The sequence below is a fragment of the Aethalodelphis obliquidens genome, unplaced genomic scaffold (assembly GCF_003676395.1).
Source record: "Aethalodelphis obliquidens isolate GAN/ISIS:26980383/991018 unplaced genomic scaffold, ASM367639v1 scaffold32, whole genome shotgun sequence".
NCBI lineage: Eukaryota > Metazoa > Chordata > Mammalia > Artiodactyla > Delphinidae > Aethalodelphis > Aethalodelphis obliquidens.
The window spans coordinates 11210197-11282285 of record NW_020837976.1 but is presented as its reverse complement, the minus strand read 5'-3'; the positions used below and the strand labels follow the sequence as shown (position 1 = coordinate 11282285).

Below are 72089 nucleotides of genomic sequence, written 5' to 3'. Positions count from 1 at the left end.
ATAGAAATGCAATGGATTTCTGCATGTTAATTTGTATCCTGTAAATTAATAAATTCACTGATGAGTTTTAGAAGTTTTTTGGTGGCATCTTTAGGATTATCTATGTATAGTATCATACATCCATATAGTATCATCTGCAAACAGTGACAGTTTTAATACTTCCTTTCCAATTTGGATTACTTTTCTTTTCTTATTTGATTGCTGTGGTTAGGACTTCCAATACTAGGGTGAATAAAAGTGGTGAGAGTGGGCTTCCTTGTTTTGTTCCTGATTTTATAGGAAAGGTTTTCAGGTTTTCACCATCAAGTATGATGTTAGCTTTGTGCTTGTCATATATGGCCTTTATTTTGTTGTGGTATGTTCCCTCTATTCCCATTTTCTGGAGAGTTTTTTTTTTTTTATCATAAATGGATGTTGAATTTTGTCAAAAGATTTTTCTGTACCTATTGAGATGATTATATTATTTTTATTCTTCAATTTGTTAATGTGGTGCATCACATTGATTGATTTGCAGAAATTGAACCATTCTTGCATCACTGGGATAAATCCCACTTGATTTATATGGTATATGATCCTTTTAATGTATTATTGAATTTGCTTTGCTAATATTTTTGGAGAATTTTTGCATCTGTGTTCATTAGTGATATTGGCCTGTAATTTTCTTTTTTTGTGATATCTTGGTGGTTTTGGTATCAGAGTGATGCTGGAATTGTAGAATGAGTTTGGAAGCTTTCCGTCCTCTGAAAATGTTTGGAATAGTTTGAGGATAGGTGTTAATTCTTCTCTAAATGTTTGGTAGAATTCAACTGTGAAGCCATGTGCTCCTGGTCTTTTCTTTAGTGGGAGGTTTTTTGTTTTTTTTAATTACTGATTCTGTTTCATTACTCATAATTGGTTTGTTCATATTTTCTATTCTTTCCTGATTCAGTCTTGGGAGACTGTACATTTCTATCAATAGGAATTTGTCCATTTCTTCTAGGTTGTCCATTTTACTGGCATATAATAGCTCATGGTAATCTTTCATGATCCTTTGTATGTAAGATCTTATGGAAAAACCCTACAAACTTTTTGGCCAACCCAATACATCTGTGGCTTTGGTTGTAACTTCTTTTTCATTTCTGATTTTATTGATTTGGACTCTTGCTTTTCTTGATGAGTCTGACTAAAGGTTTATCAATTACATTTATCTTTTCAAGGAACAATCTCTTAGTTTCATTGATCTTTTTTATTGTTTTTCTGTTCCTATAATTTTTTTATTAAAGTATGGTTGATTTACAATGATTTATATTAGTTTCAAGTGTACAACAAAGTGATTCAATATTTTTATAGATTACACTCCATTTAAGGTTATAACAAAATAATGGCTATATTTCCCTGTGCTGTAAAATATATCTTTGTTCTTTATCTACTTAATACGCAGTAGTTTGTATCTCTCAATCCCATATCCCTATCTTGCTCCTTCCCCCTCTCTCTCCCCATTGGTAATCACTAGTTTATTATCTATATCTCTGAGTATGTTTCTGTTTTGTTATACACATTCATTTGTTTTATTTTTTAGATTCCATATATAATTGGTAATGTAGAGTATTTGTCTTTATCTATCACTAAGGATGATACTTTCTAGGTCCATCCATACTGTTGCAAATAGAAGAATTTCATTCTTTTTAATGGCTGTTTTTTTAACATCTTTATTGGAATATAATTACTTTACAATGAGGTGTTAGTTTCTGCTTTATAACAAAGTGAATCAGCTATACATGTACATATATCCCCATATCTCCTCCCTCTTGCATCTCCCTCCCACCCTCCCTATCCCACCCCTCTAGGTGGTCACAAAGCACCGAGCTCATATACCAATGTGTGTGTGTGTGTGTGTGTGTGTGTGTGTACATCTTCTTTAACCATTCATATGTTTTTGGTCACTTAGGTTGCTTCCATATCTTGCTTATTGTAAATAGTGCTGCTATGAACATTTGGGTACATGTTTCTTTTTGAATTAGTGTTTTCATTTTCTTCAGATATATACCCAGGAGTGAAATTTTGGGATCATATGGTAGTTCTAGTTTCAGTTTTTTGAGGAATCTCCATACTGTTTTCCATAGTGGCTGCACCAATTTACATCCCTACCAACAGTGTACAAGGGTTCCTTTTTCTCCACATCCTCCCAACATTTGTTATTTGTGAACATTTTGATGATAGCCAATAGCAATGGCCAGGATCAGGTAACACGATTGGTTGCCACACAAGGATCACATGCAGCAGAAGAAAATTAATAGCCGTTTTGACAGGTGTGAGGTGATATCTCAGTGTTTTGATTTGCATTTCTCTGATGACTAGTGATGTTTAGTATATTTTCATGTGCCTGTTGGCCATCTGTATGTCTTTTGAAGAATGTCTATTCAGGTATTCTGCCCATTTTTAATCAGTGTGTTTGCTTTTTTTCTTTGCGGTACGCGGGCCTCTCACTGTTGTGGCCCCTCCTGTTGCAGAGCACAGGCTCCGGACGTGCAGGCCCAGCGGCCATGGCTCATGGGCCCAGCCTCTCCACGGCATGTGGGATCCTCCCGGACCGGGGCACAAACCCGTGTCCCCTACATCGGCAGGTGGACTCTAAACCACTGCGCCACCAGGGAAGCCCCTGTTTGCTTTTTTTGATGTTAAGTTATATGAGCTGTCTATATATTTTGCATATTAACCTGTTATGTGTCATATCATTTGCAAATATTTTCTCCCATTCATTTTGTCGATGGTTTTCTTTGCTGTGCAAAAGCTTTTAAGTTTAATTAGATCCAATTTGTTTCTTTTTGCTTTTATTTCTTTTCCCTCATAGAAAACTTTGCTTTTCCCTTGATGCTTTTAATATTCTTTCTTTATTATCTTTTTTTTTTTTTGACATTTTAATTACAATATGGTTTGTTGTATTCCTCTTTGGGTTGATCCTGTTTGGGACTCTGTTTTCTGGACCTGGATTTCCTTTCCCAGGTTAAGTAAGTTTTCCATTATTATGTCTTGAAATATGTTCTCTGCTCCTTCCTTTCTCTCTCCTCCTTCTTGGACTCCTACAATGTGAATGTTAGTACACTTGATGTTGTCTCAGAGGTCTCTTAAACTGTTCTCATTTTTAAATTTTTTTTCTTTTTTCTGTAGTTAGAATGATTTCCACTACTCTGTCTTCCAGTTCCTTGATCTATTCCTCTGTATCATCTAATCTACTGTTGATTCTACATCTAATCTAGTGTATTTTTAATTATTGTATTTTTCACCTCTGTTTGGTTCTTTATATTTTCTAACTCTTTGTTGAAAACTTCTAACATCTCACTCTGTTCATCCATTCTTCTCCAGAACATCTTCATGATCATTACCTTAAACTCTTTATTGTGTAGATTGCTTATCTCCACTTCGCTTGGTTCTTCTAGGGTTTTATCTTGTTCCTTTGCAACATACTCCTCTGTCACCTCATCTTGCCTCATTTGCTTTTTTAAAATTTCTATGTATTTGGTAGGTTGTTATGTTTCCCAGTCTTGGAGATGTGGCCTTATGTAGCAAATGTCCGGTGGGGTCCAGCAGCACACTCCCCTGTGGTCACTTTAGGGCTGCCATCTATGTGGGCTGCATGGGTCCTTCTGTTGTGCCAGGTTAATTACTTTGGGCATAGTGGTAGACATGGTTGGCCTTGGTCTGGTTGGTTCCCAGGTTCTGCCTTTTGCAGTGGCTGCCAGTTGCTGGTAGATGGGGCCATGTCCTGGTCCTGGTGCTGGACCAGAGGTGGGTGGGGCTGGGTCATGAAGCAATTGGTTAGAGAGTCCTTGGGTGTTCTGTGGCTAGTGTTGGCCCCCTGGTGTGTGAAGCTGGGTCCCAGGGTGGCTGACTGTGCTCCAGGCATCCCAGAGATAGTGTTGGCCTGCTAATGGGTGTGGCTGTGGCTCAGGGAGGTCCAAGGCTTCTGTTGTGTGTCCTGAATCCTGACACATCTGGCTGAGGGGTCCAAGGTGTCCTAGAGCTGGGGTTGGCCTGCTGTTGGGTGAAGCCAGGGCTCAGGGCATCCCAGGGTGGTGGTGGCCTGCTGGCGGGTGGGGCTCTGTCCCTGCCCTGCTAGCTGCCTGGCCTCAGTCAACCCAGGACTGGTGCTGAATGGCTAGTGTGTGGGTGCAGGTCCTGGAACTAGAAGGAGTATTCCAAAATGGCTCTTACCAGCACTAGTGTCCTCATAGTGGGATGAGCTCCCCAACATGGCTGCTGCCAGTGTCTATGTCCCCAGAGTGAGCTCTGGTTGCCTCTGGCCCCTCTGGGAGGCTCTCCAAGATCAGCTAGTGGGTCTGACCCAGGCTCCTTTCAAATTACTGCTTCTGCCCTGGGTCTTGGAAGGTGTGAGATTTTTAGAATGTACTTTGTGAATGGAGTCTGTTTTCCACAGCCTCCCAAGCTCTCCCAATGCAAACCCTGCTGCTTTCAAAGTCAGGTGTTTTAGGGGCTTATCTTCCCAGTGCAAAACCCCCATGCTGGGGAGTCTGATGTGGGGCTCAGACCACTCACCCTTTGGGGGAAACTTCCGTAATTGTAATTATCTTCCCATTTGTGGGTCACCTACCTGAGGTTATGAGTCTTGACGATACTGCCCCTCCGCCCCTCCTACCCATCTTGTTGTGGTTCCTTCTTTATATCTTTAGCTGTAGAAGATCTTTTCTGCTAGTCTTCAGGTCACTCTCATGGACAGTTTCTCTGTAAATAGTTGCAATTCTTGTGTGCCTAAGGGAGGAGATGAGCTCAGGTTCTTCCTACCCTACTGTCTTGGCCACTCCCACTACTCCTTTGGCCAATCTTTAATGACAGGTCTGCTAGGGACAAATTCTTTAGTCTTTCTTTGTCTGAGAATGTCCTTATTTTCCCTTTATTCCTGAAGAGTAATTTTGTTGAATATGGAATTCACAGTTAACAGTTGTATCATTTCTTCTGACCTTTGTAGTTTCAGGTGAGGAATCCACTATCATACAAGTAGATGTTCTCCTACAGGTAATGTGTCATTTTTGTCTGAATACTTTCGATATTTTTTCTTTGATTTAGTTTTCAAAAGTTTAATTATGCTGTGTCTTCGTGTGCATTTCTTTTAGTTCTCTTATGTGGGTTTTATTCAGCGTTTTGAATCTGTAGGTTTATGTCTATTGGCAAATTTGGTAAATTTCCAGCTATTATTATTTTTTAAATCTTCTTTTATCCTCACTCACTTCTTCTCCTTCTGGGACTCCAATGTTCCAAATCATTGTCTCTTTTGTTATTGTTCCTCAGGTCCCTGAGGCTCTGTTGATTTTTCTCTCTGTTATCCAGATAGGGGAAATTCTATGATCTGTCCTCAAGTTCATGGATTCTATCCTGTCATTTTCACTCTACTATTGGCCCATACATCTAGGTTTTAATTCTGTTGTATTTTTCAGTTCTATAATTTTCATGTGTTTTTAAAATATGATTTCTATTTACTTATTGAGGTTTTCTATTTTTCTCATTTGTTTCATAATAATTTGTAATTGCTTATTGAAACATTTTTATGATGGCCATTCTAAAATTCTTATCAGATAATCCCAACATCTGATTCATCTGAGTGTTGGCATCAGTTAATCTTGTTTTCTCATTCAAGTTGTGATTTTCCTGGTTCTTGGTATGATGGGTGATTTTTTTTCGTTTTTTTGTATTCTGGACATTTTGGCTATTATGTTAGGAGATTATGAGGCACTTTTAAATCTTTTATTTTGGTAGGTAGTCACCCTGTTTATGTTTAGCATGCAAATCTTAGCCTAATTTCTTGGGCTGTGGTCCCAAAGGAAGTTTAATTTCAGAGCCTTTGCAGTGCTATTTTGGTCTGCTTGATTTATTGCATGGGCTTTCCTAGTGTCTGCTGGTGCTGTTTGAGGGTGTGGAAGGAATTTCAACAGACTAGATTGGCTGGTCTTCCCAGGTTTGGTGTAATTCCTACCCCAGCCCACTGCCCCAGTGTCTCTTGTTGGGGAGAAGATTCTCAGCCCAGTCAGGAAGGAGAGCCCTTTTGGGGCCTGGCACTTGCAGTGGCGGGACTTGCCTGCCTGTGAGGGATGGAGAGCACTCCTGGGCCAGGAGCTTGTTGTGGAAGGATCCCCTTGCCAGTGCCTCACAGCCACCTCAGATCTCTTGGTGGGGGAGGTAACTTCAGGAGAATGAGTGCACTTCCTCTGCCTGCTATTGTCAGCGTGGCTCTCTATCCATCACACTTGCCAAGGCTCTCAGTTTTGCCTGGTGTTGGTGGTGTTTTGATTTAGGGAGGAATCAGTGTCTCTGGGCCAGCTTCTGTTGCAAGGTTGTGTGAGGGTCATGAATGATGGAACTGGATTGCCCTCATCTGCTGGGTGGGGAGTCAATATAATGCCCTGTTGCTGTGTTGTTTCTCAGGTCCAGAGGTCCCTAATTAGTTTGCCTTCGTCTTTACATCTTTCAGATTTCTCCATTTGTTGTCTGTTGTATGATTTTCAGAGTTTATAATTGTACTTGGCTGAAAGGAGTAGAGAGAAAAAGTCTATGCCACATCCAATTATCTTTTTCTTAATCATTCTCTGGAGAACTATCACAACCAGCTCAGGAACTGGCTTAGTCTTTTAGGTTGCATGATGTGGCTGGATCTGGATAAGAAGGCAGGTGTAGGACTCTGTTTTTCCTACACCTGGCCTGGGCTCAGGGGCCAGTGGCAGAGGCAAAGCCAACAGGAAAAAGTGCTTTCCTTTTCTCACAAACTGAAGTTTCTTATCTCTGCCTGAGGGCTTCCTCCAGCTGCAGACTATGCTCAGTCCATTAACAGGCAAAGAGGAAGTGCATTTTAATGTATCTAAAATTATACTTTCATACAGCTGATTTAAAAAAACAGACCCAAGGTGAAATCTGATTTGATTAATTACTGTTATTACATCAGAAAGACAATTTAAAACCTACATTTTAAAGATATGTTTTTAAGCTTGGCTTGAGAAGACTATGGATATAGTTTTTGTCTAGTTGAGAGGAATTTAACCTGAAAATAATCTAATACATAGAAAGCCTATGAAGCTTTTTAGGAGGTTGTACTTACAGGTAGGCTACCAACTTGGACTAAAATGAACTTAAAGCTTTTCATATGCAAACAGGGTATAATTCTTATGCAATTGTCCACAGGAAGGAAGAACATCTCAGAGGGCTGAGTCAAGAGCCAAAAGGGCCAAACTATGACACAAACAGAACAATAGACTAGGGAGCCATTTCTAGGCAGTAGGATCTGGCCCTAATCAAAGTGCATTCCATGTCCCCAGAGTAAGGGAACCTTGCAATATTTTTCCAGGTGGATTTCAGAATTGTGATGGACCAGGGACTGCTTAGCACCCCACATTCCTCTCATTTGAAAGGAGTCTCTATAGTGGTTATTCTATCCCTATCTTACTATTGCATTTTCGGTGTGTGGGGACAGATAACTTGTCTTTTTACTTCATAGGTCTTTAGATCAAGAGCCACATCCAGATCAGATGAAGACCATGAGATCCTGAGCTGCAAGGTTGATGCCATACTGGATGAGACACTGGGGATACTAGATTGAGGTGAACATGTTTTGCAAGTGGGAGGGATATGAAATTTATAGTTAGAGGGATGACTCTGATTGAATAAAAAATGGCCACTCATTCTTTTCTCCCATGATAAGTGAAATTTATTTCTTCACTCAGTGAATCTGTACAGGCCATGTGACATGCCTTGGCCAATGGGATATTAGCAAACAAGGCAAACAGACACTTGAAAGGCATTTGTCTTTCATGGCTGGGATCCTCCATCCTCCAATTTCCAAAAGCACTTTCTTCACTTCCTTCTGAGCACTCATGGGTAGTGTGATTTTTTTCTAATTGTCAGTTCAAGGTAATTTAGACTTCCTCTATGATGATCACTGAAATTCAACGAGTCTTTACCACTTCTAGATTCCTAAGCCACTCCCACATCTCTATGTATTTGTTATGGAAGCACTCCATTTCCAGCTACCAAAATCTTTGTAAGTTATCTATAATCATTTGCAATCATTTGTAAGTTATCTATAATCATTTGCAATCTCAAAATTTGGCAGTTGAAAAAAATACACAGAATTCTGAACTGGGCATGACTTAACTGTGTCCTGTTTCATGGTCTCTAGCAACAGTGGAATCAAAGTGTTGGCCCAGGGCCTGCAGCTCTACTGGGAAGGATACAATTCCAAGTCCATGTGGTCACTTGCAGGATTCATTTCCTTGGGGGTTGTTGGATTGAGGGCTTCAATTTCTCACTGGCAGTTGTATGGAAGGCTCCCTCAGTTCCTTTTTACATGGGCCTTCCCAACTTGGCAGCTTGCTTCGTCAAGGTATGCAAGCACAGAAGTCAATAGAGTCAATTAGCAATAAAGAAGTTGAAATCTTTTGTAACCTAATCCTGAACTTTTTGTGGTATTCTATTGGTTAGAAGCAAGTTATTAGGTTTAGCTCACATTGAAAGGAAAGGGATTACACAAGGGTGTAAAATCCAGGATGTGTGATCACTGAAGGCTCTTTTAGAAGTCTGCCTATCACAAGGAGTCAGGAAGACAGAAAGGTTTGAGTATTTTTTGGCTGTCCCTTCTCTGCTTTGAGACACATTCCTGGTAGTGGCTGCATCTCTACTGATGGACTGCCAATACACTGTGGCTCCAGGAACATTATTTTATTCCCTTGCCCTTCAAACCAAGGGGTGGAATGTTTTCTTATCATTGGTAGTTTCTGGTTGCTTCAGCTGCTCCTTGTTATTGTCCTCAAGCCTACTCTTCTTCTATATGTGGTTTATTAAAGACTCTTGTTCCAAACTCACCTGAGTTGAATTCTGTTTTCTGTTGGAACTCTGACTCGTGAAGACAATTTCTGCCACAAAGAAGTCTTTATTTTTATGGAGTCAAATTTTCCAATTTTAATTTTTTTGCTTTTCTTTTTATTGTCATACTTTGAAAGGCTTTCCCTTCTTTCAGATAAGTAAGATGTAACAAAAATTGTTACCCTACCTTCATGTCTATCTCTAGTATGTTTATGGTTTTATTTATTGTACATTTAAATATTCAATCCACTGAAAATACATAAGCAGTGAATTATTTCTCTTATGACTACCCATATATTGCAACATTATTTATTAATATTTATTTTCCCTATGAGAAATATCATCCATATCATATAATAAATTCCCATATATATTTATTTCTATTTAAAACAGCTATAACTTCTATGTTATTTAACTTAGATAAGACCATACGTAAAGATGAAAATATTTTTCAGTTCTTTCAATAAAGCTGACATAATGCTAATTCCCTAAATCCAAACAAAGCACGACACTGATGTCAACTTTGAATACAGATGCAAATGTTCTATATAAAATGTTTGCTATTTGAAATGAGAGCAATGCATTAAAAAAAATTTGAGAATAAAATGGAATTTATTCTGGGAATGCAAAGATGATTTAATACGAAAAAATCTTTCATCAAATCTCATGATTTTAATGTCTCCTGATTATGTCATCAGCTACTGAAAAGACATTTGGTATAATGTTAAAAGTGTAGCAATCACTTTTGACAAAATCTTAAAATAGGAATAAAATACTCTATTAAATTTATAAAGAGCATATTCAGAAAGTCAATAATAAACTTTAACTAAAATTTGAAGATCAGAACGTCTAGGAAGACTCACGGTTACATCTATGACTCCATATTGTTTGGTAGTCCTAGCTAATGCAATTAGAGAAGGAAATCCACATGAGAAGAGACCAAACTATATTCAGTTGCTAATTTTGTGATTCCATACTTAAAATAAACAAAAGGTTAAGAAAACTTCCCAGAATTAATTTAAAAAATTACTACACTGGCTAGATATAAAATAAGTATATAGAGATCAATATGCTTCTTCTATACAACCAATACACACCCAGGAAAGCAAATGACAAAAATAATTCAAGCAACTTTTTTAAAACATTTATTTATTTATTTGGCTGTGCTGGGTCTTTAGTTGTGGTACATGGGATCTTCATTGCCGGGTGTGGGATATTTTACTTGCGGCATGCAGGACCTTAGCTGCAGTATGAGGGATCTAGTTCCCTGACCACGGATCAAACCCGGTCACCCTACACTGGAAGCTCGGAGTCTTAAACGCTGGACCACCAGGGAAGTCCCCTGAAATGTTAGAATAAAAGCTACAAAATACCTAGGATAAATTTGAGACATTGTGTATGACATTTACAAAATTCTCTATAAAATACAACTGAGGAACATAAAACAAAACCTGAAAAAATGAATATGTAAATTCAATTTTTTAAAAACAGAACACCTACAAATTTTATGGAGTTATGAATGGGTAAAGGATTTTAAATTTCACATAGACAACTAAATATCTGGGAATTGCCAAAAAATAATGAAAACAGCGAGGATAAACTGTTTTAATGGGACCAAACATTGGTTATAAAGCCATTGCAATACAAACAGCACAACTTTTACCTAAGAGCAGCCATCAATGAATCTAAGTATAACTAGAAATTTAATATATGACAAAGATCACTGGAAGAATAAAGTTTAATCAATAAACTGTAGGATTACAATTGGCCACCCATGTGAATATACATCAATCAAAACCCCTATCCCCCAAAGCAAGCTACAGATTCAGTGCAATCCCTATCAAATTACCAATGGTATTCTCACAGAATTAGAAAAAAAAAAACCTTACAATTTGTATAGAAACACAAAAGACACCGAATAGCCAAAGCAATCTTGAGAAAGAAAAATGGAACTGGAGGAATCAGGCTCCTGGACTTCAGACTATACTACAAAACTACAGTAATCAAGACAGTATGGTACTGGCACAAAAACAGAAATATAGATAAATGGTACAAGATAGAAAGCCCAGAGATAAACCCATGCACATATGGTCACCTAATCTACAACAAAGGAGGCAAAAGTACACAATGGAGAGAAGGCAGCCTCTTCAATAAGTGGTGCTGGGAAAACTGGACAGATTCATGTAAAAGAATGAAATTAGAACACTCCCTAACACCATACACAAAAATAAACTCAAAATGGATTAAAGACCTAAATGTAAGACCAGACACGATAAAACTGTTAGAGGAAAACATAGGAAGAACACTCTTTGAGATAAATCACAACAAGATCTTTTTTGATCCACTTCCTAGAGTAATGAAAATAAAAACAATAATAAACAAATGGGACCTAATTAAACTTCAAAGCTTTTGCACAGCAAAGGAAGCCATAAACAAGACAAAAAGACAACCCTCAGAATGGGAGAAAATATTGGCAAACAAGTCAATGGACAAAGGATTAATCTCCAAAATATACAAACAGCTCATGGAGCTCAATATCAAAAAACAAACAACCCAATCCAAAACTGGGCAAAAGATCTAACTAGACATTTCACCAAAGAAGGCATACAGATGGCCAAGTGGCAAATGAAAAGCTGCTCAACATCACTAATTATTAGAGAAATACAAATCAAAACTACAGTGAGGTCTCACCTCACACTGGTCAGAATGGCCATCATCAAAAAATCTACAAACAATAAATGTTGGAGAGGGTGTGGAGAAAAGGGAGCCCTCTTACACTGTTGGTGGGAATGTAAATTGATACAGCCATAAGTTCTGTATGGAGATTCTTTAAAAAACTAAACATAGAACTACCATATGACCCAGCAATTCCACTACTGGGCATATACCCTAAGAAAACCATAATTCAAAAAGAGTCATGTAACCCAATGTTCATTGCAGCACTATTTACAATAGTCACGTCTGGAAACAACCTAAATGTCCATCGACAGATGAATGGATAAAGAAGATGTTGTACATATATACAATGGAATATTACTCAGCCATAAAAAGGAATGAAATTGGGTCACTTGTAGAGATGTGGATGGACCTAGAGTCTGTCATACAGAGTGAAGTAAGTCAGAAAGAGAAAAACAAATATTGTATATTAACACATATATGTGGAATCTAGAAAAATAGTACAGATGAACCTATTTCCAGGGCAGGAATGGAGATGCAGATATAGAGAATGGACGTGTGGACTCAGACAGGGAAGGGGAGGGTGGGATGAATTGGGAGATTAGGTTTGACATAACACACTACCAAGTGTAAAACAGATAGCTAATGGGAACCTGTGGTATAGCACACGGAGCTCAACTTGGTGCTCTGGGATGACCTAGATGGATGGGATTGGGCGGGGGGGAATGGGAGGAAGGTCCAAGAGGGATATATGTATACATATAGCTGATTCACTTCATTTTATAGGAGAAATTAACACAACATTGTAAAGCAATTACACTTCAATTACAAAAAAAAAAAAACCCTCTCTCCCACATTATGTTCAAACAAATATTCTAGATGGGTGAAAGATTCAGATATACATCAATATAATAACATTATAATTCAATATAAGGAAACAGAAATTTGGTTGGGGATAACATTCCTTAGGAAGATTAGAACTCCAGAAGCTATATAAAAGAGAAGACAGACTTATTGGAGGAGATAAGAATTATAAATTTAGGTATGAAAAGCTGTTGTTTAGAAGTCCAAAGACCTAATGTACTAGGGAAAAACATCACATCTCATATTATACGTCAACAGAAAATATACCTAAGATTTAAAAAAAGGCCAAACACTTGTTAGAAAAATAGAGGCTATAAATTATCAATGGACAAGAAAATACAAATGGCACAAATAAATAAGAGTTGTTCAACTTCAAATGTACTTAGAAATATTTTAATTAAAGCAAAATTTAGATAACAATATCACGTTTCATACTGGCCATGATTTAAGAGAAAAATACGAAGTGCTAAACAAAAAGGAAAATATGAAACTCTGCTATGTTGTAGATGGTAAAATGAATATTTTCAGAAATTAATTTCACAAAAATTGGTTAAATATTTTAACCAAGCTACTTTGGAAATCTTTCCTATATAAATAAAATGCAAATGCACACACACACACACACACACACACACACACACACACACCAGATGTATAGATATACAAGGTTGTCTATTATGGCATTGTTTTTAGTAGCAAATGCTGCAAATAAACTGAATTATCTAAACGTTTAATATAGCAAATTGGCTTGATACGTTGTGGTATATTTATAATATGGAATATTAAGCAGTTATTTAAAAGAGTGGGATACATCTATGTTCCTTGACCTGAACAGAGGTCCTGGCTATAGTGCTAAGCATAAGAAGCAAGCTGTAGAGTACTGTGTATGATACGATTCTATTTTGCTAAAATCCAATGAAAAGCAATAACACTGTGTATGTGTATGTATGTATGTGTGTGTGTGTGTGCATAAAAAGATGGTGAAATACAACCAGGCTAACATTTACTATCTGAGTGAGGATAGGGATGTGATTATAATTTTTGTTATTTTTTTGCTCTAATTCTTCAGTTACAGAGAACTGCTTACATTATTTAAAAAGTTAATATCAATATCTTGTAATAACCTATAATGGAAAAGAACATGAAAAAGAAAAATATATATACATGCATATATTTATAGATAACTGAATCATTTTGCTCTAGACCTGAAACTAACACAATATTGTAAATTATACTTCAATTTAAAAAGTTAATGAAGAAATATATATTAAAATAAGTTGAGGTAAATATTAATTAATATATCTTGCCTTCCATGAATCAAATGCTCAGCATTTGAATAACTCTAAAGGGGACTTTGTTACTTCCTTTTGGATTAAATAAACATCTAGTAGTTTTTAATGTCCAAAATCAATTAGCTTGTGTACTTCACAATAAATAGAGTGTAAAGAATAAAAAAAAATTAGCAGTGTGGTTGTAACAATGGGAAAACATCTGCAGTATTACAAAATAGGTGACGTTGCTGTTCACCTGGTGTTCCATTCACATACCTCTTTCCTGCTACTGGTGCCTCTGACTGTAATAAACACATATCTTAAAGTCCATTCTTTTTTTTTTTTTTTTTACATCTTTATTGGAGTATAACTGCTTTACAATGGTGTGTTAGTTTCTGCTTTATAACAAAGTGAATCAGTTATACATATACATATGTTCCCATATCTCCTCCCTCTTGCGTCTCCCTCCCTCCCACCCTCCCTATCCCACCCCTCTAGGTGGTCACAAACCACCGAGCTGATCTCCCTGTGCTATGCGGCTGCTTCCCACTAGCTATCTATTTTACATTTGGTAGTGTATATATGTCCATGTCACTCTCTCACTTTGTCCCACCTTACCCTTCCCCCTGCCCCTATCCTCAAGTCCATTCTCTAGTAGGTCTGTGTCTTTATTCCTGTCTTACCCCTAGGTTCTTCATGACATTTTTTTTTCTTAAATTCCATATATATGTGTTAGTGTACAGTATTTGTCTTTCTCTTTCTAACTGACTTCACTCTGTATGACAGATTCTAGGTCCATCCACCTCATTACAAATAGCTCAATTTCGTTTCTTTTTATGGCTGAGTAATATTCCATCGTATATATGTGCCACATCTTCTTTATCCATTCATCTGTCGATGGACACTTACGTTGTTTCCATGTCCTGGCTATTGTAAATAGAGCTGCAATGAACATTTTGGTACATGACTCTTTTTGAATTATGGTTTTCTCAGGGTATATGCCCAGTAGTGGGATTGCTGGGTCATATGGTAGTTCTATTTGTAGTTTTTTAAGGAACCTCCATACTGTTCTCCATAGTGGCTGTACCAATTCACATTCCCACCAGCAGTGCAAGAGTGTTCCCTTTTCTCCACATCTTCTCCAGCATTTACTGTTTCTAGATGTTTTGATGATGGCCATTCTGACTGGTGTGAGGTGATATCTCATTGTAGTTTGATTTGCATTTTTCTAATGATTAATGATGTTGAGCATTCTTTCATGTCTTGAAGAAACTTCTACGAGGACTCTGGAATTTGAATTGTCTGGCTGAGCTAAGAAGGCTGGGCAAGCCACCTGGCCACTAAAGCAACAGCAGACACCTAGTTAAGGAGTCAGAAAATGGGCATTCATAGGCAATTTTTTTCTTTATTTATTGTCTCTTATTTGGTCCTTTGCTGCCTTTAGAATTTTTCCCTTTGCTTGTGTTTCCAAAACCAGTGCAAAATCTGATGCAGAGCTTTCAAGTATAAAAATCCAGAACGATCTTGCCTTGCTGCACATGTTCCAGTATCTGCAACTGTTTTATGATAAATACTTCTTTTTCCACTGCTTAAATCATGTTAGTTTGGCTTTAAATTTTTCCCAGCCCTCGGATTTTGAATCTTCCTGACTCTATCTCATTGTTATTGGTGTCTCTCCTTCTCCCCTGTTCAAATATATATACTGCAAATATTTTCAAATATGGGGCTTACATTTTAATTTCTTAAACACCTTCTGATTAGCTGAATATTTTAATTTTGGTGATCTCCAATTTACCAAATTTCTGTATCCTTTCAAAGAAGTCTAGCATAATTTAAAGTAATGTGATGGAGATATTCTCTTTTTTGTGAAGCTTTATAGCATTAGCTTTATATTTGTCTCAAATTAAATTTTATCTGTGGGATGAGGTAGGCATCAATGTTAATTTTTCTATACATGAAATCTACTTGTTTTAGTACCATTTATTGAGAAATCTTTTCTTTTCACCCATTAAATTGCTCTAGTTCTCTTGTTGAAAATCAATTGAACATATATACATGTAAGTGTATTTCTAGACTATTCTGTTTCATTGACCTATTTGACTATCCTTTTGTCAATACCACAATGTCTTGATCAATGCCTTTTTAATAAATTTTGATATTTGCTGCTATATGCCTTCCAACACTATACTTGTTCTTTAAAGTTTTTGTTTTTTTTAACTACTCTAGGTTGCTTTCCATATAAATTTTGGAATTATCAATTTCTACAAAAAGGTAGATTTTGATAGGATTTAGATTGGTATTGTGTTGAATTTCTATGTTAACTTTGGGTGAACTGAAATGAAATATATTAAAAATTCCAATCCATAAACATGGTATATTTACTCATTTCTTTAGCAACAGTTTACAGTGTGGATTTCTGAGTTATAGATTCCTTAGGATTTTCTACATAAAAGATCATGTCATGAATAAAGATATTTTTATTCTCATCTTTGTTATGTATTATATTTTTTCTTGCCCTTTTGTTCTATTTTCTCTAGTACACTTTTTTTTTTGCAGTATGCGGGCCTCTCACTGTTGTGGTCTCTCCTGTTGCAGAGCACAGGCTCTGGATGCGCAGGCTCAGCAGCCATGGCTCATGGGCCCAGCCGCCCCGCAGCATGTGGGATCTTCCCGGACCGGGGCACGAACCCGTGTCCCCTGCATCGGCAGGCGGACTCTCAACCACTGCGCCACCAGGGAAGCCCTCTAGTACACTTTTGAAAAGAAGTGGTAAGAGCCTTGTTCTCAATTATGGGGAAAGTACTCAATATTCACTTTTGTGTATGATGCTATATGTAGATACTCTGTAAATGTCTTTATCAGATTAAGGAAGCTTCCTTCTCCAACTTTTTTGCTGAGATGTTTTCATTTAAAAAATGTTAATAGATATTGAATTTTATCAAATGCTTTTTCAACATCTATTGAGATGGTAAAAGATGGCTTTTTTGTTAAGTTGAGGAATCATAGTCTTGATTTTCTAATGTTGAACTGACCTTGCATTTCTGAGATAAAACCTACCTGGTTATGATTTATTAATATTATAGAATTTTTATTTATTGCTAGATTTACCCTGTTTATATTTTGTTCAATATTTTATATCTGATTATGAGATTTATTGGTATATCATACTATTTTGATATATTTGTTTTTGGTATCAGGTTAGTGCTGCCCTCACAAAATGAGTTGAGATGTATTTCTGTTTTTTCTATTTTCCAGAAGTATTTGTGCCAATTTTTTTTAAAGTTTCACAGAATTCATCAGTGAAACCATCTGGATCTCAAGTTTTCTTCTGGGGAAGGTTTTTTATTATGAAGTCAACTTTTAAAATAGATATAGGCTATTTGGATTATCTGTTACCTTTTCTGTCAGTTTTGCTAAGACTTAACCTTCTCCCCCAGAATTTTCCCATTTGAACCATGTCATCAGATTTATTAGCATAAAGTTGTTTATAAATGCCATGACTATACTTAATATCTATAGGATGTCTAACAATGTGAATTTTTCAATTCTGATACTGGTAATTTGTATTTTCTCTTTTTTTCTTGATCAGACTTGCTAGAGATTCATAAATTTCATTAAACTCTTAGGAGGACCAAATTTTGGCTTTGTTAATATTATTATTTGATGTAACTTTATAATGACTTTAATAGAGGCTAGCTTACAGTCATGTAAATATGAACTAGTAAAACTGGAGGTACAGAGATTCAAACACAGTTCTTTCTGATTCCAACGTCTGATCTCTTTCCATTTCTCTATTAGACCTCCTATTTCTCAGTTAGACTTTAGTTGTAGAAATTGCAGCTCTGTACTTTTTATTTACAGCATAAAGTTGTTATATAGAATTATTTTCTGAATAGGTGTAGCACAGCTTCATTTTAGTTAAAAGAATTCATACAATTATCATTGTAGCTCATCATTCAGCATGAATAAACAAAAGAATAATAAGAGAAAAATCACAAGACTCTTCCCTAATACCATCTACCATTTATTCTCCTAGAGCCATTGGTTGTCAACCTGCTTATGTAAAACAATTTAGAAGTTCTATTCTCACATGGAAACAGCTAGGGAAAAGAAGTGGTTCGCAACCAGATAAGGGTATCAAGCTCAATTTAGGAAGTTTTAATCTGATGCCTGCTATTCAATCCATATCTGCTAAATCAAAATAATAAGGGGTGAGCCCCTGACATGTATGTTTTGGAAAAGTTTCCCTGGTGAGTATAATGTACTCCTCTGGTGAAGAATCTGCCTAATTATTTAAAAAGTTATGTTATGCATGAGGTAAATTATATGTGCCATAGGCTATTATATGTTATTAATAGTATTTATTCCTTTGAGTTTTTGGTAATTTGCACTGGGTGGGATACCTAATTTAGGTTATTTGTAGGGCAATGAAGGACTAATTAGTTAAATTCTTTGGTTAATACATATATCTTCTATTATTTTACAAAGTATGTCAGAATTGTTGATATTTTATGTTTTTTAACTTGATTTTTGCTGTGAAAACATGCATATTTCTGTAGATGCAGAGAATAAAAGCTCCAGGAGTTAGGGGCCTGAGTGTGATGATATGAACAAGACTGGACGCAAGATTTAGAAGAGGCACAAAACTGGCTGGTCTAGTACAGGGGTTCTAACACTGGAACTATTCTAGAATATTGATTAATATTGATTCTGATTCACCAAGAGGTTACTAAACAAAATGGAACACCCAAACTAACCTTAAGAGTGGCCCAGATAGAACCATAGAGTGAACGTACACTTACCAACTTTTTCAAATGTAAGATAGTACAGGTATATAGTACTGTACATCTGAGATCACCCTTGAGCTGACTTTACTACAAGATGGGGATTTTTAGACCAGTATTGTAAAATTTCCTTCAGGCAACACTTTACCTGGCAAGCCTTTCAACATGTTATCCTCTAAAAGCCACCACTAAAAGTCTCCACATTAGAGTTATTGCTTATAACTTAGAAAACAAATACTATGTTTTTTTTTTTTAAATACTATGTTTTAATAAAGAGTACACAAGCTTGCATTATAATTACTGATACTTCTATTGACTTCATCATAGTTGTGAATGTGAACAACATACTCATATTGAATTACCTGTAGAGTATATCAAACTGTGTTAGAAGGGAATTAAAAAAAATATATTTATTTATTTATTTGGCTGTGCCAGGTCTTTAGCTGTGGCATGAGGGATCCTTTGGTTGTGGTATGTGAACTCTTAGTTGTGGCGTGTAGGATCTAGTTCCCTGACTAGGGATCGAACCTGGGCTCCCTGCATTGGGAGCACAGTCTTAACCACTGGATCACCAGGAGAGACCCTAGAAGGGAATTTTTAAACATTTAATTTCTTTTTAAACATTTAATTTCTTACTTTCCATAGTCATATAACTTTCAGTAAGTCTTGATAATAAAGACAAATGTAATTGAGGAATAAAAATATAAATGAGGGCAATGTATATAATATTATAATATTCATGGTTTTAAGTACATATACAACCAAAATAAAAGGGGTTATGATTTTTTTTGCTCCCTAAAAATAGAGTTGTCAGTAAAATAAAGGACACCGGTTAAATGTAAATTTCAGATAAACAACAAGTAAGATTTTAGTAAGTATCTCCCAAATATTGCCCTGGACACACTTATGTTAAAAACGTATCCCTTGTTTATCCAATATTTAAATCTTATTCAGCGTCCTGTTTTTCCCTTCTAAAAACAGGAACCCAGTTGAAAAAGAAAACACTTCATCTTCAAAAGTTACTAAGGATATTTAACAAAGTTTGTTTTAAACTAAAGATTTTAGGTAACTTATTTGAATTATAATCTTCTTTTCCTTACTAATTTGTTCCTCTTTAAATAGGTCACACTTGTGTTAACATGAAAATTGCTGTCTAAGAGAAAAAGAGTTCACAGACTTCTTATTTTCAAGATCTAATTCATCAAGGTCACTCACACCTACAAAAACGTTTCCAAGTGATTAAAACAGATGGGGAAAGGTGCCAACATTCAAAGATTTATCTTGACACAATTTATAACTTCTATAAGCTTTTTCTTTGGTTGCTTTCTCTATGTGAGTTTGTTCAGCCATAGTCTAGATGTTAAATGCCAGAGTTCTCTGACATTTTGAGCCAGCCAAGGGAATTTTCTTCCTTTCTCCTATAAAAAGGTTCTGTTGGTGCAAATTTAAGCCCAAGTGAGATGTTTGCAATTAACTGTAGAATGCAGGCAAAAAAGCAGCAAACTAGAATAAAAATGCCTCCTTGTATCCCAGTCATAAACTTTCCACAGTGAAATCATTCAACAATTAAATTATGCTCTATACATGCTCCATCTCAGATCATATTTTAGATTTTAGATTTATTATTTAATATATGGGTAGAAAGTTGAAAGTTAAACAAATTATCTACAAAACAATATTTTCTATGCTAAGCATAGGAGCTTTTCTTTATAACCCACATAGTGTCTTTGTGGTTTGGCTGTAAAAACAACTCATTTTTTTCCATAGATGCAGAGAATATAGCCTCCAGTTCTTTTTCATCCTTCTAATTAAATACTATCTGAATAAACTGGAATCTTACTTGAAACCAAATTATAGTATTAACATTCAAAGTAAAATTAAAGAGCATAATTTAATCACTGCTTGTTGCAAATTTGGTCATCATTCCAAAAACTAGGAATCTGTCTAAGGCTGAACTATTTTAATGTTTTGATGTAATCAAAACTGAAAACTCATGAAGTTCAAAAACTGCTTTATTCTTGGGCTTATTTTGGTCATAACCAGCTAAAGCAAAGCATCTAGACTTTAGTACCTTTGTTGACAGAAGTTAGAAGTGCTATGCAAGTGGCATTTCTCTCAACCTAAGGTGGAATTTAAGAATCTTTCAATATAGAATAATATTGACAGTTATCTTTATTATAATGGACGCAGCATAAATTTTGCTTAATAAAATTCTAAGCATCACATCAGAGATCACCCTTCTTACTATATCTCCCTCCTTCCAGAATCACTCTCTATCCAGTCCTAGTCAGATGCACATACCCCTCCCATTTATCACATGTATGCCTCTACATTCTAAGTTTTGGTATATTTCTCTATTTCCTACATCAACTCCTAGCTCATACAAGGAAGTGTCAGTGTCTTTCATCTACAGTGAAAGAAAAATACATGTTTATGAACCAATCACAAATGTCATTAGCTAATTAATAAGAACAGCTCAATGACAAGTTCAACGGAGTAGGAAAAATAGTATACTGTTAAATCAGAATGAAAAAAGATAACAGATACTTTATGTGAGTATAAAAACAATTATTAGGTCATAATTCTGGCAATTAAAGAAATAAAATCTGGGGAATGAGAATTAAGTTTGGTTTTAATAAAGGGCAGAAAGTCAGATTATTTATTTCGAGTTGTAATTATGTTGAAAATTGAGAGAAATATATGTACTTATACATACATATTTACAGATATTTTAAATATATATTTAATGAGAAACTATTTTTCTTTGTATGTATGTATACATGCATATTTACTCTGTATACATCAGAGGATACAGATATACAGGAGAAACATACAGCTTCTCATTAAACTTGTCTTTCTACATATCTCTCTATCTCTTATCTCTAAATCCAACGAATTTGTGGCATTTTCACAAATTTGTCTAAAAAATTCTATTAAAATATATTTTAATGGTAATTTTTTCATGGTAGAAAATGTGGAAAGTACTGAAAAATCAAACACAGAATAAATATGGTTTTGACTGACAGAAAGTGACAGCAAAGTGGGCAGACAGTTATTTGAAGCTCAAAAACGTGTGATCCTTTTACAGTATTTTGACCTAAGTATATTGGACGCTCGGCATGTGTGCTAATCTGGACTAGGGAGTTAAGAGAAACAGTGAAGAGGGAAGTTCACGGCTGGCTCTACAGCCTTTCCTCAAGTTTCATCTGATGACTCCAGGCAAATTCTCTTGCAACATCAGCTAAAGGTATTGTTAGTAGATTACCTATACTTGATCCAAGACAAAAGACTCTTAGGTTAAGTTCTGTATATTAGAACACGCTTTTTTACTTCTTCATTGAGGTTAATGATCAGTGGTACTGATGAGATAAAGCTGCCCAGATAATTGGGACTAGTGCAATACAGCTGAGGAGAAATGCCTGGGAAACTGGAAGCTATGTCTGGGTGTCATGAGACTTCTGCTCTGTTCTTGCTGTGCATGCGCCACCATTTCCTGTCCTTTATCTTTTTCCTAAGTCAAGTGAAGTTGGTGCTGGGTGAAGCTTATTATGCCTCATTAGTTTAATTATGGAAAAATTCAAAAGACTGGCAGGTAATGGTTATCTCTTAATGATTTTTAGCAATGCCCTATAAGTGGATAAACTCAGGACATAGGTAACCTGTCCAGCCTGTTGGAAAACAGAAAGGTCAGAAAATAAAGCCGTTTTTAGTTTCCTGAGTATGTACATTGAAACCGTAAATGTTGGGGAAAACAACAAACAACAACAACCACATTTTCTACTCCAGGCAGAAACTGATACTACCAGAGGTAGCAAAGTCTCAGCCTTAGAAGAATATTAGATTGGGGTCCCAAGTAGCAAAAAATGAGATTAAAGTATTGCCTTCCCACTAAATACTACGCTTTAAAAGTGCATCTAGTTAATGGCCATTAAGCAAACGAAGCAGATTACAGATAGGTATAATGGTCTGCTGATTAAAGATTAGATTCTTCAGGTTTATTGACTATGTTTAGAACATGTTTGTAGGTACTTAAAAATGACAAGGCACAAATAAAATAAAAACCTAATACTTTTTTTGAAGAGACCATATTGCCAAAAATCGTCAGGCCAGGCTAGCAACAGCTGTGACTTTTTTTTTTTTTTTTTTTTTGCGGTACGCGGGCCTCTCACTGTTGTGGCCTCTCCCGTTGCAGAGCACAGGCTCCGGACGCGCAGGCCCAGCGGCCATAGCTCACGGGCCCAGTCGCTCCGCGGCATGTGGGATCTTCGCGGACCGGGGCACGAACCCGTGTCCCCTGCATCGGCAGGCGGACTCTCAACCACTGCGCCACCAGGGAAGCCCAACAGCTGTGACTTTTAAAAGTTCAGGCATTTCTTAAAGGTGAGTTCAGTTTTGGAAGGGATGAGTTTGAATACTTAAGTATCATAAGTGTACATGTCCCATAATAGCTATATTTGCTACTTTTATACAAGTTCAAATTTGCTTAAAGACAGAAGTTTGTAAATGTCAAACAATAGATAATTGTTAAAGTATATATAATGTATATATTTCAGTGAGAGTCTGCACTTTGGAAGGAGTGGTAATGGCAGAACAGAAATGTAAAACAAAAACTTAAGGGTCAAGTAGAGGAGGCTATGAAGCAAAAAAAGCATGCAGAGGCTGAAGACATAAGAACAGCTGAGCATACTGCATCAAAAGCCACACAAAGGCATGCCCTCACTTGTGTAAAAAGTTACTAAATTTCTTGAAGTCGTCCAAGACCTTATTAGGGAAGGGGCACTAGGATCTGGTGTAAGAAGATTGTTTTACATTGATGTTATTTTTACAGTATAGTTTTAAAATTTTATTTTAAGACATGTATGTATTACTTTTTCCATAAGAATAAAATTATTTATAAAAATAAAAGAAAACCCAACTGGAGGAATTGCTCTAGAATAGGAAGAATACTCATGGTCATATATAGGAAGGAAGAGCAGAAGAAGTGTGTGTGTGGACAATTTTCTGGAAGAAATGGCAGAAATTTGAGAATGTGCTGGCAATCTCACTTTTTATTTCAATTAATTACTAAGGAAGTTAAGGAATAACAAGTTATGTAGGTGACTTTAGGTGAGTAGTGGTGATATGCATGAGAAAGGGAGCTAAAAATGGATAAATGAAATGGTTGTTGAGTGGTGTGGAGTGCTCAGCTAACATGAACACCATGACGAGTATGACTTGCTCTTAAAGAGATTTCTATTTCTTTACATTGTTCCAAAAAGTTAAATAGAAATGTAGCTATTTTTCTATCTCATTTTCCTCTCCCTCTCTTTTTATTTAACATGGAACACTAATGAAGGGTGACTTTACAACTGTAATATTAAAAATATATATTATATTTCTGGTGAATTAACGTTTTTATAATACACAGAAAAACCCTTTTATCCCAAATGGATTTGCCTGGTGATATATGCTTTGTCCTCTTAAATCAAAGTATTTTTGTTAGTGAGCATTGCTGTGAACAGAACAGATTACTAAAAATAAATGAAATTCTTTCTCTTTCTCTTTTTCTCCACACACACATGCACACACAGATGCATACACACACAATTTGCATATATCTTTGATGATTTTGAGAACAGACAACCAGAAACCAAAGTCTGCTGGGAGCAAAATTTACTATTACATTTTAAATAGCCTGCCATTATTTATACTACTGCCATTTTGTGCTGTAACTGAATTTGTCTACTGTACTTCATTAGTGGCTTAATAGTACTCAATGCTTTCCTGAACCTAAAGTGCTGTGATAATTCAAGGTTCTTGCAACATTACTACCTTTGCTATATTTAGGATTATAAAGTTAGTATATAAGGCTATTTATTTTTTCAAAGCTCCTCTTCAATTAAAGTAATGTGCACTAGGTGAGCAGTGGTTTGGGAGCAGGGAAATGATGTGGTTAGAGCTGTGCTTTGGGAACATTAATCTGTCAGTATTATGGAGCATGGAATGGCATCTACATGACTTGGCAACCAATTGGATGCTGAGCGGGGTAGGGTGGGAGGTGATGAAGCAAGAAGTCTTCAAAGGTGGCTCCAAGTCTTTTAGAGTTTGACTCTTTTTGGTGTCTTCAAACGTGACTCCACGGCCTTGAGTTGTATGTACTATGAATATTAATTTGTATTAATCACAAAAGGAAGCAGAGGAATATCAGGTTTAGGGAAGATGCTCAATGTGTTTTGAATATATTCAACTTATGAGTTTGTGGAGATAAGAGTATTAGACAGTTCGGATCTGAGTTCAAGAGGGAGACTTGGGGGATACACAGGAGTTGCTTCACTGAAGTTCATAACTTCATGGTATATTTTCAACAAATGTTAATATAATATGTTGCATGGATGGATAACATAGTAAATAGACAATAAAGGAAAAACCATAAAACACGAGATGTAAACATTAGTGTCAGACCATGAAGACTTATAGAAAATGAAATCAATGTATTAGCTTCCCCACTAATCAACTAAAGGTTATTCTCCCTTTGAATGACAGGTACTACTTGTCCTTCAAAATAAACATTTTTAGTATCTAGGAACTCTCTATAAGGGTCTGTCAAGGTTCATTCTTTACTCTCTTGCTTCCACCCTATAGTTTTCCTAATTCTTCCCTGGCTAAGCCCTTACTGCGTAGGGACCACTAGTATCTCTACTGTACGAACTCTGAATAATGACTTTTGTGTTTGGCAGTGAGTCTTCTTGGTCTGTTACATTACAATAATCTCTCTTGATGGATTTTCCCAGTACCTCCAACACCTATCAATACCCTGGTGGAAGTACAGACTTCTGCCCACTTCATGCAGCTTTTTGTTTTCTATTACCTTGATCAGCAGATTTAACTGCTCAGTAGCCTTGAACAAGTTCTTGCTTCTCAGCCCAACCACACTTGAGCTTCTGACCCCTGTACCACTAGAAGGAAAGATCTCTTAGGCAGAGAACTGGGCAAATGTGCAGTTCACCTCCTATTTCTTCCTTCTTTCGTGAATTATGATCCTGATTTGCCTGTTTTCTAATGCTCAAAAAGTGAGATACTTTATATATTTTGTTCAGTTTACAGTTGTATATGGTGGGAAGGAAATTCCTTTAGTGTAGATATGCCATCGTGGCTGGACATAACACTCCCCAAGGCTACACAATTTCAATAAATAAATGTTTCTTAAAATATCCAAATTCATTTGTGTGTGGTGGTCCTCGAGACTACCTGCAGATTCAGCAATCCACCAGGAGGACTCATAATACAGTCATCTCATGGTTGTGGTTTATTGACATTATAGCAAAAGGATACAAAGCAGAATTGGCACAGGGCAAAGGCTGTAGGGTGAAGCCTGCAGGAAACCAGGCACAAGCATCCAAGAGCCCTCTCCCAGTGGAGTCACGAAGGATCACTTAATTCCCCCAGCAATGAGTTCTAACAACAGGAGTGAAATGTCTACCAAGGAGGCTCATTAGAAATTCAATGCCCAGGTATTTTGGATTCAGTTCCCTATGCCTAGCATGTATCAAAGTTCCAGATTCCCATAAAGAAAGTAAGTGTTTAGTATAAACCGCCTTGTTTGCACAGAAACCTTGGGCCCAGTGAGCCACCATATCATTTAGGGAATGGTGGGAACCCTCCTAAAACAGTAGTTCCTTGACGTCAGCCAAGGGTAAACCTTGCAAGTATCTAAGAATAGCAGTCTCAGACTTACGATAACTCTTTTCTGCACAATTTGATATCTCTTTTTCACCGAGATACAGAACTTAACATGATCTACTTATTTTATGAATCATGTCCCTCTATCTTGTTTTTCTGCCTGAAATTTTAGGCTTATGTTTTTCAAGAACAAAATAAACCACATATTTGTTTTTCAAGTAATAGTAAAATATACTGATGTAATTGACTATATATATAGATAGATATACAGTCCATCTTCATTGTTCCCAAATTCCATATTCACCTACTCATTAAAATTTATTTGTAACCCCAAAATCCATACCCTTGACTTTCATGATTATTTGTGGATGTGCACTTAGTGGTGAGAAATTTGAGTCCACCAATACACGTATTTGTAGCTGAGGTCACACAAGGCTGGGCTCTGCATTCTTGCTTCAGCCATCCTGCAAAAATGACCAGAGGATTAAGGGAGTAGGGGGCAGTGCAGCATAGGGCAGGAAGCTCTGGCTCCAAGCAGGTTGGATGATGTTTAAGTCCCCAGTCTGGCACCTGACTGAGGCGGTGGCCTCAGGCAAGTCACTTAAAACTTTTGAACTTTGTTTTCTTTTTTGTAAAATAAAGAAAATAGAATGTACCGGAATGAGTGATTTTTAGGATTTAAGATTATAATCTATGTGAGAGATATGTGTATTTCCCCTAGGAGCAATGGTTCAGTATTCACGAATTGAGTGTTCCCAGTGACTTTCTAGAATATAACTATTGTGAATGAGAATCAATGATATCTTTTTATCCCATTCCTTCATCCTGTATTGGATTTTCTTCTTGCTGAAGTTCAGGCTTTATAGATTTTATTGTGTGCCCAATACTGGCAAGCTATCTTAACCTTTTTCAACATAAAGTGAGTTAATTTGCCCTCCTTCTAGAGTAATAATTAGTAGAGTATCAAATTTTTGATTTAGGTTGACAATTTGCATACATTATTCCATTTTTTCCTGGCATGATTGAGCTGATAAGAAAACTGCTGTAGGTATAATTATTGTTCCTTTGTAAGTCATCAGTATTTTTCCGCAGGTGGCTTTTAAGATTCTTTTCTTTATCTTTGAGATTTTGCTATCATGCTATAATGTATCTATATGTTGATTTATTTTTATTACTCCTGCTTAGCTGTCAGAGTCCTTCTGGAGTACTAATTAATTAATTTATTCCTACATAATTCTTTACCTTTACCTCTCAAAATATTGCTTTCTCACTAATTCCTCTATTTTTCTTCCAAATCTCGTTATGCTAAATCTCTTAACTGACTTCATATTTTTAAATGATGTTGCATTTCTGCATGCGTTCTTGGTTTTCCAATATATTGATTCTTTTAAAGTTTCCAATCTAGAGTTTATTTCTTTTTGCATTTAAAAAATGCTAATGACTATCTTCTTATTTCCAGTACTTCGATTAAATAATCTCATAGACTCATTCCTTTTTAATCTATTTCAGAGTTTCTTGACTACTTTTATGGGTATTATTTCTTCAATTATTCTTACCCACTGAAATGTATGCTCCATGAAGGTAATGATTTTTGTGTGTCTTGTTTTATCTGCTCTATTCCAAGCACCTAGGATTGTGTCTGCCACTGAATAGGAATTTCACAGATATTTGCTGAATATCATTTAGGATTCTAAAATATTTGAAGTATTTTGCCCAAACCATTCTAATTTTTTAATGTCACCTGAAATAAAGTCACTTCCAAACTGTTGATTTTTTTTTCTTATTGTTATTTTTCTTATGTGTTTTGTAGTTTTGATTTGCAGATTTTTTTTTTTTAATGAAATGTTCACATACTCCTCTCTCTCTCCTGGCAGTTGAGGATCAAACTATCTGACTTCTTCTATTGCCACTTCAGGCTTTATGTTGCATGACAATACTGCAGATACCTTCAAGAGCGTCTCCAAGCTAAAAGGTGTCTTGGTTCAATTTCTGGGCAAGTGGTCACACTTACATCCTCTCATTCTCTCTAAAAACAGTTTCATATAAGCCATAGACCCAACCAGTGGTCAACAGCTTTTTTTTTTTTCCAGCACCTGCTCAAAAGTTGGAAAGGTGGTAGGCAGCGTTTTAGAAGTAAGCTTGGCTCTGGACACTCTTTTTTTTTAAATTGAAGTACAGGTGATTTACAATGTTGTGTTAATTTCTGCTGTACAGCAAAGTGACTCAGTTATACATAAATACATACATACATATATATATATGTTTTTTATATCCTTTTCCATTATGGTTTATCCCAGGACACTGAATATAGTTCCCTGTGCTATACAGTAGGACCTTGTTGTCCATCCATTCAAAATGTAATAGTTTGCATCTAGTAACCCTAAACTCCCAGTCCATGTCTCCCCCATCCCCCATTCCCCCTCCCCCTTGGCAACCACAAGTCTGTTCTCTATGAGTTTGTTTCTGCTTCGTAGATACGTTCATTTGTGTCATATTTTAGATTCCACATATAAGTGATATCATATGGTATTTGTCTTTCTTTTTCTGACTTACTTCACGTAGTATGATAATCTCTAGTTGCAGGGTCACTGACTCTTCCTCACCTCTTGGCTTGTGGGATCTTAGGTCCCCAACCAGGACCAGGGATCGAACCCGCGCCCCTTGGAAGTGGAAGCACGGAGTCTTAACCACTGGACTACCAGGGACATCCTGGTCACTGACTCTTAAAGAGCACTTTTAGTCCCTATTATTAATATAATTTAATTTCCAGGTTCTTCTGTTGGTTTCTGGAGCCCAGGAAGCTTACACCTTCTGCTCCTAGAAACATTTTGTATTTCTGTTTTGTTCCAAGTCCTAAGGAATATCTAGCTTGTTTATGAGACCAGCGATATTTAAATATTTTTTCTCTTTTTATAGTCTTGGTTTTAGCCTAGTAGTTCTCTAAATGTAAATATATCATGCATTTTACCCTAGTTCTTTATTTTTTCTCCATCCACATTCATTTCCTTCCTCTCTTGCATGTTAAGTGCTCTCTGTGCTGGACTATTTCCATTACCACATATACATGCTGTAAAATTTTCCATCTTACTAAAACCCTCCTTTATCTCACATCTCCCTCCAGCTACAGTTCACACTTTAATTTGGCTTTACATCACACACCTCACAATGGTTGTCTATACTGGCCAACTCCATTTCTTCTCCTATTCTGTTCTCAACACACTCTACTGCCTCACTGAAACCATGCAGGTCAAGGACCTGCACATCCCCAAGTCACGGATTGTCAGTCTCACGTGGCATATTGAAAGCATTTGACACTATTGATCACTTCTCCCTTCTTAAAACTTTTTCTTTACTTCAGTTCTCCTGAGTGTCCTTTGCCTCACTTTTCACTCATTCTCAGGCTTTTTGCAGCACCCTTATCAAGTTTTTTGATTTTTTTATTAATGTCTGTTTGACCCAGGAATCACATTCAGACATCTTCTGTATTTATACTTACTCCCTAGGCGATCTCATGCAGCCCCATGCTTTCAAATGCTATACATATGATCATAATGCAATTATTTATAGTTTTAGGCCTACCTTTCTTCTTCATTTGGGACTTCACATCCCTTCTTGGATTTCTATTAGGTATTTTAACTTTAATATGTCTAAAATGAGACTGTTGATTCCTTTTTGAGGCCCTGTTAAAATTACTCCTTTCCCTGTGTCTACCATCTCAGTAAATGGGACCTATATTCAGTTGGATTAGGCAAAAATACCTTGTAATCTATTGACTTCTCTCTTCTTCTCAGAAACTACATCTAGTCCATCAGAAAATCCTGTTGGCTTTATCTTTAAAAACATAGTCACAATCTGACCATTTATTACAATCACCATGGCTCAATGATGTTTAATTCTCCATAATCTCTCACCTGGATAGCTACTTAACTCATTTTCAGTTTTCCCTTTTTGTTCCCTAGATCCTATTCTCCACACAACTGCCAGAATGTTCCTTCTAAAATGGAAGACAGATTACTTTACTCCCCTGCTCATAACTTTCCAATTGCTTCTTATCACACTTACATAAAAATCCAAAGTCCTAAGGTCTGTATGATTAGGATCTGTCTGCCCTTCTAAGCTCTATAGGATTGGGTCCTGTCTACTTAGCTACTTATTTGATGTTATTTCCTAGAACTCCTGCTCACTCACTGACTTCTGGACACACTGCCCTAATTTTTCTTCCAATAATACATCGAATTTTGTCTTTTCTCTACATGTGTTAGCAATGCATATTAGCTTCTATTTTATTGGTGAACAGGGTAATGAAGCCAGCACAATGCACTGGGTTTATATGTGATTTTTCCTAGCCAAAGGGAGCCAAAATATTGAGAGGTTATTTCAGCAGGAGAGAAAGCTTTGCTTTACTCAGCTGGTACATTAGGGGTAAGAATCTATGCTAAGAAAGAAAAAGGCTCCTTTCCCAGCATCCCTCACCTAGCCAGATGCACCCCCAGCCTTGGGTAGCTCTCAGCTATGTGGGTTGCACTGTCTCTCAAGCCCATCGAATGACTGGCCCATGCTCTTAGAAACTTATTGTCTTCTGCACTCTCTCAGCTCTTGACAGCCCTGTTCCGATATTAAGCATTGCCAACTGATTTTCAACCTATTGCTTTTGTGAACTTTAAATATTCACTATGGTTGCCTTCATTCAAACTTAGCTACCTGCTTGGGTGACCCAGTTTGTGGTACCAATGACTTCTACACTCTCTGATTTCACATTTGTACAGATTTTGCATGATCTGCTCTTAATCTTAATTCCCCTTTAAGGCCATATTTTTGCAGAAAGCAGTTCTACCCTCCACCATTAGTATAAATACAGTAAAAATAGCAGAAACACCTCATTTTCTTGCCTCTGAAAATTGGAAAATGTGGTTCCCTCAGTCAACAATACTCTTCCAAGTATATATTCATGATTTATTTCCTCACTTCATTCAGCCTCTTTTCAAATGACAGCTTCCCCAAAAGGCCTTCCTGTATACTACATCTCAATAACACCCACCCTCATTACCCTATCCCCTTAACCTTTCTTAACTTTCTTTCGGCTCCTGACTTTATACGTATTCATTTGTGTATGGAGTAATTGACTGTCTCCTGCAGTAAAATGTAAGCTCCATCAGGGCAGGCCCTTTGTGTGTTTTGTTCACTGTAATAAAAATATTTGGCAAATAGCTAAGTGCTCAATAAGCATTTGCTGAATTAATGAATAAACGACTCAATGCATGGATGGTTTCTTCTTATAATCAACACTTTTTTTCACAAAGAACTTTTGATGCAGACTACTTTGGGAAAACCATTTCTCATTTTCAACTACATATTAAATAAAAGAAATAATTTTAGACCTAAAAGTTAAAGTAATTTCATGAGCTAATACATTCAGCCATAAACCAATGCTAATAACTTAAATATAATTGCTAAATGTCTTTTAACTAAAAAGAATTGCCTGAGGATGCTTACTGTTGTCATTAATAATTTCAAGAGAGTAAGTTAAAGCTCTGTGTCATGGTAGGAATGCTGGATCTTTAAATCAGAAAAATTAAGTCTAACTGACTACAGTAATACCCATACATTTGTTTAGTTACATTCTTTATTTTCCAGTGAGATATCTGAAGGATCAATACTAGGTGATACAAACATTTAATCTCTTCAGTTATTTGTTCCTTTTAAGTTTGGATTTCACAGCCTATTTTTGACAACCCCCTATTAATCTTCCTTATTTCTCATGTATTAAGTGGAATAGTGAGCTCTCATTTCCCATTGTTGAAAACTCTGTGGGAAATAACAGGTTTGATCCTTACTAAGCAGAATTGAGCCATCCTGGAAAGGCTTCTATGGAAAGTGTGTGGGAGTGGAGACACATGCAAGCTTACAGTAGAAACTAAGTAGAGGTACGTGAGGGAGGTCATAGGACTTGATTACAAAAATTATACTTAAAATATAAAAGAGTGATTTTAGAGTGAACAGTCTGTATTTTCCTATGTTTTCTCATATGCGAGGTGGTGCAGCAAAGTGGCTAAGAGTATGTCTGTAACTTAGCTGCCTGCATTTGACTGCTTTCTCCATCACCTACTGATTTTGTGATATCTTGGGCAAGTCTGCCTTTGTTTACTCACCTATAATAGTAAGTACCCCAGAGAATCACTGTGATGATTAAATCAATTAATGAATGTAAAGCATTTAGACCAGTGTCTGGTATGTAATAAATATTCAGTAAGTATAATAAGTGTTTGCCATATTTCATTCTTCTTCCTAAATGAGGTTGGAAATCAATGGGATGAGCAGCAAAGCATTTAAGAATGCCAAAAAGAACAATAGCTAAATACAAGCTACTTACTAAATAAGTAAATGGAGAGATCCTTTATTTTTAATAATAAATTAAGGAGAATTTTAATCTTTCTGATGTAAATGTTTCCTGAATGAAGCCTGTAGACCATGTAGCCTTAGAAGCACTACTTTTGTTAGTGTGTGTTTCTAGCTAGGTGTATAAATCTCTCAATGAAAAATACATCTTGAAGCAGATAAATTTATTAAGATAGAAAATATAAAAGAACATTTTAACAGACAGCATGGCATTAAAATCAAGAATCATTTTTGAGCCTCTAGATTATTAAAAAAAATAATTAGTGACAAAAGCCTTGAAATTACTGTGTGTATATTAAAGAAGTGTCATTTCTACCATAAAAATTTCTTTTTTAAGATCTGGTGACTTGGTCATAAAAGCTGTCTTGGGGCTGAAACCTGGCATATGTTGTGTTCATTTGAAGCATAAATGGTTTTTCATTAGTTAGACATTTTCACTGTTAAATTTTTAAAAGCAAGAAAAAACATTACTTTTATATTTCTAATTTATTAAACTCTAATGGAAAGTACAGTTTTCTTCAAATGGAAATTTTTGTTTCAGAAGTCATGATTAAATTTTGAAGACTGCAAGGCAACACATGCACATAAACTTAATGGGAATTCTAGATTATAATTAGTTTAGCAATAGCATGTTGTGGCAGAGGAAGAATTTGAAGACCAAATAAGACATGTGGTAAATAGTCACTGGTTGGGCTGACACACCACAGGGGCTTCATTAAGGCTAATAACTGTACTATTCCTTTTGTAAAATTTATAAATTTTAAGTACACTCAATTAGAATTAATCTCACATTCAAGTAAGAGAAAATAACTGCAAATGTATCGCTGCTTTAAAAACATAACTTCCTGATGATATTGAGTTATAGAAATATGTGTTGAAGAGAAAATTTACATAGCTTAAGCTGAATGGTGTTGATTAACCCAGTGTGCCATCTGGGTAAAATATTTTTTTGAAATTATACATTGAAATGCCTGTTGGTAATCAGAACAGAATATGGATATTGAAAATTATTTCTGTTCCCTCTAATCTAAACTTTTGCTCAAATTGCCCTTAGTGCAGCACATTATGTGAAGATACTATATATAAGTGTGTGTTTACACGTTTTGGGGTAGGACTTCTCAAGTCAGATATTCAAGGGGCAAATGTAACTTTTTACTTGTTTATTGAACGACCTCTGTGTTTTGAACATGTATTCTGACTGATGGCTGATAATTGACTCTAATCAGATTCAGGTAAGCTCTGACATCTCATTATTTTTCATTTCAATTGTAGTCAGTCAAATCAGAGACATCCAAAACTTCTTCCCATGATGGTTCGTCCCACTGTCGATGATGGGTGTGGCAGATCCTCTGTCCTATGCTGCCAAACTGAGACAGGGCTCATTCTAAGGTCTCTGACTGTGAGCATTTTGTCTCACTGGCATCTGAAGCCATGTTTAAGGTCCCACTGTACCTTTTATTGGTTGGCTGTGGACTCTCATGACTATTTGGAGGGCTTTTTCAATTCCTCCAGCTATCTCAGACTTTCCACAATCCTCTCGAGGAGGGTGGTGAGTTAGGAAAATTTCATTTATGCCTTCTCCCTCTTCTATGGCTGTAGGAGACTTGAGCAAGTGCAGGTTAAGGGACTTTCTCAGATTATCTCCGTGTGGCATTTCTCGGTCACAATTTCAACTTACTGTCATTAAACCATGCTGGTTTTAGAGACTTCTCTCTGAGGCTTGGCATCTTTAACCAGAAAGTGAGGCTCATGTATCCTTCTGCTTTAGATCCTTACCCAAAATATCTGGAATTTCTGCTATTTCCTATTATCTGTTACCATGAGGTTAGGTCCACATTGAGTCATGTGGGTTCAGGGTGCCTTCTTAGATATCATAAGAGCATTTAAAACTCTGCTGGATACTTCTTATTTGCTCCTTTGGATCCATTTCTGTACCATTTACCACTCTGTGCACTAGAAGCCTGAATTATTTGGATTAAGTCCATGGGAACCCTTGCTCTCTAGGTTCTATCTCTTAATGGGGACACCAGTGAGAGACTGGAGGGGTAAGAAGAGAGTACTACTAGGGTAATCATTCTCCCATTTCACTCCTACCAGGTTGCTGAAGGTCAGAACTCTTGTCAGACATCCTCTTCTAGGATTATATCTCATTTTTCTTCATTCTGCTAACCTCTGTTTCCCATTACATCATCAGGCTGTGGTGGTAACAGCTCCCCTTTTTGTTATTCCCAGGAATTTTCACTAATAATTTGGTTTCCCTTAAACCTACTTACATGTTGTGAATTGTCCCTTTATTTAGCTCTCCACATTACCATTTTAGAATGCCTTCTTTTTGCTGATCATACTTTGTTACAGTAGGGTTGACCTTTGAACACCATGGGTTTTATTCAATATATAGGGCACTACAGTACTACACAATCTGATTTGAGGGTGGTTGAATCTGCATTCAGGGACCATGGATACAGGGGCCTACTGTGAAGTTATAGTGGATTTTTGACTTTGCCAAGGTCGGCACCCCTGACTTCTGAGTTGTTCAAGGATCAACTGGATTTGATAGCAGAAGTGACTGTGGTCCCAGAAAACAGAACTTCAAATTGAACTTCTGAAATTGGTCTTCTCACCTAGCTAAGGAGGACTAGTGAACACTGCTCACTAGAGAGAAATGTAACAGTAATATGAGTCATGTGATGGCATTATCGATATTCAAATTGTTACTAGTGGTAGCATAAGATGAAGTCTATGTGGAAAGTAAGATGTTGGGAGATAAAGTGGATTTGTTAACTAGTCCTGTGGAAACAGTACTGATTATAAAGGCTAGGTGATCACTTGACTTTTCATATGATCCTGTATAGCATATACAGAGAAATGACAAACTGAGGGCCTTGAATGCTAATTCAGAACATGAGTGGAAAATCAGAAAGCTTCTATGTTAGCTTTCAAGGAACTCCTCATCTCCTGAAGTCTCAGAGAAAATATGGCTAAGGATCAAGCCCATGGCTTGACTCTAATGAAGGCAGAGATCCAGCACCAGTTAAGAGCAGGACACTTTCAGGGCTCTTATGCTAACCCAAGGGCATTGATGGAGAAAGGATTAACTGAGCAGTAAAAAGGAAAACATTGGACAGACACAGGTGAATCCTCAATCTCCACAAACCTCCCTTCATGTCAGTCATTCCTTTGCTTATAGCACTTTCCTGTCAGATAAAAGGTGAAAACAATGACCATAATGAACAGCACGGGTAGAGTGACAATCAGATGAAGTGTCCCATGGGAAACTGTGTTGTAGTCCTGTTGTTTTGGGGGTCTCTAGGAATAAAATAGTTGGGCAGCCTATAAGGTGCTTTTTTACACATATAGGCAGAAAGTCTCTAGATCTATTGGGCAAAAACCAAAATCATGTCTCTTAAGGGATTCATATACTCTTACTTACTTTCAGACCTCAGCCAGTTCCCAGAAATAAAATACCTTAACTGAGCAATTGCTAGTACAGACTGACACTTTCTCTAAACCTTGCACACAAGGACCAATGGTCATTACCACATGCACTGGGTTAAGGAATCTACCCAGAACTTCTGTACATTACTAGGCCCTGCTTCTGAAATGATGCTTATCTCTGGAGACCCAAAATGCCATAAAGTATAACAGTCAGAGTGAGGACTACAGAAATCCTAAGTGATACATGGAACTTGTCCTCCTTTCTCCTTCCACCAGTTTCATTGTGACCATATACCAATCATGTGGTTATTACCCTAATCCAAAAATGTATAGTGCAAGTGGGATATATTTAGCATTTAGTACAATCTCAGCAGTGATACTGTGGCCCATGAAGTTGTAGTTATTATGGTGTAAAAGACAAGTGGAAGCCCCTTTACCTAATCCTATCTCTCAGCAAGAAAATAAACCAAAAGTAATAATGCCACATCTCCAGAGGAATTTCACAAAGTAGTTCTTTGGTTGAAGACTTGAAGAAACCAAGATACTGATTCCTAACATATCCTCATTTTACCTCCCCATTTGGTGCAAAAGTCACTTGGGTCTTGAGAATGATTGTAGAATTGCTGAAGATTCAGTTGGTGATTTGCTACTGTGGTTCCAGGTGTGTTGTTTTAATGCAGCAAATCAACAGATCCCTTGGTCCATGCTATACAATTATAGGCTTAGCAAATGCCCCCTTTTTTGGTTCCTATCAGCAGATACAATCAGAAACAAGTTAGATTCATTTGGAAGACAGTAATATGCCTCCACTTCCTGCCATAACAATATGACAAATCTTCACCTCCCTCTCCTAATGTAGTCGGGAGGACCCTTTATCATTTGAGAATTTCAGAGCATATAATACAACTTCCTTGTGTAAATGAAATAAGGCTAATTTTACTGGTGATTAAGAAAATGAACTTTCCCTAGATGCCTTAGTAAAACACATGAATTCCAGAGAATGGAAGATATCTTGCAAATACTCAGGGTTTTGCCACAAGTATGAAGCTTCTTAGGGTCTGGTGGTCTTAAGCATGTCAAGATACTTTCTACAGAGAGATACAAATGGTGGCACCTCTTATCACTAATCAAAGAAGCAAAACACTTGGTGGACCTCTTTGGATATTGAAGGCAACATATACTAATTTTGTGTGTGCTGCTTTGACCTGTTTACCAGTAACCCTAATGCTGTCAGTTTCCAATTGCACCTGGAGTTGTAAAGTGCTGTGCAGCATCTTCAGGGTGTAAACTATCCTGCTTCTTGCCTTTTGTCTTGGTAAATGCAACAGTATTCAGGGAGTTTGTCACAAGTTGAGATGTTTTACAGAGCCTCTGGGAAGCTGCACTAGAGCTCATATTGCATTTTGTCAAAATTCATGATCTACTCTGCTGAAAATTATTACCTATTGGAGTAACTGTTCCTGGATTGTTAAATGGACTTCTTTGGGGGTGTACATCTGAACTAGAACACCAAATAATTACTCAAAACTGCTTTGAAAGCCATGGAAATGCCCAGCTCAGATGTCCCTGTGAAAAAGGATATAATGTAGTTAATGTAATTAGCTGTCAGCCTCTTGCTGATGCAACTTTGGGTTGCCTCATAGCATTCACACTGAGGCCATGCTCTCCCCAGGATCCAGTCAATGACTGAGTACAACAGTGGTACCATGGCAGCGATACCAGAACCAGGCCATTGCTGCCCAACACAGGACTCCTATAATGGACAGGTGTTGCCCTGGAGCTCCCCCTTGGCTTGAGTGAGACATTCTTAGGACTGCACTATAGCCTGGGCCTCATCCTACCACCCTATTTTCACAAATATCAGACCTGAATCATAAGGTGTCTGTTCAGTTTGGGCCATAAAAAAAGAAAGCTGCTTGTTGTTGACTTTTGAGAGTTTTAAAACATTCTGGATACAAGCCCTTTATAAGATATATGTTTTGAAAATATTTTCCCCCAGTCTATGGCTTGACTTTTCATTCTCTTAACAGCATCTTTCAAAGAGCAGATAGTTTTAATTTTAATCAAGTCCAATGTATCAATTTTTTCTTTCATGGATTGTGCTTTTTTGGTGTTGTATCTAAAAAGTCATCACCAAACCCAAAGTTACTTAGATTTTCTCCTGTGTTACTTTCTAGAAGTTTTAAAGGTTTGCATTCTACATTTAGGTTTATGATCAATTTGACCTAATTTTTTTGTGAAGGGTCTAAGATTGCTGTAGAGATATATATATATTTTTTTGGCTTGTGGATATCTAGTAGTTCCAGAACCATTTGTTGAACAGACTATCTTTCTCCATTGAATTGCCTTTGCTCGTTTGCAAAAGATTAATTGACTTTGTTTGGGTCTATGTCTGGGCTTTCTATTTTGTTCTGTTGATTGGTTTGTATATTCTTCCACTAAAACCACACTGCTTGATTACTGCAGTTTTATAGTAGTCTTGAAGTTAGGTAGCATCAGTTTTCAATTTGTTTCTTTTTTTTAATCTTCCCCTTTGTTTCTGCCTTTTGGGAGGCTTTAATTGGGCATTTTGTCTTATTCCACTCTCCTTTTTATGATATCAAATATACTTCTTAAAGAATCTTTTTAGGGATTTCCATAGAGTTTGCAGTATACATTTACAACTAATCTAAGACTGCTTTCAACTAATTCTATATTGCTTCCTGGGTAGCGCACTGTGTAAATAGTGCCTTTATTAAGTTTTCCTCTGTGTCCTTACTTGAGTGTTCCATCTATTTCCTGACAGGATCCCAACTAAAGAAAACAGGTTCTTTTCTTTCTGACTCTCATCCTCATGTCTCTCTTGATTATCATGACCATATTGTCTGGTTCATGTTTCACAGGAAATAAGAAGAGTAAACAATAATTAAACACCTATTTGGGGATGAGCTTTTATATTTTCCTGTAAAACAGGCTCTGTGAGTAGTGTGTTGTGAAGAGCACAGATTTTAGTCACAATTTTGTGTGACTATTACTCTACTAATCACTGGGCCAGTAATATTACTCTACTAATGACTGGTCTCTGGGCCAGTCATTTAACTTATTCCAAATGACAATTTCATTTAAAAAAAAGGGGGAGGATGATATCTATCCAAGAGGTAGATCTGAGTATAGGAAAGTGCACAGGCTGGCATGTGCCAGTGTTCAATAAATAAATGATAGCATAAATATTACAATTTATTATTCAGAACTTTCTCAGGAAAAGCAAAACACAAATGAGTAAACTTAGAAATGATAAATGATCCTTCTCATTAATCATAGATACAGAGGCTTGAGCAAAGATGGGAGATTCTTTTCTTTCTCTTTCACAAGTGTTTTTAGTGAAAGGTACTTCATGAGACCTGCTCATGTTATGTATATATGTATGTATGTATTTATTTATCCAATTCACCTATATTTTTAAGTGACTTGCTTTGATGAAGGAACAAAGTTTCCCACCAGAAGATTAGGACTCTACCCCTTGAAAGAGGAAAGGAAAAATCAAAAGAGGGAAAGATGATCAAATTTAAGATGGTGCCTGCTACTAAAAGGACTGCTTTGCACAGGTACTTGAGATAGGGATTCTGGCATAGGTAATACGCCAAAACCACCAGAATAATCCCTCACTAAACTGCTTAGGTTGGAGATGTGAGTACTATGTCTTTAGAAAACTGCAAGTCTTCTACTTTTCACTATCAAGATTAATTCTAAGGCACTAGTTTCTGCTTTAGTCAATGCTGTCTTATAGGCAATACCTAAATGTGCTATGACAGTGTTATGGACCAGATGACATCATGACTGTCTTAGAAAATAGCAACTTATTTTCCTCCAATAATGCAGAAATTAATATTTATAGGTTATTGAATGATAGGAATTTCACAGGTTATATCTTTATTGAGCATTACTCTTCATAAACACTTTTGATTTATGTTTATATAAATCACTTTTTCTCACAACAAATGTAAGGTCCTATACAACAAAAATATATAATGAAAACAAATGCAATGTTAATTGCAATAGAAAATAAACACAAAAGGGCTAACATGGTTGCTAAAATTAAGCTTAGTGTCTGGGAGACAAGATAAAAGGATAAACTCAGATATCTATATAAATCTCATAATTTATACATGGTTTACACTGATTTCTTGCGTTAACTGCCTGTTTGATCTCACCTAATACTCAATTTCCTCAAGTTCTCTCTTTCCCTCCCTCCCCTTCACACACACACACACACACACACACACACACACACCCCAATTTCTTACACAGAATTTTGCACGGGTCCATTAAGTGATATGAAGGACATTATCATCCACCATTAATGTAGTGGTACATTTCATTTGTCTTTTTTTTTTTTTTTTTTGGTACGCGGGCCTCTCACTGTTGTGGCCTCTCCAGTTGCGGAGCACAGGCTCCGGATGCGCAGGCTCAGCGGCCATGGCTCACGGGCCCAGCCGCTCCGCGGCATGTGGGATCTTCCCGGACCGGGGCACGGACCCGTGTCCCCTGCATCGGCAGGTGGACTCTCAACCACTGTGCCACCAGGGAAGCTCTCATTTGTCTTTTTAATCAGAGGTCCCTTCGATAAAAGTTGAAAGAGAAATGTAACAGTAAAAATGATCCCATTATGTGGGAAGCTAATAATGTTCAAATAGGTATTCTGATGTTGATTGCATCTGATTCAGGAAAAGAGCTTTAAGCATATAGAAAAGGCATACAACTTTACATCTTTAAAACAACAAATATTTTGCATATAGTGTCCTTTTAGGCAAGCTTTTGATAAAACCGCCCAGAGAGAATTTAAGGTTATGTACTCTGATGAAGTACTGGATTGTAGGTATTTTATAAGGCATATGGATTGAAAGCAGATCCATATACTTTATGAAAAGCAGATGAGATGGATGTACTCTTATGATGAAAACTCAGTGGCACTTGCTTGGAGAAATGACTACAACTTACAGAAGGTGGCAACAGAGATATCTGTAAGAATATGTAGTATTTAGGATCATTGAAAATTTAATTTAGAAAGCATAAATGGTAATCTTTAGCACATGAATAGGTATAAGATTGTCTCTGAATTCCATAGCATTGATGATAGAGCAAAATGGTTCTGATCTTGAAATATTTTGAATCATATACCATTAAGGAAAAACATCAGTAATGCTCTTTTTGAACGTCTTATTTTCTCCTTGTACATTAGTGTGAGTTGCAACGTAAAAATAAGCTAAGTTGCTATAAGAAGTATTATAATTTGATATAAGAAAACTGAAATTTGGAGAATGTCTACCAAAGACAATAATTTTTAATTTAGAAAAATTTATATCAAGCCACTCTTTCAGATATAATTATATGCCAATTCCAGCTGTCTACTGAGGATCCTTCTGGTCCATCTTAATAAAACATTATTATTAATAAATAGGAGTATTCAGCCAATTTTCTGTGGCAGGTGTGGTATGCATTTAGTTAATCTAAAAGTGGCTCTAAGTAATTCCAGTAAGTAAGAAAGGAGAGGCCCAGAGCACTCTGTTGTTAAATCTAATTCTCGAAATAGTCTAGCACTGTCAGGAGATATATTAAAACAGTTGCATGCCTGTCTTAAGGACAAATTGGACAGGAGATAATTAAGAAGAGAAAGACAAGAACAACTAGAAGACAGGTGGATGGTTGACTGTTTTCATATAGGCAGATTGTTTAGATTTAACCACACATCTTTCCAATAGCTTTACTATTTTCATTCTTCCTAAAGTACATAGTTCAGTATAGCTCTGCCAATGGTTTTTGTTTTTGTTTTTGTTCCTTCAAAATATGGGGTTTTTTGTTGTTGTTGTTGTTGTTCTCATTCTTGAATGATAGTTTTGCAGGGAATGTATTTTTATTTGATCATTATTTTCTCTATGTACGGTTAATATTTCATTCTATCCTTTCACTTTAATTGTTGCTACAGAAAAATCAGCTATTTCTGTTCTATTTTTGTAGGAAATCTGTTTTTCTATTTGCTAATAAGATGACCTTATCCACTGTGTTCTTTATGACAATAGATCTAGTATTGATTTCATTTTGCAGTGTCTAATTCTGGTCTATTTGAGTTTCACCTACAATCCTGCCCTGAGTTTCCTGAGATACCCCTGTATCTTTATTAAAAAATTGCTACTTTTGTTTATTTTAAGTAAGTTAAAAGGTATATTAGTTTTCTATTGCTACATAACAAATTGCCACAAATGTAGCAGCTTAAAACGACATCCATTTATTAGCTCACAGTTCTGTAGGTCAGAAATCCAGGTGACATTGACTGGGCTGTCTGCTCAGGGTTCACAAGGCCAAAATCAAGGTGTTGGCAGGATGTATTTTCATTTGGAGCAGAGTGTCCTCTTCTAAGCCCATTCAGATTGTTGGTAAAATTCAGTTCCTTGAAGATTGTAGGACTGAGGTCCTCAGTTTCCTTGCTGGTTGTCAGCTGGAGCCACTCTCAACTCCCAGAGGCTGCCTGAATTTCTTGCTACATGGCTTCTAAATCTTCAAAGCTGACAATGAAGAATATCCCTTGTGTCAGATGCTTCTCTGAAGCTTCAAATCTCTGACTCCAGGAAGAGGCCAATCCCTTTTAATGGTTCACCCAATTAAGTCCAACTCACCCTGGATAATTTCCCTTTTTAAAGTCAATTGTATCATGTAACAAGCTAATCACCAGAATAAAATCCATCCTATTAATAGTCCGGAGGATTATGCAAGGCATGTATACCAGGGAGTTAGGGTCCTTGGGGGTTCACTTTAGAATTCTGCCTACCACAATAGGTGCATGTATAGCAATTAACAATCACTGAGTTCTAATTAAGAGAAAAATTTCAAGAATGAAGTTTCTAGTAGGTAAAGTTTTGTTTTGCCAGAAAAATCTAGGTATTGCTTTGTTTTAATATACTCACTTAGATGATTTGAACCCTCATGAATATACATTTACTGGTATGCAAATGATTCATCTGGTTTAAATTTAACATTGTATTGCTAACATGTCAAATTTAAATAATTAATGGAGGGAGATGGGAAACTGGAGAGTGCATTCTGGAGTCTAATTTTTAATTACAAAAAAAGCTCTGCTTCTGCATATATGAATTTAAGATTAAGACCTCTCTCCAGGTTGCTTCTTATTGCTTTTCCTCTTTTACATCTTTGGCTGGAATGATCTTATTCCAGGTATGGCCCTGTGGACGTCCCTCCATTAAAAACAATTACTAATTGAATTGTGTCTTAAGATAGTATATTTTGCTTCCTTAACCTTGGCAGGCCTTTGCCTGTATACAGTGTTGCCTGGAAATATGATTTGTCTGTATGAGGATACTAATCTTTATCCTAATCCTAAGTTTTTAACCATCTTCGGTTTATCATTTAGTGTTTGATTTCATCCCAGAAATACTGAAGGTAAGCATACTGTAATTAATGCACAAGACTCTTTCTTGGAAGACGCTTCTATTTCAGGTCACAGTATACATTCATTGAGGTGGAAACAAAGTTTTGGTATGTATTTTGTGGCACCTGATATTTCGTGAGATGAACCACGCTTCAAAAATTTGTTTTTATTAGAAGTAAACCGTTAGACGGCTTGAATTCATCATTTTCCCCACCTCAACCTACAGACGCAAAGTTTTCCTATTCTCTCCCATAGCTTGTTCAGATTTCTCAATACCAAAGTCACCTTAGAAACGACAATCAAACCAAGCGGAGCTTATCACCTGTAGTCCTTGAATTCCTCTTAAGAGGTGATAATGAGGGTAGCATATCAGAAACCTCCCATTTGTGAGTGTAGAAAAAAGTCCTACTGTCTTCACATTAAAGAAGTCTGATCCCGATTCTAATCATGACTGCTGCAGTTCACTCGTCCCCACCCCTCCCTCTTCAGTAAGGAGGGAAAGGAATTTGGCGAGGTTAAACTGGTTAGAAAGGAAATAAAAAAGAGCGGGGAGGTGGCGGCACCGAGAAGGCCTAGCGCGCTCAGAGCCCCAGCAGCACCGGTCTGCAGCGGAAACGCGGGGCAGGCACAGGACCCGCCCGGGAGGCCCGGGGAGCAAGAGCCCGGGGTCCCAGGCGGCTGCCGCCGCGGTTGCCTGGACACCGAGTAACCGAACTGAGGGCCTCGGCCGCCGGCGCCGCGGAGCCGGCGGGGTGGGCAGGCGGAGCCGGTGAGTCTGGGGCGCCCACCACTCCAGCCGTTTGCACGGCCCCCATGGGCGGCATAGAGACCCGAGTACCCTGGGCCGCTTCCGACTGGGTTAATATCCCATTTGGTCAGTCCCTTAGTTATCAGTCCCTTTCTGGAGGCTGAGGCGAAGCTGTCACTCAGAGAGTATGAGAAAAATCCCCAGGGCCTAGGGAAGGGACGGAAGGTCTCCCTCCACCGGCCGCCCAGTTGTATTTCACGTCACGTTGTCTAAAACTGCATCCCTAGGGTCTTATTCTTTTAAAATAATTATTTCTACCTTTTATTTTGCTTATAAGACCTCCTTGTGGGGGCCGAGTATTATTATTTTGAATTGTTATTTATATGTCTTCTTTTGATATTTCATCTTACAAGTGTCGGCCCGAATATTGCACGTCTTCTTAGGGAAGAGGCTGGGGATTTTGTATTTCCTTATTGGCTCTGCAAGACCCCAAATGAGATGGTCCACAACACCTCCCTTCTGCAGATAAGGAAAATGAGGCTCAGGCTGTTACATGACTTAACGAAGGTCAAGAATTTGCAAGCTTCAGACCGGGAAGACTAAGGGTCTCCTGACTCCCAATTCAAAGCATTTTCTATTGTTTCTTTCTTGACGTTCATTGGTTGTTCAATAAATGTGAGTTGACTTGGCAGCTTCGCAGGCCTACTTACTACTGCGTGATCCGTCTGGGCATCCTGACCCAAATGTAGCATTCTTGAGATATTCCCCCCCACCCCAATAATTTTTCTTGGTCCTACCATGGCAATAGCAAATTTACCAAAGTTAGGAGCTCAGAGACAAATGGATGGCTAATTGCCAGACATATCAAACAATCTGAAGGATTTTCAGCTGTTTATGTTGAACTATTACCTAGACATTTGCATGTGAGACTAGTGCATTTTTATCTCGAATATATAATACTTCTCATTTTACTGTTGTATTCTGAAGCCTTATTAACAATATCTGGCTAGTTTTCAGAATTATTAAAAATATGAGTTTGAAGTTAATCTGCCCCTTCTCCCTCGGTGAAGTCCCATCATGGTAGTAACTGCCATAGCTCTTATCCACGACCCTGCCTTCTCTCCTCTGCTTTTGTCCAAGATTCAGCATAATCTCAGACTTAACTAACCTGTAACTACATCCTCAGAGTTTGTTCTTCCTTCTCTATTCCCTAGAGAAGTGAATGATAATATGCATACACTCTTTTTCCTTTTTCTTTTTAAATACGGACTTCATTCTCACACTGGCTTATTCCACCAGGCTAGAACCATGACTTCCAAGAGCTCTGCAAATCTCACAAATTGGAAATTTGTGAGCTCTGGACTAACAAATTCTCAGTCTTGTACCTAACAAGAAAAATCTAGAAATGCCCTAGCACAACTCTCCCCTACCCCAACTGGTTCAACATGCCTATCCCTAGAGCAGTCATGTTGGGGATGGGGCCACTAGGATTGATAGCAATCTATCAAACCATGTGGATGGCGTGGGAAAACAGTATCTCAAAAGAAAGGAGCCCCCTTTCTGGGAAAAAAAGCAAACAATATTTGTCTACCCAGACTTACCTACGCATATGAGAATGTTGCTAAAATGCAACATTAGAGAATTGCTAAAATGCTAGACACCAGAGTCCAGACAAAACAGAAAAGGTGGGAGGTATGATCAGAAAGGAAAAGCAGAGAGATTAAGCACCTGAAATACTCAAAGTAGTTGAATGTGTGTTGTGCTAATGATGTAGGGAGAAAATTGGATTGATCATAAACATTTGTATTATGTACCTGGTGGAAAAGTAGTACGTCCACAAGTAGAGATGGTTGCATGGATGAGCCTTAATGATCATGATGTCTGTTTTCTGCACAATAATAACACTAATGAAATATATATGGCATTTTAAAATTGGCATTGAACTGAGGTTAACCTCAGTTATAATGTTGTGGAAAAAAGACCACCCAAATGAAAAGAAACAGAGATAGCTTTTTATTTAGAGCTTGCTATAGCAAGGGAGTCAGACACCATCATTGCTTAGGGCAGAGACTCAAAGGCAGACAGGGAGTGGGAAAGTTTTACAGTGGAAAAAATAAAGGTTTCAGGTATGCTCTGACTGGAGGCTGTTGACATGGGGAAACTGGAGGCAGGCTAACTAGAAGTGGGGCATCCTATGGGATTGGTTTTAGGGGCTTATTTGGCTTTCTCTGGTGGTCCCAAGTTAGAAGTGTAGGCAAAAAATAGGGGAGCTGGATGTCACTGACAAAGCCCTGACTGTTCTGGGATGATTTACTACAGAGGCTGTGGTTTGGCTTCCTGTGCTGTTTGGTGCAGAGACTGTGGGTTGGAATTCTATTTTTATATGTGATCTGGTCATTATCCATTTGTATATTCAGTCCCTCCACGCTCATAAAAATTTAGTCAGGTAAATTTAATTTTACTCTCTTATTAGGAAAAACTGAGATATGGAGAGATTTGGAAAGGTTAAGTATTATATTCATGAATATATAATTTGTTAATGAACCCTCATTCACTGAATTTAAATCATTACAATTTATTAAGCACTTATTATACACTGGTCAATGGACTAAACAGTTTGCATATATATGTTATATTAATCCTCACAATAACACTATGAAGCATTATTGTTTTCACCATTTTCCAGTGGAGGAGACTGATGCTCAGATACATTAAGTACCCTTCCCTTCTCAAGGTCATATCTAGGAGCCCATCTGGAATTTAATCCCACATCTAACTGATTTAAAATCTATGTTCCTTGGCACTTTATTAAACTGTCTGATAATCTCCTGCTTTCATCACTATATCACTCTATTTCACCTTAGTTTGTATCTATGTACATTACCATCTGGACTCTTTTCCTAGGTACTTATAGGATCTTTGTGTGAACAGAGATAATTAAATGTCTTTTCTGTGTGAACTGAAGGGATTCAATCCACTGTTAAGATGCTGGAAAAACTTTGGCTTTAATCACAAACCAAAGAAATGGATGAGATGCCTGGGCATGTAAAATTACATAGTGAAGGTGGAGGGGTGAAGAAATGGTTGAAAATACAGTGAAAGAATACAACCAAGAGGGTATGAGTACCTAAAAAGGATTGCTTCTCTTAATAAACTAATCAAATAGTTTGCATGGAAAATCAATTATTCAAATATCCCTGTACTGATTGTTAGTAAGATGGTTCATGGTTAACTGGACAATTATTTTTCTTTCTTTTAAACTTATTTTGTGGAATTGAGACTATATTTCTATTTTTTTCCTTTAGGAAAAAACTAGCCTCAGGAATTGTAATTGTTGAGCCCCAAAATTACACTTGTGACAAATTCCTTGAGAGACTTAAAAACTGAGGATTTTTGCTAGTGAAATTATGTTAGCCAGTGTTAATTATGTGTTAATCACCCTTAGTATCCCACTGCTTTATGGAGCTCAGTTTACTCAGTTTATGCTCTCAGAACAACTTTTTTACAGGCAAGGATATAGCACAGACACAACAGAAGAAGACATTCATGGGGAAAGGTCCAGAGATCTCAGGCATAGATTTCTTTATTCTCCCATCTCTGGGTCACACAGCTACTCTTGGTCTGTATAGGTCTGCAACCACTACATGTGCACATCTCAAGCACCCAGGAAACCCAATCTGTTCATGATGGAGATCTCATAATGAACTCCTCATAATAGGCATATTCTAGGTATGTTGCCAGCCTTTAATTTGTAAGTCCCCTCCTGCAGGCTCTACTGAAATTAAGTACAATTATAAATCCAATTATTATTACTAAACAGTGCTGGCAGGCTGATACATCCTGTTCTGCAACAATTCACAGGCCCATGGTTTCAAAACATCTTTTATCTTTAGTTAATGCATCCCATAGCATTGGCCAAGGGTCAGTAGCTCTGTAGGTAAGCTTCAATTAATCCACACCAGCTAAGATGAACCCATTATATGCATGGCCTATGGACACAGCAACTTTTAAACTAAATGCTCAAGACTTTTTCCATAATAGAGGTAGCAAATGAGTAAACATCCCCTCTTGCATCTACATATCATTTCATGTATAGCTCTTTCCATCTCAAATCTGTTCAATTTCTGGAAAAAATGGTCTAATTACACCTTTCCTTCTTCCCCACTCATTCACTCCTGGGTTTCTTGCTACTGAAATTCTGCTAGTGTCATTTAAGGTATATGTTCATGTTAAGTTCACTTATGACCTATTGGCATGGACATTTTTTTCTAGCTTTTATCTCATATAACTTCTTAAAGCTCTTTAGGTTGTTGGCTCCTTCTTGAAACTCCTTTCTCTTGGATTCTATGATCCCATTCATTTCTGTTTTTCCTGCGATTTTTCTAGAAGTTCTTAGTGTTAATTTTCTTGGCTTTCATTGTCAACATTCCTTTTTGTTGTTGTGTGATCTCGTCCACTACCAGCTCCACAATGTTAATATCAAAAAAAAAAAAAAAAAACCTCTAGTTCCAGTCTCAAACTTTCTCATAGATTTTGGACAAACATACATTATAACCATTAAAAACCACCCACATATAAAATTAAAAGGCATCTCTCCTCTAAACCCTACTGGTTCTTCCTCACATAGACTCAATTTAATATAATGGTGATAACATTCTTTCATTCCCTCATGATAGAAACTTGGGAGTTATTCTAGACTCCACCTTCTCTGTTACTTACCACATCCAATTTCTCACCAAATCGTGCTATTTATGCCTCTTAGATATCTTTTGGTTCTTTCTTCTCCTCCCCATTTCTACTTCCTCTGCCTTAATTTAAAAAATATTAACCTTGATTACTTCAGTAATGAATCTTTAGTAATCTTCTCCATCATTTTTGCCTTTCTTCCTATTAACCCTCCATGGCATGGCACTGGACTGTGGCTATCAGATCACTACTATCTTCCTATGAAAGATTCTAAATGGTTAAAAAGTAGTCTTGCTTATTTTTGTATCTTCAGTGCCTAATATATAAGGTATATTCAATAAATGAATACAGAGTTTAGAAAATATGTATAGAAAATGATGATCTGCTACTGACATGCTCTAGAACAATGTTGTTCAAAAGCCTTTTCAATGATAGAACTGTTCGATAATGCAGATGCCACTAGCTACCTGTGGCTACTGAGTGCTTGAAGGTGGCTAGTATAGTTAAGGAACGGAATTTTTAATTTTAAAGTTTTATATGGCTAGTGTCTATAGTATAGGACAGCACAGCTCTAGGAAATTGCTCTTTAAAAATTTTGTATTTAATTAACTCTTAAGTGGAATAAATTAAAAGCAGTTTTCTCTTTTGCTCCATTAATCACCACTTAAAACTAAAATTCTGGAGATGTTCTCTCACACACTGTTCATTCAAGAAATATTTTTGAACACTTAAGATATGCCATACACGTGGCTTCAAAGAGAAATAAAACACATAATTTCTTCATTCAAAGGTGCAGCAGGAAAACACCAACTGGTAATGGAATTTGATTTTGGAACTGTTGATATTTGTGGGTATTTTGAAGGGTTGATTTAGATAACAGTGGGGAAGAAGATTTTAAATTATTTTTTCTCTTCCTCCTCCCACATCTAGATTTTGAAGTAGCAAATGGGAGTGGACTTGTCAAAATTATACTTGTGATCCCATTTTGGATCCCACTGTCTACTCTTCCTGAAGGTGGTGATAAATTTTGCTGGTTTCTTTGACCTATGTAGTTTTCATTATGTCTCCTCTCTTTTCTACCCTCTATTTTATATCTGCTTGATATCTCAACTGCTTTTAGATTTATTAATTTCTTTGCATTCTACAATCTGATGTCAAAGATGACCCAATATCATCCCTCTGGCTGTAGGCAATTCCATTAAACTGTGTCATTCATTACAACTGGCTGTTTGTGGTATGATAGCAAATTTTCAATCACTATGATAGCATTTATAGCCAAGATAATTTAGATTAGTTAGCAAATATTATGCCATGAGATCATGTACAAAATGATATCACTAGGGCCCAGATATGTAGTATATAATGTATTTCTTATTTATTTATTTAACATCTTTATTGGAGTATAATTGCTTTACAATGGTGTGTTAGTTTCTGCTTTATAACAAAGTGAATCAGCTATCCATATACATATATCCCCATATCTCCTCCCTCTATGTCTCCCTCCCACCCTCCCTATCTCCACGCTCTAGGTGGTCACAAAGCACTGAGCTGATCTCCCTGTGCTATGCGGCTGCTTCCCACTAGCTATCTGTTTTACATTTGGTAGTGTATATATGTCCATGCCACTCTCTCACTTCGTCCCAGCTTACCCTTCCCCCTCCCCGTATCCTCAAGTCCATTCTCTACGTCTGCGTCTTTATTCCAGTCCTGCCCCTAGGTTCTTCAGAACCATTATAATGTATTTCTTTACCCACTAATTTGAACACTTATTGCAGAAAAATGCAATAAGAAGCTCTTGGCATAATTTCTTTGTAATAAATTCCGGATGCTGCTTGTTACTTTTGATTTTCCTATTCTCCAGATGGCTACATATTTGCACTCTATTTTTCTGTTATTTCTCTGAGCACAGATTTCTTACTGGGTGCTATAATTTATTTACTTTTATTTATATCTTTGGTTTGTCTTGCAGCAAACAGAAACTGTTCCTCTTAACTGCTAATTTAAGAATAGGAAATTAGTGGAGAGCTTAATTTTCCAGTGTGACTTAATATTTTTCAAGAGCTATACCACTGGATGAATTTTGATTTCTATACTGAACGTTAACAATTTAAATCATTTAGTAGTGAAAATTATATAATTCCTAGAAAATATACTAAGTATTGCTTGTATTGAGATCTTTCCTAAATCACAGTAATTTAAAAAATCCAAACATTTATATTTTAAAATCTTTCAAAAATAGATTAATGAAAGCATTACTTACTTTCTTGCCCCCCCCAGTGGCATAATGACAACCTCATAGTGACATCCACTTTGATTTTCTTTTTTAAAAGTATAGGAAGTATACCTTTCCATACAAAGAAATCACTCTTGTTGAATTATTGCCCAATCACTGAGTGGGAATCTGTTAAGGTGCATTACTGTTTAGAATGAAACATGTAATAGGAAACCTCAGCATATTATTAAATTTTTTCAACTAATGGCTTAAAGCTATAGTTAAGAGGGAAATAAATCTTCATTGTCAAACTTCACCCTATTCTTCTTTATTTTCTTATTAGTTTTAGTCTCATATTTCCCTTCCCTTTAGATGACTTACTGGGCTCTGGTAAAGAAGGTAAGAAGAGGAACACTGAGTGAATAATGGGTGATGGGGTGTGAGTAGAGGCAGTACATTACCTGTTTTCAATTTAGTGGTTGAGGACCTCCAGGGGGATAAAATGACCTTTTGCCAAGGTCATATTCAAGGGAGAGTTAGTCTTTCCATTTTTATTAAATTTTAATTTGGTAGCTCATATGAACAAGAATTCTTTCTTATTTAGCAACATATGGTTTGTATTAATTCAGTAGCTTGCATTTGGGGGAAGATCATTTAGGGAATCTGGATGAATACAAATCAGCTATATGCTCTGGAGGCTCCATGCCAAGGCACGGATATCCTTTAGCAAAAGCAGAAAAATCAGCACTAGGTAACAATTCTCAGTAGAATTTTATAAGTATCCCTTGTGGGAAAACTCAGGAGTCCTCTCAGATTATCCAATCTTTAAACCCTTTGAAGAGTTTACATTAGAAGAATAAACAGCTTTTACTCAGTGTCTTTAAAATCTCTAAACTAATGTTAACAAACACTGAGTAGTTTCTTCATTATTCAAATATAACCTCAGAAAAGTTGATAATATTAGAGTCTTTCTTATAAAGGCAATAAATAAACCTCTGGAAAGGTCATAGTTTATGTATCTTAATACCATATTAATCAATGTAACTGAGTTGTCAACACTTAGTTCCTTAATAGATAATAGATTTGAAATTCTTTGTTGTCGAGGGGCCTAGAGTGTATAAAATTAGCAGGAAGAGCCCTTATTGGCTTGTACACCTAGGAGTACTGTATCGGTGTGTGTGTGTGCACGCGCGTGCACACGTGTTTGGGGAGAGGACATGAGGGGTTAATACTAATATCTGGGCTGGAGAAATATATTACTGCCATCCTGAAGTGAAACTTATGGTTCCCTTAGAAAAACTCTGCTAAAAGGTGGTTAGATTCTACCGGCAGAATGCTTTTATTGATGTAGAAAGCATAGCTCTTAGTCTACAAACTGAGCTGTGTAAAGAATACCACACTTAAAATTTTCCTCTAAATCAACTGGATTCCAGCTTGGTGGCCCCATCCCACCAGTTTAGCAGGAAATTTACTATTATTCAGTCTTGGTATCGTCTCTGTCCTGCTCCCCAAATGGAATCAAACCATTCGTGCCAAGTATCTGGGGTCTTTGGATGCACCAGAGCATCTAGAAATGTAACTATCCCACCCAGCAACCTCCTTCCATGTGTCCTCTGGTCCACTGGGAGTCCCAGGCTTTTCATGGGCCTGGTTGATTACACAGGTCTTCTGGCTAGATGCCCCCTAGGAGTGTGGAAGCTGAGTGCAACTGGAAGTCCTCATGCCTCTGATGCAGTCTCTCTGACTGCCCCCAACAGTCATCCCCCCAACCCCCAGGTCTGGTCATCTCCTTGGTTGCTGCCACAGCCTTCTTGGACTCACAGACTTCCTCTATCACCAAGTCTTGGGGAATACTTCTATCTACCATATTGATCTTACCTTCCTCTCCAGGACACCCCAAGAGCTAAAGATCAAAGTCACTACAGGCTGCCTCTGCTCTTCTCCAGGCTAAAAACCTTACAACAAAGAACTACGAAGTCTTGTTATGAGATTAAAATGGAAGAAGGGGGTGAGGGAGCATATGGGGAGAACACATACAAGTTAATATTTCAATAGATTTATCTGATAGAATAATATTTTTAACAAGCATAGTGTTATTTGGGGGAAAGGTGGATGTGATTTGGTCACTTGGGAACCTAATCATCCTTTACTGTAAGAGCAGTTCCTAAGAGGGGTATTTATATCACTGGTGACAACAAGATTAATTTGTGACCATCCCTGACCATACTTATAGCTAAGTGATTATTTTAATATCTAGTAGAAAATATATATTAAAATGTGAATTGGTGTAAGTTACTTAAATTACAGCATAGGGAGTACATGAACCTAATAACAAAAAAACTGATGGTGGTATACAAATGATCAGATGTGAAATAATACAGTATAACCTTGTTTCTATGAAAAATTATGTTCCTAAATTCAAAATCACAATTAAATTATGTTCATAATTGAGAATGTCTGTAATTCAGATATTCCAAGAAAAATGTGAAAATGCTTTACTACACAGGAAGTATTCTTAGCTTTCAACACACAGAACTTTATAAAATACAAGTGGTCTGTTTTGCATATTCTACTATGACATTGTTAAAGGAGTAATCACTTATAGTTCACTTATGTCAACTTGATTCTTCTAGTTTTGAAGACAGTGTATCATCATTTCAGCCATTTCCATTATTATTGCTCTTTTTCATTTTTAAACAATTATGGTTTTAAACTACTGATCAATATTTTAAATCAGCTAATTGTTTTAATAATGCAACGCTCTATTAGAACAGCTTAGACTATGCTATGTAAAAATTCACAAACCACAGTGATTTAATGAAACAAAGGCCTCTTTTTTAATGATGTCACAGTGATGTAGACAAGGGAGTTTTCCTGAGTGGGTGTTTTTTAAGAGATGGCCCAGGGACCCAGTTTCTATCACTGTAGCTCTAAGATGCAGAACACATGGCTTCCAAGGTTGCTGTGGAAAGGAAAAGAGGGCTGGAGGAGCAAATGGAATGTTTATAAGGTCAAGGATTACTCTAATTTAGTTTTCCTATGTGCCCAAGAAGAGAAAATTATGCAATGAACACATAGTGTTGACTCTACCACAATCCCCAAATATAATTCAGAATAGTTAAGATATAAAAGAATATTTAGTCAAAAGTGCTTCATTGTGCACTTAATATTTATTGCTGACAAAAAATGTTATTTAAGAATGAATAAAACCCCACACTAGGCTTATTGTGGTTAGGTTTAGAAGCTATCAGAAGCCTGCTTTTTTTTTTTTTTTTTGCGGTATGCGGGCCTCTCACTGTTGTGGCCTCTCCCGTTGCAGAGCACAGGCTCCGGACGCGCAGGCTCAGCGGCCATGGCTCACGGGCCCAGCCGCTCCGTGGCACGTGGGACCTTCCCGGATCGGGGCACAAACCCGTGTCCCCTGCATCGGCAGGCGGACTCTCAACCACTGCGCCACCAGGGAAGCCCCAGAGGCCTGCTTTTTATTCAAGCAAGGCTGTTCTAGCATATTTCAATTTTGGAAAAACAAAGGCTAATCTTTTTGGGAGATAATTCTTTGTAGGTGCAGATATATCCGAAGTGATCAAAATAAATTCGATTTATGAACCAATACTTTTTCTTATAGTAGCTGTGCCTTATCATATCTCATAATTATCTATACATGTTCCAAAAGTGTTGAAAAATGAAAAGGTTACATTTTAGGTGGGAGAGAAATAATTTTATAAGCAGGTGCTTATCTTTTTACATGGAATGACTGGAAAACCTAGCACATTAGAACCTAACTCTCACAGTGAAGCAATCTCAAGTTCAAGTTTACTTTTGTTAACAAACAGATTCTCTGGTTCCAGGGATTGCAAATGTTCTATATCCTCTAGTAGTTTGAATGATTAATGAAGATAAGTGATGTACAACGTGGGTACCTGAAAAAAAAGAATATCTAGGTGAAAGTGATTTTTCTTTTCATTTTCTAACTCATTAAGTATGGTTCCCTGAATTAAAAGACGTCTGTTTAAAAAAATGTATGATTTCCTTTCTCAAAGAGAAATTATATTATTTATATTATATACTATTTTCTCTACCCTACAGGATTTAGGTATTCCATTCAGAATGTAAATATGTCATCGCCTTAGGTGACATCCCTTTGCAATTTGCATGTCTATTACTTTTTCCTATGTGATAACATGATTCTTCTATTACTTTACTGTATAATAACTCTGCAAAAAATGTTTTTTTTATTAATGACTGATGGCTAAACACTTTTCCTATATTAATTTGCTCTCTCTCCCTCCAGTGTGTATGAGCATGAGCCTGTGTGTGTATAGGGATTGCCAGTTCCAGGTCCTTTGTTAATGTTTTCTGTTTGTATGTTTCATTTTTTAAACCAATTTTTCTAACTATTTATATATTAAGCCAGAAACTACTTTGTTACCCACATTTTAATAATCTCTTCCTGATTTGAGTGATATTTTTTATAGCAAGGTGGCTTTAAATTTTTGTTTAGCCGTATCTTCTCTAGAACATTATGTGTTTTGCTGCTATGCTCAGAGGCCTTTCTCATCTTATTTTTACATCAACAGTTTCCTCTGGCTGTTGTTTTTCTTTTACATTTAAGCTTTAAATCTATTTAATTTTGAGACTAATTCTGTAGTCTCAGAGACTTTGTAATCACTTCCCCTGATTCCAAAGTTCAACCAGGTTTACATTTTACAAATGGAACATATTGCACAGTTTATTCTTATTTTAAAGTCAATAGCATATTAGAGGGTCCTGAGAACTCTTTTCTTACTTCTGTTTCACCCTAGGAACACTGGCCCTCTTTAGCAGGAGTACAGCATGGTGGTCGACTCCAGGGCTAAACCTGGTGCTGCACTGCCAGCTACATGACACTGGCGAGTGCTTTCTCCTTTGCAAAATAGGGCCAGTAATGGTACCTAGCTCACAGGTTGTTGTGAAGAGTAAATGCATATGTGGTATGTTTTAAGTATAAGCTATCATTTTTGTTTTCCTTGGGTCAAGATCCCTCTATTTCATGAGTCAGTGATATCTCCAAATAAACGGAAACTTTGGGAGGGCAGTGGTTATTCTCATACTGTTCTTGCATTCCACAAAATGTCTATCAGAAATAGGTAGAAGTGATCTATAAATAGTTATGAAAATTCTAAAAAAGTAAAATCAAAAGGCACATTTCTTCAGGAGCAAAAGCTATCTCACAGTAAAATGGAATAGTATTTTCTAATCAATAAAGAATTTCTTCCATAAGAATTTTAGAAGTCAAATTTATAAGAATTTGTTATTTTACATTGGAGACAAGGTAGTTAATGAATGTGAACGGCAAGTACTTTATATTTTGTCAGCAAGTGTTTCTCAGTACACTCACTGTAAAATCATTTGATGTGACTCAGAGGTGAAATAATAATTTAATACATGATATTGACCTATGAAATAATTTAACGTCATAAAAACTGACTTGATTTGCTTGCCGTTCTTTATGTCTCAAGTAATTGCCAAAAGGTGAAAGCTCATTTCTCAGACAAATTCAGATACAGTACGAGATATCTTTATGAATATATGTGTAGAAACTGGCTTTTTCAGTACTAATTTGATTTGTAGAAAAAGATGACATTTAATCTTTCTGAAGATGTGCTCAGCTTTAGTAAAACCATGAGATGTAATATTTAATGCATCTTAATCTGTTGAATGTAATACAGACATAAAGTCAATAGAACTCCATCAAAGAAAGAGAGAAGAGATTAGGAATCAGAGGAATAGAGTTTAAAGATTTATAAAAGAAACTATTATAGGTATGGATAGAAAAAAATGTAGAAAAATGCCTTGTCTTTTTGCAATTTTCATTACTATTTTGCAATAGCCTCAACACTGTCACAAAACAATCTATTGTATAAAAAAAATAAAAGGATTAGAAAAACTACGCTGTTTGTGAAAGCAACACTCAAGGCAGGATTTATATAAGAGTACAGGGAGAAGGAGTAGGTAAATTTGTTTTGTGATGAGAAGTAAAAGGAGACATTATATATATTACACTATATTACATAGAGACTTAAGGAAAGGAAGACTAAAAAGAATGTGTAAGGGATGAGAGCATGGAAGTAAGGCTCGTTTTTATGACTGGTGTGGCTGGAATATAAAACATGTGGTAAAGAGGCAAGGAATATTTTTATTTTCATGGACATGTAACTTCTAGGCCTTGTGTTAAAATTCCTTGGTATTACTAAAAATATACAAGATATAATCAAATTGATGAATACCTTGAGGGTACAGAATATGTACCCTAGAATATTCTTTTGTACCCTAAACAAGTAGCACTGTGACACAAACAAGATACGAACTGAAAATTGTGAAACGAATCAATGAATGGATGAAATGAAATAAACTAAGAATTATCAAATATTAAAGTGAAGTGGATCTTAGAAGGTAATTCTGTCCAGTCTCTAGACATTTTCTAAGTTCTTCCTATACAATACTTAAATGATTTTGTAGCTTCTCCTTAATCACTTTTAGTGATATAATGCTTTCTACCTCACAACATAGCTTTGCTCACTGTTGGAAAAACTGGAATTATTAGAAACATCCCTGCGTGACTGACAAAATATTCTTCCTCTTGGTGTAGAACCACCAGCTATGAGTTTGCCTGCCATTTTTGGAATAGGGCCTCTAGGAGGGTCTGCTTGGTCTTCCCTATCTTCTCCCCAAATACATCACCCCCCAAATTATAGTGAGGGCAGCTATGCAAATAGACAGCAATTTTACCCTGGCCATAACTGTGGCCAGGAATAGAAAGCAGGTTCAAACTAGTCCAATAATAATATCCTGACTTCCTAGCAATAAGGAAGGCCAATATTTGATTGGGTCAGATACAGGCACTTGGTCCAAGTGAGGCCAATTAAAATCCTCCCGAGATAACTGGAATCAAATCTGAGAAAAAGTCAACATTTCTTTGGTGGCTGAATCTCTACAATATAAAACTCAGGAGGTGTCAGCAGCCAAGATTTCTGAAACACAGAAAACGTCAAGTTGTAGAAGGAAAACTAGAACAAGTACGAAAAGAATATCTGAGGCTGAGGCACAGAGAATGCTGATGGCATCTGAGTCCCTGTATTCCTGCTTCTCTTACAGATGGATTGCTGATATTTCCATTAATTAACCAGTGTCTTTTCCATAAACACTCCTTTTAATGTTGTAGTTTTTCCTCGTTTTTTTTTTTGTGTGTGTGTGTTTTTATGTTTTCATTTCTGCTTATGCTGAATTTCTCTCATCTGCAACTAAAGAAGAACCAATATAATTGGCAATCTGGCTCACAGGCCCAGCCGCTCCGCGGCATGTGGGATCCTCCCGGACCAGGGCACGAACCCATGTCCCCTGCATCGGCAGGCGGACTCTCAACCACTGCGCCACCAGGGAAGCCCCTGGTTTAGTGATTTTAGATCGTTAGTCTCAGTAGTGATTGGTCATCCTTCTGGTCAGTCAAGTTCCAAATCTCTGATTACTGGCCTTGGCCAGGATCCTGACTCTGATTCCCATTTGCTGCCTTGCTTGATGGTTTGCATTTATACTCTGTGCTCTTTACTGGCTATATTTAAACTGGTTTAGGGATTTAGAAGCTATAAAGATAGAATATTTGACATAATTTTTGTTTGAACCATAATGTTAAATGAGCTTAAAAATCTCAGCTTACGATAGGGTAAAAAGTTGGAGAAAAAAATAATTACTTTTGAATATTATAACAGTTTATGAAGTACTTCTCATTGTCAGATCTTTTTTAAAAAATCTTCTTTGTGAAAAGAATGTGGATTTTAACATTTAGATTAGAATAAAATAAACCAGCTGAATTATAGATAAAGCCAGTGAGAGTAAACAAAGAAATATAGTGTTCATAATTACTGGAAGAATATCAGTATATTTGCACTGTTTACTGCAAAGAATGTGTGAATGAATCATGGCTACTGAAATGATTTAAGGTAAAGTTGCTTAATATTTTTATGAGAATATGAAAGAACAGGAAAGTAGCACATTAATTCATAGTCTTATCAAAGCCATTAAAATAACACGGATACAAACAAACAGCATCTTACAAAGATAAAATCTATAAATACATACAACTTATTAGGTTTTAGAAGAGCAGATGCTACTTTCTGTCACTGACTTTAAGGCTTTAAATTTTGTAGGTGTTGGCTATGAGTCTCTAAGTTGTCTAAATGCGGACTTTTGATATTGTTTGTGGATTTGGGCAATGGGTGGCTGATTTACATGCCTAATTCCATTAAAAATATTTTTCTTCAAATAAAAACACTGGATAAACTAGGAGAAGATCTTTGTAACGCATATTAATAACAAAGGACTATATCTAGAACTGTTGATTAAAAAAAAAAAAAAGCACAACCCAGCATGTATTTCCCCATGTTTATACTCTAGAGATACTCTAGTATAATTCACAAGGAAAAGTATAAAGGAATCTTATAGAAGACTTAGTTACAATAGGGCAAATATTTGAAAAAAACAGAAATGGTCATCAACAGGAAACTGAACAGAATTCTGTACAGCAGTGAAAAAGAATGAGATACAGCTATATGTAACAACAGATAAATCTCAGAAACGTACTAAACAAAAAAGTTGTAGAATGATTTGTAGGGTATAATATCATTCATATAAAGATGTAAAACTCTAAACCAGTATTGTAGAGTATATTGTTTTGAAATACATATGTAATAAAAATAAACTGAAACCATGGGGATTATATATTTGATGGTTGTAATTTCTGGTGAGGGAAGAAGGGAACTGTGACCACTGAGGAATACACTGGAATCTGAATGTTACTGTTAACCACTTACTTCTTAGGCTGCATTGTAAGATGCAAAGTTTTTTTTTAATATTGCTATGCAATATTTCACAATAAGAATATTTAAAACAAACAATTACAAATAAAATCATGAGAGGAAATGGCTAATATGAGAAGGTTTTCTGTCTAGAAAGATAGGTAGCTCAGAAATTTTGTGTTTTAAACAAAATTTGAGGAATATAGTGATTTGCCAAGATGCCAGCCTACGAGTGGTGAAACAAAAGGAATTCTACATGTCATATGCTATTCAGGTTTGGAAACAAGCAAAAATTCTAAATGAAAACTGAAACAAAGCCAATGCCAAAAAGCATGACTAGAAGGAGGGGAAGGTGACAGTCCCAAACCAAATCTGTAGGATTATAAGCTGATTGCTGATTTTTTTTCATTCACGCATCCTTTCATTTTCAACAAGACCTTTTGGAACCCCTCCAATGTGCCAGGCATTGTGATAGATCTGTGCTGTCCAACATAGTATCCACTAGCCATATATGGTGATTTAAATTGAAATTAATTAAAATGAAATACAATTAAAAATCTATTCAGCAGTTACATTAGCCACATTTCAAGTGAATAGTGATTCTAAGTGATCATGTGGCTTAGTATAATGCTTACCATTTTGGACAGCACAGATTTGGAACACTTTTGTCATTGTAAAAAGTTCTATTTAATGGTACTATTATAGATGCTAGGACGACAGCAATGAAAAACCCAGACTCTGCATTTTAATGGAAAAAAGAGGAAATAAAGGAAACGATTATAAACTTGTAATATATGTTAATAATGAGTCATTAGAAGAAAATATAGTAGAGTAAGTGGATAGAGAGTGAAGGGGATGATCTGATGCAGGGATTTTCATAAGGAATCATAGCAATGGAAGGAAAGGCATTTCCATTTATTGGGAGGGAACTGAAAAGAAAAAAATGTGTGGCTTCATAAATGCCAACAGAAACAACTGTTTTAAGAAAAGAGCACAAGAATTTTACAATTGTAATCAGAAGCAATAAATCAGGAAGGAGAATGTTATGAGCTCCCTGGCACAAGTAGAGGGATAAGACAAACCAGTAGACGGATACCCTGCATTGTCAGAACAGGAGGAGGCCATGAAGGGCACAGATTTGTTTGGTGATATTAAATTAGAATATAAGTCTGATTCCTTCTAATTCCTCTCTGAAGCAGGGGGTGATATTTTTCAAAAGAAACAAATTGGAAATAGACAGTTTAAGAAGATGTAAGATTTGAAACAACTGATGTCTAAACTTTTTTATCCTAAAATTAACTCTCCCTTACCTACCCTTCTTATGACTCTATTCCTCCTCATGCCCCAATTTCTAGAACCAAATTATTCATTGTTTTCCAACTGAGTGGAACCATTCGAGCTTTAATAACCTAGCCCAATTCAAAAATCATATCTGTAATTCTTTCATCCCCTCTTCCAGTAGCCTATCTAATAATGTAGCTCATGTCCCGTCTTCTCAGGAATCTGTGTTTTTTGGTAGTAGTGCACTGATAAATATTTAATAACCACATCTCAAGACAAAAACAAAAACGGAAATAAGACCTGATTTGTGGCATTTGCTGATTTTCATGGTATAAATCTACTCACCATGGTTGATTTCAAACTACCACGTGGTCTCAACTGACTTGCAAAATTAATGAAAATTTAACAATCAGCTTTCTGGCAAGACCTGTGAAGGGCAAGTTAACAAGCTAGTCGGCCGTGGTGAAAACAGCCTGAGGGTTTCTGGCAGCAGGGATCAGGCCCAGGCTGATAGGATGCTTTGGATGAATGTCAGCTGGAATGCTCTAGACCTTTTTGTTGTTATTTTCTGCTCTTGCATTAGGGCTGGTTCTAGAGTTAATTATTTACAATTACTCTTTCTGGGCCATTCTTAGCTCATTCCTGCTTTAGGACTTTTGCATCTCAGCTCTTCCTGGATGACTCCTCCCTAAGATCTTTTGGCACATTCTCTCAGTTCATTATACTCAGCCGTCATTTCTCAAAGAGGACTTCTCCCTGATACCCTCTTTAAAATGGACTCCCTCCCACCTCCACGCTGTCTCCTCCAATCACTGCTCTGCTTTGTCCCACGTGTTATGGTATGTTTATATTCATAATCATTGTCCAAAAATTTTTCTAAGTTCCATTGTGACATGTTCTTCTATATAGTTTATTTCTTAATTTCCACAAGCATGAGGATTTTCTAGGTATCATTTTTTTCTTTTCTTTTATAGCTTTATATATTGTAAGCTTTTTATTTCAAGATAATTATAGATTCACAGGAAGTTGCAAAGAAATATACAAGGAGGTTTTCTGTCTGCTTCACCCACCATCCCTCAATGTTAGCATCATAAGTTACTATAGTACAATATCAAACCACAAACCATAGAGCTTATTCAGATTTCACCAGTAATACATGCACTTATTTGTGTGTGTATATATAGCTCTATGAAATTTTATTACACGTATAGCTCTGTGTAAGCACCACCCTGATCAAGATACTTAACTGTACATCATCATAACACTCCCTGATGTCACCCCTTTCCCACCTCTAGCCCTAGACAACCAATGATTTGGTCTCCATCTCTATAATTACGTTATTTCATGAATAAAATGGAATATGCAATACAAATCTTTTTGAGATTGGCTTTTTTTCACTCAGCCTAATTAATATGGGGTTCATCCAAGTTGTTGAGTGTATAGAGACTCTGTTCCCTTTTACTGTGGGACAGTATTCCACACTACAGATGTATACAATTTGTTTCACTATGTACCACAGAAGGTCATCTGGGTAGTGTGCAGGTTTTGGGTAGTATGAACAAAGCTCCTAAGAATATTCTTGCATAAGTTTCTGAGTGAAAATAAGTTTTCCTTTTTCTGGGATATATGTTTAAGAATGCAACTGCAGGGTCATATTGACAAGTCATTTTTAGTTTTAAAAGGAACTGCTAAACTATTTTCCATAGTAGCTATATCATCTCACACTCTAACCAGCAGTGTATTAGTGACCCAGTTTCTCCACATCCTTGCCAGCATTTGGTGTTGCAACTATTTGTTTGTTTGTTTCAGCCGTTCTGATAGGTGTATAGATATCTCACTGAGGTTTTAATTTCTACTTCTTATTGCTGAGAATAGGTTGTGGGTTCTAGCTCCCCACTGGATCTTCACTGACACCTCCTTCACCGGGAGAGGTAGGAGTGCCTAGTCATTGCTTCAGACATGGATGCCACTGACACCACAGAGAGGGTGTGGCCTCTTTACTGCTGGACTGCAGTACAAGTTGCGACTCACTATTAAGCTTGCTCTGAGGCCACCCCAGTGGGGAAGACAAGAGGTACTCACTAGTGCTGTTGGGAGGTGTGGAAGTCCAGTCTCCCCACACAGTATCCACTGACGCTGAGATGGGGGAACACTGCCTCCAACCAGTGGGGATGGAAGTCCTGGATTCCTACAGGACATCAGAGTCTTCTGACATTACCCCAGCAGGAAATCGGGGGTGCCTCGTTTCCACCTAGCAAGAGTGGAAATCATCTAGGCTCCTCACTCTGCCTTTGTGGGGTCAGTTTTTTCTGTGGTGTTTGGCTGGAGTGGAGAGGTTATTATCCAAATTTATTCTCTCTTGCTAAGCTGCCCCTTTCCTGATCCCTTGGCTAGAGAGAGCAGGCTTTTGTCAGAGCGTTATTTGGTCTGCATGCATTGGCATATCTGGATTTCTGGTTTCTTTAGCTTCAAGTATGGGATGTATCAGACAAAAAGAAAATCTTGGAAACTCACCACCTCATTGTTCCTCTGATCTCAAGGTGCCTAGCCAGTCTGCCTTCTTCTCTCCACCTTTCAAAGTCTTATGATTGTTTTATATATAATGTCCAGGGTTTTTTGTTGTATGTAGGGGAAGGAATAGGGATAACTACATTCACTCCATCTTCCTGAAAGTGGAGGTTGAGCACACTGAATTTTATGCTTGCTTCTGTATTTTCTGTATTGTTATATTCAAGATAGTTTTTTTCCTGAACTTTTTCACTAATTCTTTCTTCAGTCTTGTCATACCTGCTTTTAAATTGAACCAGTGAGTTTAGAATTGCAGTTACATAGCAGTTTGCAGTTCACGGATTTCTAACTAGCTTCTTTTCAAATCTGCAATATCAATTTACATAATTTTTAGTTCTGAAATTTAAAATGTTGATGTTATATTTATAAACATGTTAAGCATAGTTGTTAGGTGGTTTATATCTGGTAATTTCACACTCTGGAGTAACTTTGGATCAGTTTCTGCTATCTTTCCTTTTCTGTTGACTTGTGTTATCTAGTCCTTTTGTGTGCTGGGTTCCCTTTGAGTTGTGCTGGGTAAGAATCACCTTAATTCACTTTCGTCACGTGAGATTTTGAGGCTATTATTGCAATCAAATTACATTGGGAATTCTCTCTACCTCTGTATATATTTGACTTGGTCCATAATAAAACATATTTTAAAAAAAGGAACTGAGGGAATGTAAAGAAGAGATGACAGCAAGGTTTATCATATGAAACAATGTAGGTGCTAGAATTCCCAAAGGGCTTTGAGCCCACAGCTTCAATGATGAATACTAAATTATCTAGTACTCAGGCCCAGTGTCTGTTTAAGCTAGCAGCAGAGCAGGGGATCAAAGATGCCTCTTTAATGAGAATTTTTATATTTCGTTTTCCTAAATAGGTTCATAGAAGTCATCACAGGAAAAAGAGTATATTGTTGGTTTCCTTACATTTTAACATAATTTAGTATTGATTTTTACATATATAACTTGCATACTATTAGAAACCTATCCTGACGTTACCAGTTCTTGAGTTGACAATTTTTAGTGTAATTAAAACTAATTTTGATTCATGATAGTTAAATGTTTTTCTTTTTAATTAGGTTTCAAAGGACTGTAAATAATCATGCCTGAAAATAAGATAATTTCCTATTCTTCCACTGGAGGAGAGCAAACAAAGAAAGGTAAGTTTATCCTTAAGTGATTTTCTTTGAAACTAGGTCAAAGATAAATGTGACTCAGGTCACTCACAGAAGACAGTTATAAGGACAGTAGTGTTCTCCAGGACCAGGGGTCACAAAACCAAAATTTACTGGGATCAAGAAGGTGAGGTAAGCAAAAGGAGTAAATCAGATTAAAGAAAACCTACTGTATTGGATTATAATCAATTTCTTATATAATTACTACTGAACTACAGTATAAGCAGTACCATAGGTAGGTAGTACAATGGTCTGCTGGAGTCAGCTCTTACTAGCTCATGTGAGCCAATTGTATACATCTCTTCTCAATTCCACTCCATTGACTGGTTGAAATTGGTGGTATGGTGACAGGTGGTTATTAAAATTTTACCAGCACACCACTGAAGAGAAACATACAAAATGAAAAATGAAAAAAATACTTGTATAATTCTATTTTAAAAATTGTATTAGATTTTACCACATTACTTTGCAACTTGGGCCCCTTTTGCATCTTTTATTCTGCATCATGTTAGCAATATCATGTCTTTGCCTAATACAGAACAGAGGTCAGTAAATTATAGCCCATGGGCCAAATCTGGTCAGCAGCCCTTTTTGTACAGCCCAAAAGCTAAGAATAGTTTTTACACTTGTAAAGGGTTGTAAAAAGAAACAAAAGAAACAAAACAAAGACGAATATGCAACAGAGACAGCATGTGACTCACTAAACCAAAAATTTTTACTACCTGGACCTTTATAAAAAAATGTCTACCAATCCTTGGTATAGAATTTTGTCTCAAATACTTAACTGGGAACAATAGTCTTCATATGAGTTATCCATTGCTGCCCTAAGGCCATGTAACAACCAACCACAAAAAATGCAGGTACATAGAGCATCATAAACATTCATTTTAGCTCACTTGTACTGGGTGGTTCTCAAGTGGGCCCAGGAAGGCTCACTCACACAACTGCAGTAAGCCACAGGCCAGCTAAGCATCATTACAGATCTTGCTCATTTGAGCTGGGCCTTCACAGGCCTAGGGTGTTGGCTGGGAAAACCACACTGACTCAGCCCTGCACCATGTTGTCTCTCATACTCTTACAGCAGCCTGACCTCGTGGTGTACGAGGGGGAACAGAAGGTCACAAGGCCAAGGCTCAGACTGGCACCCTATCATTTCTGCTATATTTTATCAGCCAAAGCAAGTCATAGGCCCAGCCTAGAGTCAAAAGGCAAGGGATTAGACTCCACCTCTTAGTGGTAGATGCTGCAAAGTCACATTGCAGAAGAAGGTGAACACTGGAAGGAGAAAATTAGTGGGGCTATTACTGCAATCAAAGCACTACAGTCTCATTTGGGCTATAAAAGAAAGCAGTCATTTAGTATTCCAAACATAGCTGAGGATATCACACAATGGATTTCATGTAGGATTACGAATCTTGTGTAGGATTTTTAGTGGCTTAGCACCACAGTTACTTTCAGAATATTTCAGTAAGTTTGTTTTTTAGCTCTTTATTCATTCTATTAATATTATTTGACAAAATTGATGTTATTTCATTTTCACAGATTTTGTGTAGTGATGTTTAAGCAAAAACTTTTCATGTCTGGAAAATGACTTCAACCTCAGATTAGCAAAATGGACTAGGTTTCTCACATAAAACAATTTTCCCAAAGATACAATTTGGAAAGAGATAGGATAATCAAATTATACTTGTGCCTATCTCATGTTTAAATATTTGAAAAGAACTATTGAAAATTTTTGGATTAATTATAATGTTAATTAAAAACTAATAGTTTGTTCCAAGACTTCAGAGAGCTGAGCTGGTGATTTCCCTCTGAATAACCTGACAAAGACTCTTTATTTTGTACTGGAACATAAAATGACCAGTCCATGCTGGATTGCAAGCAAAAGCTCTTGTGTGTGGTACATTAGGAGAAAGTTAATCATGTTAAACACGACAGGACACCTACTTTCCGTCTATGCAATGGAGAAATATACAGTCGGATAAAACCACACATCACATTATACAGTGGAATCTAAGGGTTCTTTGATATAGGTTATTCCTGCAAATGCATACAAAATGGAAATACATCTGGCTGGCTAAACTGTGTGGAAAATAATATGGTTAATAAATTGTCTTTTGAAATGTACTTAGTAAGTTCAGGATATTTGTATTTAAATGACATTAGGACCAATATTTGGAACACAGGTATAAACAGTGATTATCAGTTAAAATTAATTTATATCTCTTTGGCATCATACCATCATTAAGCTCCCTATCCCCTTTGTAAGACAACAACAAATACTATAAAGAACATTCAGCTTATCAAGCAAAGCATTGAGATGTCCATGTTCAAACTACAGAAACTTAGCAGTCTTAGCAAATTTTTAACTTTTAAGCCCAAAGCAATCTTTGCTGGATGATGTATTGAACCTAATTACGTACCAACCTTTGAAAAGGTTTGTCATTAGCATCGCAAGAAGACAACCTCAGATCTTATTTATTAACTTCTACCAGATGATATTCAACATAATAATACTCTTCTTCACGTCAAAAATAAATCCTTTCCTTATATTGTGTAAATCACCCTGCAACTACTGTGGTTATATCAAAATTCTTATTATACTATAAATAAGCTTAGCAAACTGGATGATTATTCTGTGCTCTCAGTTGAAATAAAAAATAAAACAAATTATTAAACTTTCCAATTGTTCTGTAGAGTCACAGCCATATCTTAAACATGCTGACCAACAGTATTTTCACATGACTCCTGTTTACAAACAGTTAGCTCTGGGATACTAATTTCTATTACAATTAAAAGTACATTTTTACAAACTTACCGCCTGTAATATTTGGATACTCAGGCAACATATTCACTAAAGTGCATTTCATGGCAGCATCACTTATTTACTTGTATTAAGATACTGATAATGCCTTAATTTTTCTATGTATTGTTTTTCATAATGCATCCTTTCCATATAAAAGGCAGAGACTGTATAATATTGTTTTTTTAGAGAATAGCACCTTTCTATGTTGAAATAGGAAATATTTCATACATGTAAAAATATCTGTAACATATATGTAAAGGACAACAAACACTGATAAATTCGAGTATCTGTGCACTCATAATGCACATTAAGAAACAGTACACTGTGTTCTCTCATCTCTTCCAAATCACATTTAGTTTTATATATTATATGTAAATATGCTAATATACCTTTATTATAGTTTTACATATTTAATCTCATAATTTTAACTGTCATTAATTCACTAATATTAGACAATCTGAAAATGAATTAATATTTTTACTTTCTTCTATTGTTTAGTCTAGATCCTTTAGTACTCTGTTAAATGTAGGCAATAAAAATGTGCTCACTTATCTCCCTGTTCCTGATTTTTAAGATGAGACTTTTAATGTTTCACCACTAAATATGATTTTTTTAGTATTTTTATAGTTTACTATAAACGGTGAACATGTATTGAATTTTATTTATTTCATTTGGTTAAACTTTACATGTATTGATACAATATTGTTAATAATGTTTTATTTTTATATCCTCTGTATGCAATATTTCTGCTTTACATTCATAAGTTGTATTTGTTTCTTCTGTTTCTTCTCTTTTGTCTTGGTCAATTTTGCCAGATGTATTCATTGGTGCTATATTTTTCAAAGTGGTAATTTCTCACCTTTTAAATAATCTCTAGGGTTGTTTTCTTGTTGTTGGTTTGCTTTCTGTTAATTTCAGATATTATTGCCCCCTTATCTTCCTTCTACTTTCTTTGGGTTTGTTTTCCCATATATTCTTAATTTGCATGCTCAAATCACTAATTTTCAGCCTTTTTTCTTTTCTAATATAAATTTCTTAAAGTTACAAATTTCCCTTCACATATCATAGAGATAATAAAAAGGACTGATGTCAAATCAGACTCACATGAAAATTGACTCATCATGCAGAGATTCACTCAGCATGTGTAGCTTTATTCAGTGCTGGTATCAATAATACTGTATTTAACTTTAAAAACTTGAATTATAATTCATACACTACCATAAAAATTCACCTCTTTCAATTGGGTATTTTCAGTATAATCACAAGGTTGTGCAACCATCACCATTATCTAATTCCAGTACACTTTCATAACCCCAAAAAGCAGCCCTATACCATTAGCTGCCACCCCCCATCCCAGCCCCTGGCAACCACAAAGCTACTTGCCTTTCGGTAACATCGTGGGCCTGGTGGGTGTCGACCAGTTCCTGGTGAAGACAGGCACCATAACGACCTTTGAGCATGCCCACTACACGCACGTGATGAAGTTCAGTGAAAGCCTGGTCTTCAGGCTCGCTGTGGAAGCCAAGAACCTGGCCAACCTGCCCAAACTGGTCAGGTGGAGGGGCTGAAGCCGCAGGCCAAGTCGGATCCCAGGGAGCAGTGCATCATCAAGGAGTCGGGGAGCACATCACTGCAGGTGCCGTTGAGCTGCACCTGGTGATCTGCCTGAAGGACCACACTTGCATCCCCTATCAAGAAATCCAACCATGTCATCTGGTACCGTGAGACCGTCTCCGAAAAGTCAAATGTGCTTTGCCTGTCCAAGACCTGCAACAAGTGCAAACCGTTGCACATGGAAGCGCGGCCCTTCCCCAATGACCTGGCGGTGGACAGCAGGAGCGCGGTGTCCACCCACCAGGAGGTCAAGTATTGGCCTGGCCAACTACCTGGAAGAGAAGTACGAGTGGGATGTGGCCTAGGCCCGCAAGATCTCGTGCGCCGGCACCAGCCCCGATATCCCCACGGACATCACCAGGGGTGTGCAGTCCCTCAACGAGAGCAAGTACAGCGTCGTGGCCGGCCTCCAGTGGGGACGCTGTGCCAAGAGAACACGCGGGGCGTGCGCTTCGAGGTCTTAGATGCGACGCCGCCCGGGATGCCCCTCAGATCGCCCCCACCGTCCGCCCGGCGCCGCCTCTACGCCGCAGGCTGACAGCCAGCGCGGGTTCCTGGAGCCCAGTACCTTGCGGAGAGCCGGGGTCAGGAAGAAGTGCTTGGTGGCGTCCTGTACAGAAGCGGGGCCGCGTCTTCGAGGAGTCCCGGGTGGCCCGCACCCCCATGTCGTGAAGGCCTACCTGCCCGTCAGCGAGCCCTTTGGCATCACCGCCAACCTGCAGTCCCACACGCGCGGGCGGCCAGGTCTTCCCCCGTGTGTGTGTGTGTGTGTGTGTGTGTGTGTGTGTGAGACCACTTTCAGTCCTGCCCAGAGGCCCCTTCGCCAACACCAGCGCCCCAGCCAGGTCGTGGCGGAGACGCGCAAGAGCAGAGGCCTGAAGCAAGGCAGTCCAGCTGCACAACTTCCTGAACAACTCACGGAGCAGCATCTGCTCCGTCGTGAGTGACTGCAGCATCGAGCCGCGAATTCTCCTCAAGATACCGCGAGAACGTCCGGACGCAGTGATGCTCCGCCTACGGGATTTTAGGTTCCACTCGGTGCCTCCTCTCAACGCTAACGCCTGATAACCCTTTCTGCTGACATTTATATCAGGACTTCCGAGGTAACAAAATTGCCCTCACAGCAGGGATTTATTTGGCAAGTGGAGGGTGTGGGGAGGGGGGATGGGAGACCGTTTTGGACTTTTCATAGAAATGAATTGATAAAATATTTGGCATTGTGTGTCTGCCTTCTTTTAAACTGGAATTCTGTCGAGATTCTTTTTTTGTGGTGGAGTAATATTCCATTGGATGTATATTCCACATATTGTGGTTTTTTTTTTTTTTTTTGCCGTACGCGGGCCTCTCACCGCTGCGTTTTCTCCCGTCGCGGAGCACAGGCTCCGGACGCGCAGGCCCACCGGCCATGGCCTACGGGCCCAGCCGCTCCGCGGCAGGCGGGATCCTCCCGGACCGGGGCAGGAACCCGCGTCCTTTGCATCGGCAGGCGGACTCTCAACCACTGCGCCACCAGGGAAGCCCCCCACATATTGTTTTATAAATTCATCAGTAGATGGGTGTCTGGGTTGTTTCCACTTTTGGACTATTATGAATAATGTTGTTATGAATATTCAAGTACAAGTTCTTATGTGGACGTCTATTTTCATTTCTGTTGAGTCTACACTTTGGACTGGAATTGCTAGGTCATTTGGTAACTTGATATTTAACTTTCTAATTGCCAATTTTTTTCCAAAGCAGCTGCAGTGTTTTATGTTCCAAATGGCAATGTATGAGGATTCTAGTTTTTCTACCCCCTTGTCAACACTTATTAAATTTTGTTATTTTTTTAAACTTTATTATAGCCATTTTAGTGGGTGTGAAGTGGCATCTTATTGTGGTTTTGATTTGCATTTCCCTAATCACAAATGATGATCAGGATTTTTAAATATGTTTACTGTCACTTGTATGTGTTCTTTGGAGAAATGTCTCTTTAAATCTTTTGCCCATTTTTAAATTGGGTTATTAGTCTTTTTCTGTTCTTGAGTCGTAATAATTCTTTATATCTTTTAGAAACTAGACCTTTATTAGATATGTGATTTATGAATGTTTTTGCTCACAGTAGGGGTTGTGTTTTCTCTTTTTTGGGGAGTTTATGTGAGTTTTTAAAAATTGAGCTACAGTTGATGTACAGTGTTTCAGGTGTACAGCAAAGTAATTCAGTTATTTTCACTTTCTTGACAGTGTCCTTTGCAGCACAAAAATTTTTATTTTCATGAAGCCATTTAATTTTTTAAATTGCTTGTTCCTTTGATGTCATATTTACCCCTTCATTTTCTTATAAGAGTTTTATAGTTTTAGCTCTTGCATTTAAGTTTATGATCCATTATGAGTTAATTTTTGTACATGGTTTGAGGTAGAAATAAAAATTCATTCTTTTACATTCATATATTCAGTACTATCTGTTGATAAAAAGACTATTCTTTTCTCATTGAATAGTCTTTGCACCCTTATAAAATTCAACTGACCGTAAATATGGGTTTATATCAGGAATCTCACTTCTATTTCATTGATCTACATGTTTGTCCTTATGCCAGTACCACACCATCTTGATTATTTAGATTTGTAATAATTTTTGAAATCAGGAAGTATGATTCCTCCAACTTTGCTCTTCTTTTTCAATATTATTTCAGCTAATCTGGGTCCCTGGCATTTCCATGTTATGTTTAGTTTGAGAATTTCTGAAAAACAGCAACAACAAAAAGCTGCTGGAATTTGATAGAAATTGCATTGAACCTATAGATCAATTTGAAGAGTTTTGGTGTCTTAACAAAATTGTCTTAGAATCCACTAACACAGGAT

General features: G+C 37.0%; 1 pseudogene; it reads left to right on the top strand.

Annotated features, from left to right (window-relative positions):
- The first annotated feature begins 44159 nt into the window (after positions 1-44159).
- Positions 44160-70198, top strand: LOC113631249 (elongation factor 2-like; annotated as a pseudogene).
- The last annotated feature ends 1891 nt before the right edge of the window (positions 70199-72089 follow it).